The following is a 72,089-nucleotide window of genomic DNA, read 5'->3' as shown; positions in this document are numbered from 1 at the left end:
ATCGACGGTAGGTAGACACACTGTTTTTGAAATGTTACATTAAACTTTGGGGTTTGTTATCGACGACAACTACAAGCGAAAAAATTGTAGGTACCCCGTGGCTTACACGACCTGACTGTCAACCGACGATCATGCCTGTGCGACATTTAAATAATAATTATTAACGTTTATAAATAATACGTAATAAGTTATGCATAATACTTACTATATATATGTATAATAGACAATAGTACATTACATATATTATACAGAGTGTATATCGCCATGTCGTCTGTCACTACCTATTTTCTGATATTATTATTTTTTTTTTCTTCTAAATTTGTAATACCCCCGTAGTCTTTATAATAATACGAATAAAACCTTGACCAAAAGTCATCAACCTAGAAAATCGGTTTAGTGCGTTAAATGGATCACTCTATACGCGGCGGGTTATTAAAATTTTCGTTGACCCGGACCATAAAATTACATAATTTCTCACATCCACACGTGAACGCAGTTATCTAATAATAGCCACTATTATTATAATAATATGACATATATTATTATAATAATATGACATATATTATTAATATGCTATACTACATTTAGCATACTTAATCAATAATTTTACATAGATATATATAATATATAATATAACTACGGTATATTATGTCTTTCCTCACGGCGCGTTGAATTAATCGACCGAAGGCTACATCTAAATTTTTAATTTTATTATAGGTTGTGGACATAAAAATATATGGTTATTGTGCGATTTACGTATATATTTTTTCTACTCGTCTGTTTTGTCAACGATGTTCATAATATTATTTTCGTTCCGTCGACACATTCGCTTATAGTTCTGTATGTTTATAAAATAATTTGATGGTGTCATTATACGAAGCCACGACAGCAAAACGTCTATATTATATTAAAATAATATACTGGATACAGCATACAGGGTAACACGATATCATCGATTTTTAAGTATAAAAGCACTTTTTAAGTTCTTTAAAATAGGTTTTTTATCACTCGATACTATCATACAATGCCTTATTTTGAGATTTTAAGTGGAGTGTTTGAGCAAGGATGTGATTTTTTTTTAAAAATGCGTAAAAGAAATTGATAAAAATGTTCCAGTTTACAGCACACAGTTTTCACACAAAATTAATCAAATTTTATTTTTATTTTTTTGTTATGATTTAAAAAGTAACAGTGCTAGGGAATTATTGAAACATAGATACACACTCCAATTATTTATTTTTGCGGTATATTATAGCGATGATGGAATATAAATAATATTTTAGCATCTGAGCATTTTTTTGAGGAACAATGGATAGATTAGGTTTTTAAAACATGTTAATAAAGTATTTTCCGTTATTCTATTGAGTTTTTTTTTATGAAACTCATAAACAAATAACCGTAAATACTTGCAATTTTTACCAAATGTTATATTGGCATTTTCTATAGTTGGTAAATATTATTAGTCTATGATCTATTTAAATATATTTTTTTATTTATTTATTATTATTATTATTATTATTATTATTATTATTATTATTATTATTATTAATATTGTGGATAATAAAAATAAGTCGGTCAAAAAATTTGAAAATGTAAAACGAGGTTACTTATTCAATGATAAGTTGTTATAAGTGGAAATAAAAATAAGTTAAGGACAATAACTTTTTATGAGTGTTTGAAATTAGAATTTTTAGTATATAACTATATTTTCTATAATACATAATTTATTGATAAAAAAAATTTAAAGTAAATCCTTGAAAATGTAATACAAAGTTTCTCGTAATATTATTTAATAATGGAACCAACAAATCTATAAATACATAAAAACCATTTTTTTTTATAGACATTTATAAAGTTGAAATTTTGACAAAATTAGTTATCTACCTAATTAAAGAATAATAATGATTATTTGTTATTTTGTTGTAATTCAAACATAATATTGGTAGGTAGGTATTTGAAACAACTTTTAATGTATGTTAGTATTTTATTTTATAAATACAAATACACGACGACATACAATGGTTTTGGCAAAAATGAATTCAACATACCGTTTTTATAAAAGTAAAATACATATTTTCTTTAATAGCAATATAATTAGTATAATATCATAAAATATTATCGGCACATGGTAAAATTACTGTCCGACTAACTGTCTTCGCTCGGAATCGTTTTTCGTATGAATTGATTTATCATTGAATTTACATTCAACACATAGGTACATTACATTGACTTATACTCAGTACGAGGTACATTCAATACATACAGTACCTACAGCAAAACAGTTACTATAACCTATACCTATTTTCCATCTTTTTATATTCGTTTTTTGTTTATATTTCTCTATATTGCTTTACATACTTGCAGATTAGTACCTATATTAGGGTAGGGATGATAAAATTGTTTATTGAACAATGAACACACTATGAAATTTTTCTACTCTATTTGTTGTATCTGATGACTCAAATGTCATGTGGATTGTTGAAAATGAGTTTGTTTCTTGGGATAATATATAGAAATTAATAAATTAATCAGAAAAGTTTATGTCCACTGTTGGAAAAATATACATTAATAATTCAACTATAGCTTTGTCTACTTATATTGGTGAATGTAAAGGTTGGTAATAAGAAAATATATTGTAACCTGATACACATTTTTCAACGTGTCTTTTGTAATGTTAAAAGTTTTAAACAAATTAATTTTTTTATTTTTTTGTAACTGATTTTGGTTAAATAAAAGAAAAACATTTATCTTGAACATTTGCAAGGCATTAACTAGCTAAAAAGATAAAGTTAATTTACTTTTAATTACTAATTACATAACTTGCAACTTTTTTTTTTAGAAGTAACTTTATGAGTAAATTTTTTTTCAAATTATGCAGTTACCTACTTATGAGTTACCTAATTAATTCAAGTAATAACATCAATTATCAATTAAAATTAATTTTTTTCCTTATATAAAACTCTATAGATTAAAAATATATTATTTCATATTTTATAAAAAAAATATATTTATCTATACCTATCTATATCATAAATATCTAATATAATTTATAAACAAATAATAAGATACCTAATATTTATATTTTTGAAACATTTAAGTTACTGCTTGATGTGCTGCTAATTCAAAATCAAATTAAAATAAAGATAAAGATTATGTTTAGTGATTTATTTGATAATCTTTCACATATACCAACCTACATATTTTTTTCAATTCAGTTCAAATTAATACAATATACACTGTTAAATTGATTTGGATGACAAAAAACAAAAAAACAATTCAAATATATATTTTATTTTCGTATAGTTCGTGTAAAATATATAATTGGCTAAAACTTAATGGGACTAATGAAAAAGTTCCATCATTTAAAACAATATAACTATTGCATAAAATATTTAAATTCTATCAATATTTCAATTTTGGCTTTCATAACATAAAATTTACAAATGACTATGTGTCAATAAAATGTTTAACTATCCGTGAAACTTTGGTGCACAAAATAAGTTTCTTTCGGCTAAGCGATATTAGAAAAAGAGCATCGTACTATCTGTATAGGGAATAACGTAATTAGTAATAATATAGATTAGACAAGTTTATGATCTTCTGATAATTTTAACTAGCCCAAATGATAATATGTTTGAAAATTTATCGAAAAGAAAAAGGTTATTCGCCCAAATGAATTATTCACAAATTCCAAATACCGGTACAACCTTAGTTTACCAACTGCCATTAATAAATTAATTTCAGACTTAAACAGATTGAGCTTGGTAACTTCTAGGAAGTACAAAAGTATACGTTTACTTTCAGGATTATTATTGTAGTTTGGGCTATTTCCTATTATAAACGATATACGTACATTTTACAAATACAATCAAAGACAATAATATCCAGAAAAAAATAAAAAATTTATAAGATTCAATTATTATTAGAATATTATTGTACCTACGTACTATTGTTTTTTCTAAGATAAATAATAATAATTTATAAAATATATATTACATATTAATTAGTAATTACTTACTCTACTTATCACATAAAATTTTTTTTTTTTTGTTATTTCAGTTAATTGTAATTACATTGAATTAATTACAAGCAATTTACAGGCTTTAAAAATATTCAATTTTTTTTGTGTGTTAAATTGTTTGTATACATAACAAAATATTCAAAATATTTAGATTAATTTTATTCTATTTATACAACGAACTTATTCACACCATTTTGTGTTATTGACTTATCTTGTTAATAACAGTTAGTAATATTACATTATGTAATAATATAATAAAAGTATAAATAATAACACACTATTGTATTTGCTATGTTTTTGACCGAAATTATCTCAACATACCCCAACTAATAATATAAAAATACAAAAAGCTGTAAAAATATAGAATAAAATATCATTAGAAATAAATGCTGTAGATATAGTCTCAATTTTGTTCAAAATCGTTTCTCGTCGTAACGCATTGAGCTTAAATTTAATATGACCATACTACATAGGCCTACTCAATGACGTGGCATTGAGGTACACTTGACACTTTTTATACAGCATAGTGACTTCCACTGTTTTTTTCTTTTTTTTACTTAGGTATTAAACCTATCTAAATATTGATCGCATTTGGCGCCGTAGATAGGCAGCTACGCCACATAATCTTCATTTAATATATGCTGCGTTACGGCGCGGCGTAAGCATACGGAACTATAGGTACCTGCATATAAGGAAATATTATAAAAGAACGAATATTTATGATATCCAAACATTTAAATAAGTCATGCGACACTTCTAACTGCAGGCGATGGACGACTATGCTAGTTTCTTCCAATCATTCGCACGGCACCAGATTCCATTTTGGTGCCGAATATTATATTGATTTTGTAATTTTTATTTTGTAAGGCGTATGGCGATTTCAAAATGTCATCTATATCTCTGGTACATGGTAGTTTGAAGTATAATCTTAAAGTTGGAAAAAATTATAATAGCTCATTATTGTAACAATATGTACATACATGGATAAAATACAACAGGCACTGGAAAAATTATATTTTTTTTATAAATTTTCAATTAATTACAATAACTTAAATATAATGTTTATTAAATAAAAAATATTGCACGTCATGAAGATGTTAAGCCCGTAATCAGCCATTGACGATTGACATTAAAAAAACTAACTGCAATTTTCAGTTCACTGAAATTAAAAATTACCAACAGGCAACAACTTTAATCAATAACTGGTTTCAATTAACCTGTCAATGGGGTCATAATTTTAATACCTTATCACATAATATTATGTTTGGATGGATGTATTGCTTTTTTCATAAATTTAGTGAAGTGTCAACCACGGTCCTTCTATGAGACTGAAATAGTTAAATTTTTTTATTACCCTATCGTAAGGAATGCAATAATAGACGGAACAATTTTATCGTATATATTTTTATTCTTTTGAATTTCAATTTATTTTAATCTAAACTAATAAAAATTTTATATAAATGCACGTATAGACCGCGGCTGCATCACTATGATATGTGTAATACATTTATTATTTCCGTTTTCATTTTCAAAGATGCAATTAACTTGTCCTACACGCGTTAATTATTTAATTGGTACTTCATGGTCGTGTAGTTATTATTTGGTTGGGTCTACGTAAAAAACGTGGCCTCATTCCCTAAGAGTTGAGACTTCATAATAAATCACTTCGAATTTTAGATACCTGCACAGCCACATAATTTTACCGTGTCTGACTGTCTGAGGAAAGTGAGGTTTGACTTAAAGTCAGTCGACGTGCGCAGTTAAAAAATTACATTACCTATATAATTAATATTATCACGAAAATTCAAGATCAAAATTTAAGACTAGTTGACTGTTGAAAATACATTTTACTCACTTCCGAAGTATTGCGTTGGTACTATACTGGTGTGAAACACAATATTTCAAGTTGAATATTTTTTTTTGTAAATATGTTCGTTGTCACATTATTCCAATGCTACAATATGCATGCATGCATAATATAATATACTATAAAGACGTACCTATTGCATTAATTGTTTTTTTCAAAACTAGATTAATCGTTGAAGCCTATAATATTAAAATGAATAATAGTTACTTTTATATACCCATTGATAGAGCGTTTGTATAGTAGATGTAACTTTATGAATGTCAGAAAGATGGAAATTTATTTGGGAAGTCTGATATCTTAATTCACCCATTTGGGTTAACGATTCAAGTTTTAATTTTAGATTCTGAGTGGAGCAAGGAAGCTATTGTTTTTACAATGGTGTTTATTTATTAATTAATTTATTTATTTTTTTATTTTTATATTCTGTATACAAAATTTCTTCCAGAAGGAGTGTTTCAATTTCAACATATAGTACCTTATCTTTTAGCAAATTGGATCAAGATGGTACTTTAAAGAGGTACATTTTCGACTTTCTCAATAGTTATTGAATGCCACGGGTAAAATCACCGGACATTGAAGATCTAAATGGTAAGAGGAAGGTAAGCTCCAACATATTCCAACAAGTGTTCAAAAATTTCCATCAAGTCCATTTGAACGTTGTTGGAAGGTTTTTGAACGGTTCAAATAATAATGTAACGCTAGGTGTGAAGTTGGCAGCACAAAATACGTGGTGAGATAGTTAAAAAACTGGGAGTCCAACAAGTGTCCAGCAATATCCAACAAGTCCGTTTGAACACTGTTGGAAGGTTTTTGAAAAGTTCTGCCAACATTGTAATGCTAACTTCACATGGGTGTACGTACAATGTACTATATTATCAGAGGTAGTGCTAGGATTTATATTCATTTGCATGATTCTTTCCTCAAGTCCAAATTGATGTGTTGTAAATATATCGTATACTGTAGCAGGTAAAAGATGATTTCCATGTACTTGTAAGTTATATGATGAATTTATTAAGTATAATTTCACTAATATCTTTTACTTCACAGTTTTATAAAATCAATATCACTTATTGCCAAAGATTACAATGCTGCATCAAAAGACAAGTATTAAAAACTTAATACATCATTTTAGATTTTTTATGAGTTGGATGGTTTAAGAAAATTCCCATTTCAAATATTGTCGATTGTATGTACTGATTTAGTATACGTTTTGTCTATATTTCGGATGTTTTGTTAAAAAAAGCGATTTTCTTTTTTTGTTGATAGAAACTTTATCAAGCTTCTATTTTTTTTTATCTATTACAGATTTTTTATTGATTTTTTTATAAATATAGGTTTTTTATTGATTTTCTTAAAGATTTTTTTAATAAATACTGATTTTTTTCATTGATTTTTTAATTAATATAAATTTTAATTGATTTTTCTAAATAACTAGGTTTTTTATTCATTTTTTTTTAATAAATACTGATTTTTTAACGATTTTTTATTCATTTTTTAATATATACACATTTTTTAATAATTTTTGTAAGTTTTTTATCAAATATAGTTTTTTATTGAATTTTTTTTATCAAATACAGATTTTTAATGATTTTTTAAAGACTTATCAATTATAGATTTTATTGATTATTTTTCATTGATTTTTTTAATAAATACACATTTTTAATGATTTTTTTTAATTTTTTATCAAATATAGTTTTTTATAAAATACTGAATAAAATATAGATTTTTTTATTAAAAACTGATTTTTTTAAGTTTTTTAATATATACACATTTTTTTAATGACTTTTTTAAGTTTTTATCAAATATAGATTTTGTAATCATTTTTTATTGATTTTTTTAATATACACTTTTTTAGTGATTTTTTTTATCAAATATAGTTTTTTATCGATTATTTTTTTATAAAATACTGTTTTTTTAAAGATTTTTTATTGATTTTTTAATGAATACGAATTTTTTTACTAGATTTTTTATTGATTTTTTATGAAATATAGATTTTTTTTATTTAAAACTGATTTTTTTATTGATTTTTTTATAAATACACATTTTTTAATGATATTTTTAATTTTTATTAAATACAGTTTTTTATTGATTATTTGTTTTATAAAATACTTATTTTTAACGATTTTTTATTGATTATTTCAATAAATACAGATTTTTAAATGATTTTTTAAAGAATTATTTATCGAATATAGTTTTTTAGTGATTTTATGAAAACATCACCAACTCATAAAAAATCTAAAATAATGTATAAAGTTTTGAATACTTGTCTATTTGATGCAGCATTGTAATCTTTGGCACTAAGTGATATTGATTTTATAAAACTGTGAAGTAAAAGATATTAGTGAAATTATACTTAATAAATTCATCATATCACTTACAAGTACATATTAATCATCTTTTACCTGCTACAGTTTTTTGATGTTTATAGTTTAGTTTCATATAGTGTAATAGTTTCCATGTTATCATATTATATTCTCTTGGAAAAAGGAACATGCGATCTATAATAATATATAGCATGGATGTAAGATGTAACTAACGATGTGAAATATTATACTATCGGTTATCTGAGAAACAATACAGGAGAAACGATCGTAAACAAAAACCCCGTAGACATTGTAAATAACGCGCTGCACGCAATCGAGTTTCCAAATACCGAGTGCAATAATAATTGTTGTCGGCAACTTTAGGTGCACCCAAATTATATTATAATTTAGACAAATAGAGTAATTATTTTAAAAATACCCCGTTTATCATCTCCGATTTTTTTACTATTTTATATTCATAGATAATAATATATAGATAAATAGGTCAACCTTAATCTAATTAAAGTATAAACATTAAACGGTATGAAGGAAGATTTTTTTTTCCACAGTAAACGCACATTCACAGTTACGTTGTGAGTTGTGTCATGTCGATCAAATCACATTTTGATTGGACATTACTTGTTTGGTATCTTATAATAGCCAAGTTCCAATCCAGTATACCAGGAATTGACTACAGCTTCACTTTTGTTACCAATTTTAACCATATAGTTACCTGCCCTCACACGACTTGACCCACGACGTAGCTGTGAATCCGGTATAAGTTAAGAGTCTTCTATTTACCAAAATGGTTATATATGGTTATAGTTAGTACTTAGTACTGGCTTATGATAAAGATAATTTGTAATCAATACTTGTGGATTTTTGAACTAAATAATTAATTTTAATATTATTATTTTTAAGCCGTATTGTAATTACCTCCAATCTCCTATTGTTTTTAAGTTACAATTTCATTTTAAAACGTGGATAAAATATAATAGGTAATAATATAATAAGTAACAAAATAATGATAACATAAAAATATGTAATTTCCTCCAAATTTTAACTTAAATAACTATAAAAAAAAATTTGTCATTATATATTTTTTAGATTTTTTAGTTACAGAATTAACTAATTACGGGGAACCTTGTTATATGTCATTTTCAAACCTCAGCTATAAAATTTGAACATTTTATAAATGTTTAACTACAAAATAATTTATAAACATTCAATTTAATAAATGCTGTCAAAATTTTGAATTTAAATGCTTATAAAAAAATATCGTGTCCATGTATTCTTAATATTTTTCAACTGATATAACTAAGCTTTTTGATCCAACGAATAACGGAAAAACATTTTATTGGCATATATTATAGAAAAAAACTAATCAAATTGAAAATATCCGTAAACAGCTCAAAATGAGTCTAAATATTTAAAAATGTTAAAGTGTGCAGAAATAAATATTTTATGGATATATTTTACTTTTACAATCTCAATAATTAATGCAAGAACCATAACGTTTACCATAACGTTAGAAACATAACGCGTAGGTTGGTACATAAAAGTTTATTTATAGAAGAATAGTTACATAATATATTATTATTGTAAGTAGTACCTATATCTATACATTACGACTAACATTATATTTTGTATTTTAAAAACTTAAAAATTGTGTGTGTTGTACTGCCAATGGAATCTTTAATTTTTCATTTCGATAAATCAAAACGTATGCAATAATTAAAGGTTCCAAACCCTGAATAATATAGGTACACTTTTATTATTGTGATTTGCAATGCACGATGGTGTGTGCTTATGCATTTCATTCCAAGTCGACAAATCTGCGACAAAAAATAACGATGAGATCAACAAAATTCGAACACTGAAATTGTTATTATATCCCTGCTGGAACGAATCGTTATATGATCACGAGAATCAAATATTTCAAGTGTTTCGTTTTATGGTGAAAGAAAAATAATAAAAATCCTTGTAGTTCAAGTCTTCGTTCTGTAATATATATTATATATCATAAACATTATTATGTGAAGTACAACCGAAACCCAGAAATTATCAAATAATATAAAATATTTTACGACATATGAGCATTGTGTTACCTATATATAGGGTAGTAAAAAAATAATTTTCAATCCACGACTATTGATTTTTACGACTGATATTATTTCAGAACTACAAAAAAAATCACTGAAAATATTGTTTGAACACGCCGCAATAAATGATAAAACGTTCACTACAATGATGAATCCCACAAATGAGTTTTCCTAAAATGGGGTTCATGATCAGTATATCCTAAGAATTTTACGGATTCGTGGTTATAGGTAGGTAATAAAAAACAATTAATTTTGCTTTGGCATAAGAAAATCAACTAACCTATACAATTGTTGCAGTAGCTTCAAATATAAATTTGTAGCATACAGTCTGCACATAATATAATCATTATTTTGATAATTAAATACCACAAGGAGTATTGTTCTTTCTGATTGAAAAATTTTTAGTACATGATTTTTTCCTTCAATTCTGACCATTTTTTAAAAAAAATAGTTTCAATTTAATTAATGCAAAAACGCTAGTTTTCTGTTTGTGTGAATAAAGCGATGAGACGTGTATGTCCAAACTCTAGTGATTTATTCCTATGCCATAACCAACTACCAATATTATAACACACAGACACAGGTTATGGGTATTGGGCATTTTTTTTTATACATTTCACCGATGAAATTATAATACTTATCGGAAGATTGGGGTTTTATTATAGTTTGTACATAACTTAAATTATTATCTTATTTACAAAAAATCAGCCTATGTACCTAAGTGCTCGTTAAACACGAAAATTAGTTGGTCGATTGACTCAAAATATTAACACAACGATGATTGATTCAAATACGTCCATGTTTTCATATACCTACCTAAAATATCCATTTTGATTAATAGAAAGTAAGTTAGGAACTTAAATGTGTTGAGCTGCTAAAATTCATGTGGAACTATTCCTTTGTCGACCATAGTCAAGTAATCATAGCAACACAACATGTATTATGAGTAAAACATCAAAATTAAAAAACAAAAAAAATTAAGAATTCTTTCATTATCTCAATCCATGAGTTTTCAGCTTTTAATCTTGATAACTAGTAGCACATTCATTAAGCATCTGAAATGTCTCGTCCATGTTCAAACTAGGCCTTAGTTTTCAACATGCAATCTAGTTGGTATATTTAACAGGCAACGAAGTGCACGGGATCAGCTAGTATTGTTATAAAATACAATTAATATGCCTTGCATTTGTACCTATGTTTTGTTTATTTATATCAATTTATACATTATAAAAATATGAAAACCTCACAAATATGGCATGATAATCTACACCAGTGTTTCCCAAAGGGTATGCAAACATTAACTTTTTCATAATTAACTTTATTTTAACAAAAGACAACACTATAGCGTCTAGCGTGACACGATTGAATGTTATTCTTTCATAAAAATATACAATAGAATATACAATATACAATATTGTCCAATATTGAAAGAAAAATAGTATATACAAATTATGTATAATATTTCATTTGTTAAGATATGGAAATATTAGCGATTTGATGAATTTCATAACAATTGTAATTTATAAAAAAAAAAAGGATGACTGGATTTTCGATGTTTCAAGGTCTGATAAGTGACAGAGTCGTATTAACCATTAGGCACTATTATAGGCACTGTGTTTAGGACCTTCGAAAAACGGATGACCTACGAATAGAGGGCCAAAACTAACCAAAAAATAGTCTATTTATATAAAATCTAATACACGTTGATTCTAAACACAAATCGTGTTGATGCAACCGACGCGGGCCGACGAGGGGCGGGTACATTGTTCTTATAATATACTAATAGTTATTGCTTATTAATTTTATGATAATAAATACATACTATATACAAGCTTGGGTAAGTTAATGATAATTTTTAACTGAAATATGTTAGGTTGATAATAAATATTTTTAAATGTTTAAAGTAAATAGTTATCAATTCTCATAATTTATTTTTAACTCAGAAAAGTTATGTGAAAACATACAATTAACTTATTAACTTAAGTTAAGTTATTTATTTTATTTTTTTATGTGCCTAATAAATAATAATTTAGTAATATGATTTAAAATAATCAAAAGTAAAACATTTATTTACATTATTGTTCATACAATATACATCATCAATAACAATTTTATTATATTTATTATTTAATTATTTGTAAATTAAAAATAACTCGTTATTTATTAAATTTATAAAATTAAATTTAAGTGGAGTTAATAATGATATAATGGAAATTAAATTTAAAAAGTTAAAATAAACATAACTTTAACTTTTTAACTCGTTTATGCCTATTATAGACTTGCATATATTAGATAGTTTTTGTAAAGGCAAACTACAGAAACGCAGAGCAGTGTATTTAATTGAATGATTTTTTTATCAGTGAAATATATTATGTTCGCTAGATTACGTTTATTTATACCTCAACATTAATTTCATATCAGGCTGAGGCACAGCAACGCGTTCAGCTAGTACCTATGCAATCATTTTTTACTTTACGCTGATACGTTTCATATTCAGACCAATATTTATTCACAATATTTATTGTGGTAACACAATTAAGTAGGTACAATAATTTAAAATAAAAATCATCACCGTACACTGTTTGTCGGCCTCACGGAAAAAGTTTCACCGTCTCTATTCTACATAGGTAGGTACTATTTCTACGTTATAAGATACTACTGTATTCAGGTTCAAGCAGTAATGCTAAATATTTTACATGGTGTGGGTACCTATTATCACATATTTTTAGTAAACCGATATAGTGCGCTCCGCCCATGGTTAAATACAAAAAAAAAAGCTCAACCACTCTAATAATTAGATGAGTCCGTGTAAGTTATGAAGCATATGAGAAGATAATATTATGTTACATAGTGTGAAGGGTTGTTATTTGGAATTTAAAAACAATGATAAATCAACGTATTTGAAAAAATTACTGAAGCACGTGTCCCCAACGTTTTTAGGTTGTTTTTCCATTTATGCCTAGGGAATCTGCTAACTTTTAGAAAATTCGAAAACTCTCCTGCTTGGTGACTCGTGTAAGTCGTATAACAACTATGGATGACATTTCCAATTGACAAGACGAATAGCACATGACACCTCAACCACATCTGTCAGTGTCATATGATGACGGCTCTTCGTGCTGGTTTTATTAGACCAAATTTGCTGGCTTGACACATAATCAGAGAAATTTACTATAGTTTAAATGCGGCGTGTACAATTTTTTAATTTAAACATTATTCTTGTACATAAACAAAATATATCATTGTGATGTTACTTGTTTAGGCATCATAATATTATAACATAATAATTACTACATTGAACCTACCACACATAAGTATCGATAAAAAATAAAAATATAATTTATGTATAATATTACTCATTAATTTTTCTTGATTTTAAAAGATCAATTTGATATATATTTTTTTGTTTTTAGGTTTTATTCATTGTTGCTTACATATTATAGACCACAAGACTTTATCGTATGTAATATAAATTCTTGATATATCTTTGAAGAGTCGAAGGAAACCCATCACAGATTTTATGTTCTATAATTTTTGTAATTTTCAAGTTTTGATCCTGTTTTAAAAAAAATTAAAATGAATGCAAAATGGTATATGATTACATTAGTGCACATTTATACGCCGAAAATTCGTTGAAGATACTTACCATCAGAAATTATAATATATGTGACATCATAGATAAAAATTGTGTAGCATAAAATATGTTTGTCAAATATGTTTTGTTTTTTTTTTTTGGAAATGTTGTTTTTAGATTTTGAACGGAGCGAATGAATATAGGTATTGATTTTACGACGATGTATGTTTTTTTTTCTATCAGCAAAATTTTGAATACTAAAAATACTATGATTTTCGAGACCAGCATCTTTTCTGATAGAAAAATTAAATCTAATAGGTAATTTTGGAAGGTTAAAATTTAAAATTCAGAGTAGTTTTAGAAAGCGTCAAGAAAATCAAAAAAAGTGAAAAACGGTGATCATTTTTACGTAAGTAATACCAATTTTATTTATTTAGTGTAACTCAAAAATTAATAAGTAATAACTATACCCTTGAAGGTTTTACCAAATATTTATATTAGCATGTCCCGTATTTGGTAAAATTTTCAAAATATTTTCAAACTTTTTCAGCTAGTTATAGCCAAGAGAAATTTTTAGAATTTTGTAATTTTTTTGTAATTTTTCTCGATAAAAACTTTTTCACTTAGTATTTAGAAAAAAAGCTTAACAATTTAATGCTGGGCTCCTTATAAATCTCATGAATGGAAGTTCAAAAATACTAAAGATACATAGTCTCAATTTTTTTTATTTGCATTTCAAGTTCAAATTTTGACAAAATGCATAAACATTTCAAAAATATTCAAACTATTTTTTAGTTAAAAAACCATAGCAGTTTTCCCTTTCTTAGCTAACATTAGAAATTATGATAGAAGATTCCTCACAAATTTTTCTACACATTTTTTAAGAGCGTTTGAATTTGAATTAAATACCGGATTTTCGTCGGTAAATAAATTAATTTCAACTGTCAATTATTTACATTTTCCTGTAATCAGGCCTTAAAACTGTTATCAAAATTATCGGTTAAAAAAAATTGATACCTGTTACTAATTTAAAAATTTTAAACCGGTGCTATCGTTAGCGGTAATCTATTACCGGTACTATATTTAATATCCTAGGTTACCGAGTAAGATGTAACCGCTTCAAAAAAATTTCGGTTACCGATAAGCGATTGAATATAAGTTTTCCAAAAAAAAATTTTATTGTACCTATGTAGTATCATTTAAGAATAGTTTTAAGAAGTTATTAATTATTAAACTATAGGAATTAAGAGCTTATCATTATATTTTATGTATCTAAAATAAATTAAACATAATATTATAGCTCATAAGTAACAGTATTCGGTACCTGGTTAATACATATTATGTTATTATAACGTTTTAAGCCGGGTACACACTATACTGTGACGTGTAAAATAATCACAGTTACCACATAGGTACCACAGTTGCCAAACGAAATCGCATAGTTGAATATATATATAACTTTTGACTGTGTGGTTACATTTATGTGCGGAAAAGTGATAACTAAAATATAACTATATTATGTAACATCTATAGGGACAATATTCATATCATTGGTATTGTATTTTGGTATAAACATAAAAATACGTAATCACACGTGTTTAAAATAACGGTAACCGATTTTTAGGCTACCAAATTTCCGTTTCAAGCCCTGGTTGTAATTCAACAAATAATAACCGTAAATACTTGAAATTTTCACCAAATTTTAAAATTACCATTTTCCAAACCATATTTTTGTATCACATTATATCACATTCATTATTTTCAAACAGTTTTGACTTTTTTAAGCCATACGAAATTTTTTCTAATTTTATAAATAGTTTTTAAGTTTTTAAAGTAAATTCATAAAAGTTTTTCTTTTCGTAGCTAAGATCAAACATTTTAATAGCAAATTTCACATATCAAAAAAGTTTAATTAAAAGGCACATTCAATTTGTTATGAGTGTTTGAACTTTTTTACGATATTTGATATTCAGTGGTAAATTATCGAATTCCATTAATATATCTATAATATTTTATTGTATTAGAAGAATGAATATCGGTAGACTCTTTAAATATTCACCAAATATTTATATTAATATTTTCCATACATGGTAAAATTTTCAAATTATTTCAACTTTTTTTGAACTACTTATAGCCATAATATTTTTTTCAAATGTCGTACATTTTTTTCAGTTATGGATATATAAAAGTTTTCCGTTTCATATCTAACATTAGGTGTTTTAATAGAATATCCCTAACAAGTTTTTACTACACGATACTGTACGATATTAAATATATATATATATGTATCGTATTGTTAATGGTCTGATTTGTATGTCACACTACCCAGACAGCCAACAACTAGTTGATTAATAAATATAATATAACATAAGTATACCTTTTCTGTAGTATTTATTATTTTAAATATGACTTGTTGTTTTTTCTCATTGATTTGTTATTGTTATTCGTTGTGCAATGCGTGTGAAATTCCAACGGAATAAAAATAAAAATATAATATTATGTAATCCAGGTCTGTCTATATTATTTTAGTTCTTTAAAATATTTCCCTTGACAACCCAAATTATGTATTGTTTGTTAATATTAAAATCAAAATAAAAGGTAAACAATTGTTTGTTTCCTATTTTATTATATTTTTAATCTTTGTTATTATTAGTTTTAAAATCATTGTACCTTGATAAGTGACGGTAGTTCTTAGTGCCATGTGTCTTCAAATCGGAAACTTAAAGATTTTATAAGCCATTCAAGTACGTATATCTTTGACTTAAAGTCAAAACAATGTATTTGATTTTTTTAGATTCTAAGTTGAGCGATGAATGTATTGATTTTACAATGATTTGTTTTTTTTTTAATATATTATTATTTTTGTGTCTATCATCACCGTTTTGAGCAGTAACACTGCTTCTATTTTCTTCAACAGTATCTTTTTCGATGGGAAAGTGAATCTAGTTGGTGTATTTGGAAGGTCAAAATTTGAAATTCTCAATAGTTTTCAAAAGTGCAGGAAAAAACAAAACAAAAATTAAGGAACAATGGTAATTTTTACGCAAAATCGGTTTTCGTCAAAATCGATTTTAGTTTTCGCTGTAACTTTAAAACAAATAACCATAGATACATGAAATTGTCACTAGCCTTTTTTATACCCGATAAAATTTAATATTTTGGCTTGTTTGGAGTGGTTTACATTTTCAGTTTTTTTCCATAATTAAATGTCAATAAAATGTTATTCATAAGGTCAAAAATATTGAAAATTTAATACACGATTCCTAAATTATTGTTACAATGATAGTTGAAAAATATTAAAAATACATAGTCACATTTTTTTTAAGCATTTAAAGTTAGAATTTTGAAAAAAATCCGTAAAAATTACGAAAATCTGCATATAATTTTGAGATAGAAATCTAAGATTTGAAAATGTAGTATAAGATTCCTAATAAGTTATAAGTTTGTCTACCTCTATCAACAAAAAAAAAAAACAGAAACGATAGGACGAAATTACATATTAAATAACCTTTTTTTTTTTTTTTTTCTCCAAAAAAAAACCAGGTACGGGTGGGAACTGTTTAGCACAATGCTGCCACCCGAACCCGTATCGTTTATTCACCGTTACAACATAATAACTACAATATAATAATTACAACATAATAATTACTACATACGTGGGGGCCTCTAACCACCCTAGTTATTCGGCCTTCGGCCCACAAATAATAATCGCGCCTGCCTAACCCGCTCTGCATCCTCCTTCCGCCCGAGAATCGCCTCCACCATTCTGCCAAATGCCAGCCTCAGTCCCTCCGCCATCGCCTCGACACGCCGCCTCCTGGATGCATCATCTGGGAGGAGCTCCTGTTCCGGTCCCAGGATGATATCCGGCACATCATTGGGTTGCAGTGGCCGGCCGATGAGATATTAAATAACCTAGAATAACAATTTTAGTTATTTTGTTGTAATTTTATAATATCAATTCAACTTACTGGCTACCGTAATAATAATAGGTAAGTAATAACTAGGGCTTGAATTTCAATACATTTGCATCTTTTTTTTTTTGGGAAATCTTACGCGATGCTTTCCAAGCTACAAATATGTTTCAAATACTTCGCGTTCTAACCACAAACATTTTTTTGGGGCATTTTTTGACGTTTTTAATGCATTTTTTAATTTTTTGGGATATTTTTTACCTATTTCTCGTATTATGACTAAAACAATTGACCTCATTGAAATATAAGTACTACATAGTAGTATAGTACTGCGTAATATAAATTATTTTCATTTTAAACTATTTTAACTTATTTAACATCCGGTAATCCGGTTTTAAGTTAGACAATCTTTATGTCACACCGATTTTATTGCATACAACTAAACTTTTTTAACTCAGAGTATTTTTTATCGAGTGATAATATTATATCGGTGGTGCGCGTGGCCAATTGTCGGACTTTTTAGTCGTGTTGCGTATTACGGCGAAGGTAGCTACTGTGTGTGTATTTCACATGTTACAAATTTTAAGTATGTTATTTAATTTGCATTTTATATTTGTTTAAACGAAACAAAGATTGAAATTAAAATATATAAAGTAAAGATGCCATGTTTGAACGTACTTCATGGATACATAAGAGAATATGGTAGTGATGTGTTTTCTACGGATGGTCAAATTTTAGTTTGTAAAATATGTGAGGTGAAAGTTGCCGCTGACAAAATTCTTATTGTACAGTGCAATACAAATATAATATTTTTTTTATTTTTTTTTTTTTTTTTGTTCAGTGTAATGCAAATATAATTTCATTTTTTACTCATATTTAATAATAATTTGAATTTATTCAATAAATAATCCATTTTTTGAAAGGTCATTTTTTGATATTTTTAGGACATTTTTTAGAGTTTTTAGATCCACTTAACCACTTTTTTATACTACATTGACAAACATGTCCTATCAATCTGCAGGATAGGCTTACTATCTTAGAATCAAAAGTAACTAATTTTATGTAATTTTATCTTATTATGTAGTAATTTTAGTCAAATTATTTTAGTATTAATTATTGAAAATATTACAAAAGAATGAACATATTCTAAAGTTATGACATATTATATTATTTTGAATTAAAACGAACTAAAACACAATGTCTTATACAGTACTAACTAGAAATAACTAGTAACTACATATAGTACCTATACATGTAACTGGTTTTTGTAAAATCTATATCTTTAGTGAAAATTCAGTATACAGATTTTTCTAAATGATTCATACAATAAGTTTAAATTCAAACAACAAATTCATTAACTATGATCAAAAAGAAATCTTTCAGACCGTAAATCATATGTAATGTAAAACTTGCAATCAGGGCTGAAAATACAAATCATGATGTTAATTGAACACTATATTTATTAATAATATGTTGAAATGAAACTGTGTAACCCATTCAGACCCCATTTTATGTAAAATTTTTTCATTACATTGGTACTTCCATAATTTCATACATATTTTGGTTTTATATACATCGTACACCCGCTTACAGGAGACGGTGACAGGATAGGATGATGGATAGTTGAGATAATTAACATATGCTGAGTGAAATTATATTGGATGTCTGTCGTTTAACAATAGTATACAAAATATTTGCAACAAAATGTAATTTAAACTGATCAATATTATCTAAATCAATGAAGGTGGCTGGTGTGTTGGAAAATATACGATTGCTTGTATATTTTCTAAGTCCCAAAAAAACATCGTTGATTGAAATAATGTAAGTCAAAGAAAGTGTGAATCGAAAAGAGGTCTGGCGTGGAGGTGGTCGTCCGTACTATGTGGAATTACGTCTGAGGATGGGCCGTTTCAGGTCTATGCGAACCCTCTACTCTACTTGTCCCTTGCGACTTGTACCGCTGTTTTCCACGGTCCATGTGGTCGCCTTCCATAAACAGTTGGTTTGACTATACTCATAGTGCAAGTGTGGATCTGTGACCCAAGGTTGCAGACGTATCTATTACTGGCTAGTTCTATGGTCTATGCGGGGTTTCGTTAATCATATAGTCATGTCACAGTGCCAAGTCCTACTATCAAGTTACTCATGTTATAATATAAATATATATTGAAAATAAAATGTGCAATAAATACATATTTTTAAATGTATATAGGTTCATATTTTATTCAGTTATATACGTAATTTTGGAGAAGTTACTTATGGGCTAGAACCCCTAGTTTACACAAATATTTTAACACTTTGCACTTAATCAGTTGTATTGGTACACGACATTTTAATGATATATTTTGAAACACTTAATATTCTATAGCCATATAGGTGCCTAAATAAATTAAGTAAACTTAGAAAGTACCTTTCTATACTAAGTATGTTATACAATTATTTCAACGTTAAAACTAACAACTATAACAACTAGTCACTACTGCAGGTATAATACCATGTCGGTGATGTACACTATTGTACTGGCGATCATCTCATGCTTCTGGTATATAGTCGCGGGAGCGTTGTTCTTGGGGATCGTCTTTTTGGCGATCAGGCACGACCTAGTGTCCGCCGCGATCGCCAGAGAGCTTCATCGTCAAACACCGGTGATAGTTACAGTTGTCGACGATGACGAACAAAACTACTACTGGACGAACGCAGCCCGACGGCTGACTTTCGAGGCCGTACCGCCCGCGGTAAGGATCCAAATCTTGATCAACCTTTTGCAAAAGTTCAAGGCTGACCGGCTGGATCCGATGGACAAGCGCCTCAAAACAGTCACCGCACGGCTAACCAGAATGATGGCCACGTATCGACGGGCTCGAATGGCCTACGAGTGAGTTCAGCCACGTGGGTTAGGCCTAAGGGGAGGGGGATTAAAATTTCTATAAATTATAGTCACTATAATACATATTTTACATTTTAATTCATATTTTTTGTTATTATTCTATAGAACTGATACATGGTTCCATTTATATTTTATTTTATAGTTTTGAGACATCAGAATTGTACGAACTATGCGCTTCAAATATTCGTCTGACAATGTCGGTCGGAACAAATACAGAATACGGCGAAAATTCAATGATTTATAAACCAAGAATTGTCAAGAAAGAACTTGAATCGCTGAATAAGGAAGTTTCCATCGTTGAGCCATCTGTTCAATCATTATCGGAGAAACCGTTGACTTCTGATGTAAAATCCCAGTCGAAATCGATACATTCTGTTGAGAAAAGTCAGTCGGGATCTCTAGAAAAATCTTCTGATTCCACCGTTCAACCGACACAACCAGAATCCCTTACCGAGACACTTAACGAACTGGCGGCGTCTCTTATATCAGTTATTGCATGGTTTAAAAATGCCTTGACCTCAAACGTGTATAGGAGAAAAGCTGTTGCAGTTTATCAAGCGATCAATTCGACACTTAATTCCCAATATCTAAAAACATTCTTTAAATTCGTTTTTGACAGTTTTGATAAAATTGTCAAACTTTATACACACATAGACATGGATGATACTGACATTACAAAAGTCATGATAAGAATACCAGCAACAGAAAATGACGAAGAGTGATTACAAGTTTTTAAATTAATAATTATGCATATCGCTGTAAACCACTAGGTATCAAATAAAATAGATATTAACTGATAAAATAATTTTTAATTTAGAAAGACAAATGTAAATGAAAGAGCTAATTTTTATTTTCTAGTTTTTTCCATAAATAAATAAAGATAGTTTAAGAACAACAACGTAATAGGACTATATAATAGAATAAATTCGTCGATTTACTGCATGAACAAAAATCATAATTAACTATTTTAACTGAACAAATTATAAGTTTTGTGTTGTATAGTGTATGCTAAAGAACTTTTTTTAAGTTTGGCACCACTTCATTAATAACTACACAAATATATAAAATATAAATATCTAATAATATATTATAGTATTATAATATTAATAATGATGTAATTATTGTATTAAATTTAGAATTTGTACACTATGAATCAAACTATGCTTTTGCAATTTAGTTATATCTACAGATTCCATACGAATGATTAATTATGACTGATGACCAATTATAGGAATTTATTGGAAATTAGAATCGTTAAATTAGGGGTCAGCAAACCGCAAATGTATAAATTGTTTAAATGTAGACATGTATGAAATATGTCCACGAAATAAAATAGTATGGACTGGAAACAGTATTATATGATGGAGACAATAAATCGTTGTTGTTTGTAGAGACCTTGTTAAATTAATATACTTAACAGTTATGAATTTTAATAAAATAAATTTGATATAACTAAACATTTTTGTTTATTAAATTAATATAATTACACATATATAGGTACTTTATTAATATTAAAGTACAACTTTGAACTATCTTCAATAATGTACCTACTCAGACGGAATATTGGTTTATATATTTATAGGGTATTTAATATTTATTCAAACAAGTGCATATTTGATATTTACATAATCAATTGTCAAATCATACAAACATTTAAGAAGATCATCTGATACAAAGGTCAATGGTACTAATGTTACAAAGCCATTTTTTCATCAATATTTATATAACGAATGCAGTAAAATGGTTTTATTTTCATTGTAATAGGTATTAACATAGAATTAAGCAAGCTTGGGCATAAACGAGTTAAAATGTAATATTCATTAACCTAATTTTTAAGCTTTTTTAAATGTTTTCTATCAATTTACTTAACTCAATTAAAAAAAATCATTAATTTGCCCAGAATTGTAATTAATATAGTATAGAATCCCTTAATGAGCTATAACAATTGTGTTGATACTGTTACCACAGATTTGACTCTCCAAAACAGATGACATTTGTAAAACTATACAAAACAACACTATATTTTATACACATCGATGGACATCTTAAAAGCATGGTACAGAACTACAGAAGCATGGGAGAGAAATGAGAAACAAATGAGGATACTTACTTCTGGACATATGTGCAGAGAACAATTTATCAACTTATTTCAATTTAACAACTTATGAGAAACCTTGTATATCTTATAAACTGTATTTAAACTTTAAAGCTTTTGGACCAAGCAAACTATTTTAGATCAACATTTATAAAAGTAGAATAAAAATTTAAAATAACTTAGTCAAAATATTTTGAAAATTTAACTATGCATAAAAAAGGTGATATAAACAATTTCAGGAAATTTTAAAGTACCTATATCAGTTATTCGTTTTTGAATTACAACAAAATAAGAAAATCGTTTGACGATATCGTTATTTTACACGTGAATAATATCCAATTTTTACAAAATTAAAACTATGGGCGCTAGTAAAAAGTTAAAGAATTCGCTGTATTTTTCATTCAAGAAAAAAACTTATATGAACCTTGTATTAATTTTTCAAACATTTTTACACTATCTTAAAAATGTATCATACAAAAATCCTAAACAAACTATAAAAGTATAATAAACTACACAATATATTAAACTTTCTACATAACATTGTGTATTGATCAAAATTAAGTGATAGTGTATCTATACGTTTTCGTTTATTCGGAAACATATATATATACATAATTTACAGTTCGGTACCTAAACACCAGTCGTGGCGTCGACATTTCTTTTTCTATGTAAAGCAACTGTTTAAAATATTAGTAGACACCCACCAATAATTGTTCACGCGTCAATGTGGAAGGCTAAACATTCAACCCCGCCCACCAAATCGAATTCATAAGATTACATAAATAATTATTCGTAAATCATAAACGAATCGATCATTAATATACCCACCCCCATTTTTACAAGAAGAGGTCATTCAAAATAATAAAATAGCTATTCTCTTTACACATATTTACCTCGTTAGCTTTTCAAGTATAAAATAATATAACTGACAATTTGTATTCCCATAGACTAATTCATATTTGATAGGTAGGTTGGCATAATACTATTTTACAAGTAAGTGTTAAACTGTAAATGCTATTTTTTTTTCTGTACCATGTTGTGTACGATGTGTTTCTTTACTTCATTAATTGTCTACTATATAACTTAACAATTTTACTTAACAATGCCGATGAAGAATGTGATGAGAGCGATAATGACTTTTATTCCAGTTTACACAAACAAAATAATTTATACCAAAATCGAATAACTTTAGATTCAAATTAATCTAGACATTTAAACATTATTAACTTAGAGGCCTAAATTTTGTTTAATTCAAATAAAAATAGTTACTTAATTGAATTTATTACTTAGATGATTTTCTTACTATAAAATGATTTTTTAATCTATACATAACACTACTTTTTAAAAGACTTTTCAGTGCAGCTGTACACTTATTTACACCGAAATAAAAGCTTGTTGATGCTAAGACTTTCCAATATTGTCATTATAATTTAAAGTACTATGACGTATTGTACTATTTAGTTATAATCATTTATGTATAATTATTATTATTAAATAATCTGTAGGTACACCAATTTTTATTTACTTATACACTTACCAATGTAATTTATTTCAAAAACGTAGGTATGTATAATAAATTACTATTTTTAATGTTAAAATATTTTTAAAAATTAAGTTTTTTTTTTTAAGTTTTATTGGTCTTGAAATTCTTTATTTCAGCTTCAACGACAAAAGCCATTTGTGGTAATAAAAAAAAAGTTTATATAAATAAACAAATGATTATAGGTAGTTAATTGTATGTTAATCACATGATACATTTTTAAAAATAATGTTGTGTACATTTCAATATTGTTGATGATATCTTATAATAATTTTAATATTTAAGTTGTTATCAAAAATGCTATAGTGTTTATTTCATTTTCTGTGATTAGACCTATACTTGTTCCAAAAATTTAGATTTTACGGTTAAACATGATGAATATATTTTTTGTAAAAGTAAAAAGTGAATTTAATAGATAGGCAAGTTATCTCAGAAGTTGGCTAAAATATTTTATTTACATGCAGATAATAATATCTACCTACAAATAATAATAATAACCTTTTTTTAAATTTATAAGTATGTATTTATCTATATAAATGTTTTGTTATCCGGACTCGACATTGCATCAGAGCGAGTTCTCCTGTTTATTTTTTTTGTACCGTCGGTATCGAAATATTTTTGTTGGCTATTTGAACTATAAGCATCATACACTTACCTGTTTTTATACGGTAATAAAATAAATCAAAGTTTTTGTAATATGTTTTCGGAATAATAAATAACCATGATTAAGGTGTTTTCCCTTAAAAGTGAAAGTGGTGTATATAATGATGAATACATGGTCCGTTGGTCCAAAGGTCGGTGGACACTAGACAGTATATTATAATTTAAAGGATCAAAGATACGTAATTTTCGTTTTAAGCCAGGACATTATTGATGTGTCGACCACCCTGTTCACAGATCTCGAGTTCGATAAAAATGTTGTTGTGAAAGTATCGTGCTGTGTGCAATAAGTAATAATATCATCCGTGTCATATGTTAATATGTACAAAATAAATCAATGTCACTACCTTGGGAGACGACATATTGGACAGTAAATTAAGTGTCTGAAACGGCTCAAGTTCTGATGGACTACCTACGAATATTAAATTTAATCACTATGATATGAATATACGATCAGAGAAACAGGAAGTACGACCTTATGTGCGATTATGTTAAAAATATTCAAATTTTCTATCTACTGGTTTTATTTATTTTATCGTCAGTCAAAAAATTTGCGAGTATCTATACATACATATGATTATATATTTTTAACAGTTTGCATGGGTAGGTACTCCACGGATATGTCTTATTTTTTTCGTCTTTAACTCTTTTGATAGTCTGCACTATTGTGCATACTTGTTTTTCTTAATTATTTTTAATCTGGAACCTATGTATGAACAAATGATCACGCAGACCTATTGACTTCGCAGATATCAGTGCGAAATGCTATAACTTATATGATCAAGCAAAACAAGCATATTATAAAATTTGCAGTTCACACAAATATTCTCAATGTACGGCCACCGCATTTTAGCCACCGCGTGTTGCAGTTGCGTATAATATATAATATATAATATAAAATATCTACACAATTAATTAACTTTGTGACATGTGATTTTTGTAAGGGTAAGTTTAAACGAATGCGGCGGCACGATATTACACCATGAAATATTGTGTCCAACACTCTGGTTATAACTGGTAATAACGCGAATGTGCCGTTACAACAAGGATGAGGTCTCTCGAAATTAAACAATAAATAAAAACGAAATTTTATTGTGATTTATGTGCCACCTTATATTATTATGTCCAACAATTTCTCGCACGGCAAAACTTTCTTAAGTGCACTGTGCAGGTAGGTATAGTCATTTATCGTAATACGTTTATTACGTTGTCAAAACAAGTCCAACAAAGTTATTACTCTCTTGACGAGGTATATAGTTGTGAAATACATCGAGTATTCGATGAAGTCTAAAATCCAAAACAACGCTGACCCATCATCCTCGTCGCCATCGTTGTATGTAGGTATAAGTCTGTAACACACGAAAATAAAATGATTATACACAGGTACATAGTATGTTGAAAGGAAGGTCCTTGGGCGAGAATGATTATTGTTTAGTAACATTTTCAATAATTATAATTTTTTTTTCGACATTATATTATTCTTATTACTTCACTTTTAAATTTTAATAAAGTTAATCTGGGAAACATAATATAAATGAAATGTTAATATAAAACATATAATATTATAGTAAGCCAAGTGAGTGTTTTTGAAATTATATGCGAAAAACAGTTATGAACAGGGTTTGGCTGACTGAAGTGTTAAAAATAAGTTTTTAAAATGTTGATTGCTCCAAAAAAAATGTGAGGATAAAGATTTTAAAAATGCACCGACGCATAATATTTGCAGAGCGTAGTATAAATCACCAATTATTTATTATTATAATGAATACAATTTGGTGTAAATATTGTAGAAAGTTTACAAATGTGAACTAGTATTGGAGAAAAAAAAATGCGGTAAATTCCAATTTGTGTTTAAATTATAATATGTTTATTAAAATATTGAATATAAAGATAGCTTGTAAAATTAAAATAAACTTATAAACGGATGACGGATCATCTTAGATCATAAACTACACAGGGATCTATGAGTTCCCATACATCTAAATTAAGTCATTTTTAAAGTGAGACCAATTAAAGATTGATTACATTTTTCATTTAACTTTTAGAATACCTGAAATGTGTATTAATTACATACTTATTCATAAGTGTTTAATTTATATAATATTAATAAAATATACTTATGTATAGGTTGTAATTTATTTTTTATGTATATTCATTATATGCATGTTTTGGAACTGTCTTTGAGTGAAATGGGTATAATTTCCGATAATTAACTAAATAGCAAAAATTAAAATTACTTATACCTAGGTATATATTTTATAGTTTCATGTGGTCAGGGGGAACGCAGGGGGCCAAAAATATCACCAAAAATAGTAAAAATAAATTTCTTGACCTACAATGATCTATGAACAGTTTACACTTTTAGATCCCCCATCCCCGCAAATTGTTTTCTGCGTTTTTCCCTGCGTATGGTTATAAACAACAATCATTACTATATTAGAAAAATATAGTTTAAAGATAAATAATATTTACTAGCTATCCATGTTAAATGGAATACTTAATCCAGGTACAACACAACTGCTAAATCTCTTTTACCTTGATTTTGTTGTGCACACATACGTACATAACATATGACGTATTCAAGCAAAAAATATTTACATACCAATTTATAAATTATAAATTTTTATACTGCAGTAGATGATGAAAACTAATATAGCAATATTGTAATTAACAAAATATAGAAATATAGGTACCTACTATTAATATAATGTTTATGATTTAAAGAAAAAAAAACATTCCTTGGCCTCCCTTATCAAAATTAATACTAAATTTTATTGCCTGTTAATGTGATTATGCATTCAAGTCTATGGCATTATAACAAGTACAACCTTTAAAATTATCAAGCTGACAATGATTTGAATAAATAAAAATCAATTTAAAATGATAATAATACGTATAATGTCTTAATTAAAATAATATTCGTACTTGAATGTTTAAAACTGTGATATTTGCATAAACTTTTTCTAAAAATGATTAATCATTTATTGTAACTTGTCAGGTGTCAATTCAATAAAAACCATATATTAGGTATATGTATACTTAATTGCCATACAAATATGTTTCCTTATTTTAATTACACTCTATAATTATTGTGTAATTATAAAAGATTGGTATACCTAATACTGGTATATCGTGTACCCACGTGTGATAAATCATAATAATTAAATTCAAATTATTGTAATGAGTATAGGTAACATAAAAGTTACATATACGATTTTATATAATGTTATAATTATACCTCTGTTAAAAAAAACAAAATGTATTAAATACTTGAATTTATTTATTGTAAAATTTAGCTGAAAGATGATAATCACAGTACAACTTATGCTGAAAAAATCGTAAATCTAACTTAGCTGTATTTATTAGATATCGAGATAACTCGTCATTGAGTAGGTCACTGTTTTAATGGTTGTGTTAAATTTAAATTCAATAAGAAATCAATGATATAATATGAAAACGATTCTAAGCGGAGACGTTGTGTCATCCTGTAGGTAGTTCTAAGGATATTTTATAATTATACTAAACTGGAAATATGTTTTTTATAATATAAAAACATTATACTATAATATGCAGTACCTAGATCAGGTAACTAATCTTTGCATCACATTTACAATATTATAATTATTAATATTATAGAATATTATGTTATGTATTAGTATTACTGATATTAATTTATAAGTCAACATTGATGACCAAGATTGTAGAACGGTTTTAGGTTCGCGGAACAATATAAAAAATTAGTCCAAATGCATACAGCTGTATTTTGAAAATGTGTAACGGTACCCGCTTAATGCGGATGACCGTTGCGTGATAAAAAATCAAATGTCATATCATGTGTACTGGTACAAGCGTGGACCGGTAAAAAAGGGCACGGGATGCTACAAAATTTAAAAGTCAAATAACAAACATTTTTTGGGAAAATTTAAAATATAGGTATAGATTATTTTATAAAATATTTATATATTTTATTTTGTGTCAAAAAAATATTGAATTAACGTTAAAAACATAAATAAGTACCAAGTTACAACAAACATTCAATCAAAATGTATTGTATAATATTAGTTAACTAATAATTGTAAGTTGGTAACGATCTGCTGCTCATTAGGTGTCTAGAGTCTTTAAATATATAATATTATATATTAGCCAAATATATTATTTTAGGGCAAGTGTTGCTGTAGCATCCCAGCAACTCCACGCCTGTGTATATAAAATAATTATGTTCGTAATCGCAAAAACTTTCAAGTATTATAGCCACCACGAGTTTCATTTCCGACCCACAAAACGACCCACACTGATCTACAGTACCCCATTATAGCAGTATTGGCTTATAAAGTTAATCACAGCTAGTAATAATACATATTATAATACATTATGAAATAATGTTATCATAAAATATGTGATTTGTTTTTTACAAAAATTAGCTAAAACTAATGTATTACTAAGAGAAAAATAAATTACTATAACGTCCCCAAAAGGATAAAATTGTCCACGGTGACATTTTAATACGTGGGACTTTTTCAATCCGTTTTTTTCTGTTTTTTTCCTTCGGGTCATTTTGTGGAAATTTTCTGAGCGGATCAAAAAGTCACAAAAAAAGATCAAACTGTCCCCGTTAATTGGTCCATTTTGTGACCACTCCATGAAATTTTTTCACTGATATATTTTATACCCGACGGGAATATCCATAGTAAATTGAATAAAAATTATTTTGTAGCTAAAAAAAGCTTCAACAATTTTATACAGAAACTTAAAATCTAAAAAAATACATTTTTTTATATATATTTTTATAGACAATTCAAATTTTGTTGAAAAATAACGCTTCAATTTAATTTGTTTAATCCAAAAAATATTATTTGGTTTTTTTTTTAAAATTAAAGTTAACCTGACATTTTCTTCTAAACTTGGAAAATAAATAACAATGACAAAAATGATGATTATAATATAACAATGTTTAACAATGTTTTGTATTTTAACTATAACAGTGTACTATAGACATTAGTAATACAATGATACTAGGTACTACGTTTTAATGTATTTACAATTAAGAATATAATATATAATTGCATTTATATTATTTGTAGAAGCTTATCTATTAACTTAACTTTTTGTTTAACTAGTTGATTCGATAGATTATTAAGATTATTGCAATAATAAGTCTGATAATATATATAGCAGAGTGTTACAAAAATATTAAAATGTAGGTGAAACATCACAATTAAATATTGTAATATAATATTCTATTGATATACATTACATGTATTATATTTGATAATCATTTTATTTTAAAAATGCTATCGGATTTCCACGTTTATACTCTATGATAAGAAATAGAAGAGTAGGTATTTATAATACACATGTACATGATTGTGAGCCCACGGACTTGTGTCAAATGGAACCCATGGAAGGTATTTAAAAATGGGTACTGGGTACACATTGTGATTATTAGTTGTAAAGTATTCTGTATTAGTAATACATAACTATAAAAACACATATGAGGAATTCTGCTAGTACTTTAAGTACTTATATTAATTGGCAAACTTAGAATCAATAGGTCAGATGACTTAATAATCAACTGAGTTCAATATACTAAAAAGGATCAAATTTAAACAAATTAATAATTAAATTACAGCTAACGTAACTCCCTATCACCATCACAGTCCACAAGCGTGCTTAAATTGGTATTGTCAAAATTGAAATCAAAAAAAAAATAAAAATAAAATGTTTTGAACATTTCAGTAACTGTTAATATAAAAAAAAAAAAAAATTAACATATTGTCGGATTGAGTTGGGTTAATTTTTCACGTCTATTGGATAGAATAATTGGCTGACGGGTGATACATTTGTGAGGGTGTTGCCATAAATAAATAAATTACTAATTATTAAACTAAAAGATACTATTTAAAAAAATAGAGAGAGTAGATAACTGGCTCTGCTTCACAGGAGTTGTCGAGTGTACCTTGTCATGATGTGTTAAATTTGAATTCAATTAAGATCATAAATAAATAAATAAATAAATATTAATACGAACAACAATAATTATACAAAATGATAACTGTATATCATTCTAAATACCTATAACTAAGTAGATATATTTTAGTTTTCACTACATATAGTTACGATTGTTGATTTTTATTTATCGACTGCCATAGATACTATTTACATAAATTGTATATGAGACTACTAGCCGAACCCGCATAATGTGTTGCCCATAAAATATTACAATTTTTAAAAAAATTTTAATTTCTTAACTTTTTTTGGGTGAAACTCAGCCGCCCTGGTAGGCATTCCGACTACGTCATATTGCGGACAATGTGTGCCAGCATATCAATTACGAAATGTGCAAACATTTGATTTGATGCATGCTTGCACCTGATCTGCCCGATTAATCAATGACAACCAAATAATAAATACTAATTTCTACTAATTATTTATCCTATAACCCAGAGATGGGCAACTGGCGGCCCGCGAACCATTTTTCACTGCCCCATACTAAATGTCAATTTAGTTTATAAAAATATAAAATTCAAAATTTTTCTGTATTTTAATTTATTATATATATAAAATTATTAAAATCGATATAATGTGTATCGTAAAACATAGATATAAATCCTTATCTAGTATTGAACTATTAAATGTAAATAATATTATATTATTTATAGGGGTATAGCAAGGTTTTTTTTTTGCTTTCTATGTTCTCTGGCCTGCTAGATTTTTGACATTCAAAATTGGCCCTCTAGTAGCATTGAATTGCCCATCCCAGATATAACCAATAGCATAACCATATAATGAACAAAAATGTCCACCGTAAATCTCCCCGGGTTGGACCTAGGAAGGTTAAAAACACTCAACGAGCTATTATCGTGCCTACCAAATAGACAAAAAACATTTAATTTAAATGGGTCAAGCCGTTTCAGAGAAGTTAAACACCAATACCACGACACGAGATTTTTATATAATATTAGATAATTTATTGTGCTGTATTAAAATACGTTTGGAAACCAGGAATTTACCACGCTCGCATCCTAACTTGTATTATTAATTAGAATATAATATTAATTATATAGCAATAAATTTAAATTATTTTACTATTAGTAATCAGTAGGTAGTAATACGTATACGGTAAGTCGAAATAATTTTAATGGAAAACATTGCATTTGAAAATTCCATCGTTTTTAGATAACATTTTATAATTTGCGTTAAAAGTTTGAAATGCCTTCGCATAATATTTATAAACTATGACAAAATAACTAATATTGTTTGATGAAAAAACGTTGTTTTATGAATATCCAATTTTATTTTGTTAAAATTGTACATTCATCACTCTTCTCAGAATCTAAAAATATACTACCTAAATATTTATATGTTTACCTCGCATTTTCGTATAAATTCACTACCTATGGTATTCGAAGTTAAAATTGCATATAAACCATCCGGGACGTATTTTTATAATTATTTTTTAATGGCACAAAAAAAACTTTTCAATTGCGGATTTAAGTAATTATTTTTATGATTTATATACAAACGGAAAAATTGTATAAATAATTTGTAATTATAATAAAAACAATCATCGTATATAGGTTACTTTAAATTGCGTTATAACCAAGTCATTATAATTTCTAGGAAAAAACACATTTTACATTTTTAACACTAGGTAACAAAAATTATTATTTACTGCCGATTGTTTTATGATTTTCTGTTACGTTTTTTTGAATTTAATGCGCTTTAAAATTTTAAAAAGTTACATAAATTGTCACATAGTTAAATTAATTAAAACTTTCTGAATCAAAACCTACATTTTACAATAAGCAAAATAAAAATAACTGCTTTATTGATACAATCAGAAACTGCAGTATTATATTTTCCTATCTAAAATGTCGTTATATGTAATTTTTCCAGTTTTACGTCAACTCTAAGCAGTAATATAAAATAAAATAAAAATAAATTATATTATTGTAAAATAATACATTCAATGCTCTTCTCATAAACTAATATAATACTATACTTGTATATTGAAAGTACTAAAGTTGTTCATCAGGAACACCATAGTACCTACACCTTATTCGTATACTCATGTTGTCTATTGTATGTTATACAGTTCTTACTCTTATACATTTCTTCTTCCACCACATTGTTCATGTATATTAAAATCATTTTTAGATGTAAATTAGCTTAACTGTAACTAAATTAATTTATTTGACACGTGTCTCGTTATATACCTATAATATAATATTTATCAAGCAATTCGCAAATGTATGCATTATATATGCAATAATATAATAAAATAAAAATAAAAATAATTTTATACACACATAGGTATAATAAAATATATATAATATTTTAATACGTATAATAAAATATATATAATATTTTAATACGTATGACGTAATAGGTAAGACGTGGGTGTAACAACCAGACATCTTCATTTTGATCAATTTTTCAGGACAAGCGAAAGAAAATTTGTTATCTCATTTACCACCAATGGCGGGAAAAAAATCATTTTGCAATAACTTTGGAACTAATCAATAGAATTTTCTGATTTATGTACCAAAATATAGATATTTCTTCCATGAATAATATTCTATGAAAAACCAATTTTCGATAAAAATGGAGATGTCTGGTTGTTGCACCCGCGTCTTCGTATGTATTAATAGGTATAATATAACTAATAACGTTGAATTAATAAAATCAAAAGTAATTCAGACTAAAACTGTTAATATCTAAGTGTCTAGCCTTGCTGAAAAGTAGATCTATTAAAATAAATTGCAAGGCATTTAAATGTGTGTGTGCAATCCATCAGGATCAAATATCCTAGCGGAGTCCATAATTTTACTCGCATATTTTATGCAATATAAAAGGAACTTGATCACTTTAATTATTCCGAATCAAATTGCGTTAATGATTACGCCATTTCTTGGACATAATGTTATAAAGGTAACGATGATGCAGATCTCGAAATTGGAAGCCTTAATCTGGCGAAGGATAGCTTTGAGACGGTGTACAAACGCAAAAAAAAACATTCTCCGATTTTATTTCTGTATTTTTGTTTACACCGTCTACCAAATTTTAAGCTAAAACCAGAGTCCTATTTTCAAACCATTTGTTTTAAGAATATGCAGCAGGCATAGTTATATAATATATTATTATATTATAAGTGGGTATACATTCAATTTTAACGTCATATAGGTAGGTACACGAGTGTATACAATTTTATTAATTTTGAATACTTACTCACTGGCTAGTGGCTAATAAATACAAATAAATAAAAGAAAAATTTGAAACAGTGAATTTGTGGAGTTTGAATATCTATAGTTGAAAATCAGAAAAATAAAAGTGAAAATGTCTTTTAAAATGTTAGTTGTTAAATGTCACGTTAACTTATTTTTCAATGTTATTTAATATAAGTAAAAAAATACATTCACGACACTAATTCGCATTAATATATTACCATAGGTTTTTATTTTTTTTTTATGTTATTGTAGTTTTAACTAATTATATTAGAATAAAAATTAAAGTATAATTTCCCTTACCACTTTTCCAGACTAAGGACTGACAAAAGCCAGCTCACAGACCACAGTTAAAATTTTTAAGTTAAACAAAATAAATACAATTTAAATTTTAACGTATACTATATTATTTATTGCTTATTTTATGCAGTCCATAATATGATGCATATGACATGTAATCAAACAAAATCTGTACTCTAAAAAATTACGTGCAATTTGGATCAGGTTTTATCACGTCATTCAGATTCTGCACAGATTCACGTTTGTCTGACATATTATATTACATTGGAAAGGAGCAAAAGGATTCTGTTTTTCAATATGTGGGGTAAACGCGAATTTAGTGAGCGACCGAAGTCGTAATATTGTACGAGACTTAAAGACTTAACCAGTAACCACACGGCGTGGCACGGTGGTTTGAACTTTGAGTATTATATTATTATCGTAAAACCGAGTGGTGTATATAACATATTTTATGGTAATCGTGTTTGAATTATTCGAAGAAATTCTAACGCTCGGTTACCCCACCTCACCAACCAGCCAGTAACCTGTCCTTTCGCTGTACTATGAAGTCTGTGTGGCTTTTGTTTGTTTTTCCGGTAAGCGGAAGCAATATTTTAAACAATATAATAATAATTTAACGGCAAAGCGTTAATGCGCTAATAAAATAATAAAAGTACCGTTTTGCATAGCGTCTCGTCTTTCGAATGGCCGGCGGAACAAAATATTAATACATAGAAGTACCTATAATATTTAACGACATCAATTAAAACGCCATTACCACAATAGTGGTTGCAGTGGTATGGTCGTGGCGTATCTCTCAAATTTAATGTAATATTATTTAATATGTCCCGGAGAAACAACGGATGTTAAGTAATATCATATTTTTTTAATCTAAAAAAACACCTAAGGGAACACGGCTCACTGCTTTTATTATTAAAGAGTATACTCGTCTATGGCTCTAAATGCGTTTCACATGTACAATTTCAGAATATTGGGCAATACATCCAAACAAAGTAACAATCTGTTAAAAAAAAAAAGTTAAATATTAATATTTCAATTAATTTTAAAATTTAAACTTTTTCATTACTTTTATTATAATTGCCTATATAAAGCCCCTTAAACATGCAGTTGTAACGTCTTATGGCTGGCCTATTCGTGAATGCCGGGCGCTATAGCTTACGGTACAAATTTTATCGCAAAGTGATTAAACCACGAGATAGCGTACTCAGTTTATATTCTATAAGTCTAATTAATATAATTGTATCACGTCGTATAATCTGCTCGTAGTCATTATCGCTCCATACGACGAAAGGCAATAGATTCACCACTATTTAGCGTAGGTACTCGGTACCTATATATTCTATAAATTTATTGGAGCCTATATAAACCTACATGTAGATATTATCACTCTATACAACCGTTTGGTCCGTCAGTACTCGGTAAAAAGCTAAAGTCCAGTGATTGTTTGTTTTAGAAAATAATTAATGCATTCTTCAATAATAAATAATATTATAACGATAAAAAATGTAAATTGTCAGAGCCGAATACACATATCCTGTCCCACATATTATCTTTATTAGAGCTTTCTATATCTCTCATATTATATTATGACACATTGGTAATTATGAAAAAATAAACACAATTTTGAATATAAATATAATACAATAAGTAGGTACCAAGTATATAGTACCTACTAGGTATCGATAAACAAATATAACATTTTTTTTTTAAATAATATTATTTATTTAAATTGATTAATATTTATATAAATGTACTTATATAAATATTCAAACAGTTCATAATAATTTAATGCAACACCACATTAAAATTTAAAACCAGCAATAGATATATCTTTATTTTTTAATATTAGTATATTTTAGATTTGGATACATTTTGATGTTGAACATCAATTCAACGGTCACATTTATTCAAGGCTGGGCATTAACGAGTTAAAAAGCTGAAGTCAAGTTAAAAAGTTAATTTAATTTAAACTTTTTAACTTAACTAGTTACTTTTGAATTTTCATTAACTTAACTGTTAACTTATTAATTTTATTTTTTAATTAACGTGAAATTAACGAATTTCGTTTTAAGAAGTAAGTTAAGTTAATTTATTTTGTTTTTTATTTTATTATATCATAATATATTTCACTATTTCAGACTATTTCGTTTTCATGTTAAAAAATATTTACCATGATTTGTTGAAAGTTAAAAATTTACATCATTCGAATTTAACTAGTATGGAAATACTGTATAAAGTATAAGTACACTTTAATCAATAATTTAGTTTTGAGTTGGAAAAAAAATAAGTACAGTAGCGTTGTGTAAACAAATTAATTAAAAAAGTGTGTATTAACTTTTAACTTAACTGAGTTAACCTATAGTTAATTTAACTTTTAACTTTTAACTTTTTGTTATTGGTGCATATTAACTTAAAATAACTGAGTTAAAAAAATCATTAACTTGCCTAGCCTTGCATTTATTTAATTTCTATAATCGCAGGTATTATTATGAATTTTTGGCGCTTAAGTGGGCTCCAGTCGGTCATGTTTTAAGGAAATTAATATAGGCAATTTAACATGATATCATTAAAATGACTTGTGTGTGCAAAGTTAATGAAAATTTATTTAGTATATTGTGTGAGTTTAATCTATAAAAATTTTCGGTCAATTTTTCCTAAAAATATTCTCAATTATAACAGTAGGTCCGCATATTACCGCCCGGTATATTGGTCGTTATTTATAATGGTCGGCAATTAACTTACGTACGCGGAGGTATTGACGGACATTTTAACTTATGATCAACTTTTTCAATTTGAAGAAAGTGACTTTTAGTCCAATAAGCTAGACAAAACTGGTCACTCATACTAATGATCACTTACATTGTACACATTTACATGACCCGATTCCAAACAAACAAAAAATTGCCTACTTTGAACTCCTTAGAAACGTTCGGTATGCAATAAACGATTGAATATCTGCTTTATAATTATGATCATTAACGTCAGGTTGGCTCTCAGTTTTAACTTTTTTTTCATCTTTGAATCTTTCTGCAAAGTTTTTACAATGTTATAATGTACAGCTGCATATTTCTTCATCATTTGTATTTTTACTATATAAATTATAAACCAAATTTCGTGATAATTTCATGTGAATCTCTCTCATTTTTACCTACTGTTAAAATTATGATTCTTGAGTTATGAACGTTTTCTAACTGGGAAATATTTTTAAGTGTACAATTGCGAAATTACAGTTAAGAATCTGTAAATACATAATATATGTCTACAGAGTATATTATACGCTTTAATAATATGATAATGATAGGATGACTTTCAGTTCAATAAAAAATATTTTCAATCATATCAATTTCGAAAAATGTACAATTACATGTTATATGAATTCGGTGTTTATAGAGTTCAATGAAAACTACACTTTCACTCACGGGCATAATATGTTGACTGACAACTGTCTGTTGAGGGAAAATGGGAGTTATTCGTACAACCAATACTCTTATTTTTATGCAGGAAAAAACTGTCAAAGATTTGAAACAAAGAAATAAAAAAACTTTATTCAATGTATGGAAATAAAAAAAAATTGTTTCACCCACCACCCTCTGAACACAAGTAAAATACGCTATTGCTTGAACCTACTTTTCGTTTTATTTTCTTCCGTATAACACAAAACGTTCACTACACTGTCCTTTTTGCCAACTTCTATTAGCCATTAAGTCTCATCGGTCCCGCAGCTACAATAGTAAGCCATATGTTGTTGTCTTGAACATTTATTTCACTGTTATAGGCTATAAGCATGGCTTGCATTTGGAAAAAATTCCGTTTTATGTTATTTACAAATTAAAATTAAAACGTTACACAATTTTTGCGTTGATGGTTATTTAGAATTAAAACGTTATACAAGCTTTTCATTTATCGTTGTTTAGAATAGTGTTAATATCTATTAAATGTATTAATAATAAGTAATGCGGGCAGTTAACTATGGCCCGGATACGGAACATGATATTATAATCAATTATAATGTTCATATGCATGAAACAAATATTTCTACGAAACCAATATAACTTTTAAATAAATGGATTGCTGTTTTTTTCGTTTAATGAAATTCTATAAATAACGTTTTGTGATATTTTTCGTTTAATTATATTCTATAAAAGAGGGACGGAAATCCAAAACGTACTATTGCCAAAATATTGATTTTTCAGCACAAGCGATTTTCTGTATCTTAACATTTCTAATAAAAACAAACCATTTGCAACCAGACAAATCAATTTGAAAAAGAGGTTTTTTTAAATGATTTAATACTTTATTATTTATATTTAAAACGATTCAAATATTATGTTAAATATTCTAGAGCTATATTTTTAATTTAATTAAAAAACTTAATTCAAATGTTTAAAACTAAATTTTAGTACGTTTTAGAATAACATTTATACTCCCCTATATATAAATAAAATACATACCAATAATTTACATAGGTACCATAAAAAAAGTACGTTTTGGAAATAGTTCGTTTTGATATAGTTAATGATTTTTTCCTATTCTTTTAACATTGACAATAGTACGTTTTAGCATAAAACTGGAAAATGTACGTTTTAATTTTCTAAATATCATATTTATGTATGGAAAAGGTTCGTTTTGCATTAACCAGTCATTTTGAAACGCAGATTTGACCAGGAAATAATACATTTTGGTCTATTCTGACGACACCAATCGATGTATCGATATTTTTTCCATAGGAATCGATACCTAACTCGATTTTGTCGATTTTGGCAATAGTATGTTTTGGATTTCCACCCTTCAAATTACATTTGGCATTATGTTTTGTTTAATGATAATTACTATATTTTGTTAATTGTTATATTTTATTTTCAGGTATTTAATAATTTTTGATTGTCGCTTTCTGTTCAATCGTTTTTTGTCAAATATAACGTTATTTTAACTTTTTCAAGCCCTGGATATGAGTTTTACGAACTCGAATAGCGATCTTATTGAATATATAGAACAACAACATATCACACGTGATTGACATATGATTAGTATAGTAACTAAACTTTCAAGTTTCGATCTTAATACTATAATATATAAACTGTAATACGAAATCCATAAAAAAAACTGTTCACTAAGTCTTGAATTTCCAGATTTCTAGAAAACTAAAATGAATAATTATGTGGGTACCTAATTATAATATTATATACACCTAGACTCCTTATAAATTCGGTTAAACAAGTATTAATCGATATTCAAAAGCCATAACCACGAAGCCGTCTTTCACATATTTTATGAAAGGAACAACAACTTTCCATGACCACACCCAAAGACATCTGTAAAACACGCGAGCCGTTCAAGTCAAAAAATCCGACATCATTAATTATAAGAGAGTCCGGTGTACTTTATATTATATTCAGATGTACCATAGCCGTTGCGACGCTACTAACACAGACACGACTTGAACACTTTTATAATTTTTACTTAATTTAAATAGAAATTAACTATTATTGTATTTACTGTTGAAATTGTCTTCAACTCTTTGGGGTTATAACCTAACCTAATCCTATATCATGTATAAGTAATTTATTCACACTGTAGTACAGCAGACGCTGAGTACACATTTTTATAATATCATAGCGTATATTATGTCTTGCGCAGTGTAGCCGGTATACAAAGTTAGTCGTTGATTTATATTACACCTCATAACACCATTGTACATGGTATAATTATACATCCGATCTTATTATTATATGCCTTTAACTTATGTATATCTGTGTGATTCAACACAACTGTTTATTAAAACAACCACTAACATCAGGATCCAAGGCTTGAAACCAATTTTGGGTCTGGTAACCGCTTCCCGGTTTGTAAGTTAAACATTTTTAGAAGTGGTTAACAATTACCGCTAACCACCAAGTTCAATTAAGGGGTAACGTATAGCAGTAACTTTTTTTTTTAAAAAACCGGTAAATTCAACAAAACCGGAAATATAAAAAAAAATGTATTTAATTTAAATGTATTTATCCATAGCTTCAAATGATAAAATATAGCTATATAGGTATTTATTTTTTAATTATTTATCTTGTCCTGAATTGGTTTATAAAGTGGATATTTGTTTTGTGTAAATTAAAATAAAACTAAAATTTTCCGAAAAAAACATAAATACTAAAAACCGTTCCTGAAGTGGTTACCGGTAATCTTGAAGAATGAAAACCGCTTCCAAACCGATAGCCACATTTTTAGAGATCATTTTGGTAACCGGTAATCAATGACCACTAATTCTAAAAACCCTTAAAACCGGTAACTACTTACGAAATTTTTTTTGGATCCGGTAACCGAATTTTTCATAAGCGGTTTCATGCCCTGCAGCAGAACCTTTGGGAGGCCTGTACGGTATATCATCACGACAATATTTCTTACAATTTAATTGGATTTGTCTGAATCATTTGGAAATTTCAATTTATTTATTTATGAGTTCAATCTAAAAAAAATATTCTACAATCCCTATATTTATATCGTTTCCTTTCCCCTCTTTAACTACGCGTATATATATAATCTGTCCATATCTCATTTATTAGTTTGTTACACATTGCCTATCAAGATATTAGCCACCACTAAACTTTCATATTTTTTTTTATTTCTATTAATCTGCAGTATTCTACACATCGTTATTATTTTGTTTTGACTTTATAAATTCTTATAATATTCATAATGTAGGTACCTTAATAATCCATCATAATGTTCCATTGTTCCTAGATACAGCCCATTATGTATTTAAAATAAAATATATGGGTTACCGCTCGTATTAAAATGTCAAGTCTTAATACCCGAAGCTGCAATTGTTATTAAACGAAATTAAATAAATAAGCAAAAACAACGTCATTAAATTTTTAAAAATTCACCATAATTCTAAATTCAAACAAACACAAGAAACATTTTTAAAAAAATTTTGAAGTTTAGAGCCATTATGGTAAAACTAAAATATATGGCTTAATATTAAAATACTAATCGTCAATAAATTATTAGATGCTAATAAAAAAATGTTTTAGATTTCTTTTTAATTTGAATTCACATCTAAATAATATAATTTAATTTAAAAAATAATTAAACTGCTGACATTTCAAGTGTGTGTTCAATCTAGATTTAAATTTTGTACAGTCAGATTTATTATATGGATTTTAAACATGACGTACACTGTAAATAAAAGATTAATAATTTTGTTCTCAAAACATTACAAAAATTACTGACTTTCCAGCTATTTTTCTTCCCACAAAAATGCAGTATTTACATATTATTGGAGAGTGAGAAAATATTAAGTTGTCATTACCATATTAATATGTTAATATGTCTAATCTAGTTAGGTATGTGATATATTATACAATTTATTCATGCCTTTTAATCGCTATACTGCTGCAGTATTTTACTAACTATACCAGATATATCAGACACCATTTTGAATTGATAATATTATAATAACATTTATGAATAATATTATAATCACGAATAATATTATTATAATGTTACAATAATATTTTTAGTCGAGCATTTGCTGTCTATATATTATATATATATATATATCTAGTAAGTATTCATATAGTATTTACTACAAGCATGAACCAATCGACCTTAAAAAATCACGGGTGTGATATAATATCACGTTATATAATATTATTTTAAAGAGCGTATAAATAATACTATAATAGTTAATGTAGGTCATCCTAGATGTTGTGTGTAAACACGATAGCTCGACGTTAAATACATGCGAAGGGACATCCGGCGTATGCCACGCGTGGAGTCAGACCATAGATAAGTATAATATAAGAGTCAGATTTACGCGGGCGTGTACAGTGACCATAATATATGAGTATAGAGTATAGACTTCAGAATATAGCGGGGACTGGGACTCTCTGCTTAGAGCCGGTAAAGATCAAAGGATATTGACAAACATTGTTGTCAACAATGATTTTGATTTATTTTTCCTGCGATTTTGTTGACAACACGCCTTGACTAAAAATCACGACAAAATATATTTTATTTATCCACATGTCATTACTAAAATGTGGACAGTATAATGTATTTCTTTAGTCTGGATGTACAAGTTTTTTGCATGTTTTTTTAGCAGATTTGTTGAAAATATTTACGACAAATTTGTTGACCTTGACAACCAATGTTGCTTAAGTCTGGACGTGATGCGTCAGGTGGATGTAAATCGTTGACTTTCGCCGACTACGGACAGACGTAGACTTGGGGAGTAACACGGTCACGCCTAGCTGTCCCTTTAAATTTAGTTGGAAGTTTTGGACTTGTTTCATTTTTATAATGTTATTAGGAACTTAGAATATTTTTCAATAAACATTTATTTTTAGCAATCTGTTTTTAATTAATTAAATTCGTTCCATTTTAACGACTTGTGCCGAATGGGAACACGTTATACATATTAATTTTCGATTAGTTTGTACGTCTTGGAAAATTGTATTTTCTAAACTCTTGTGAGTATTTTCTTATTTTATAGTTATAACCTAAACTATAACTTTTTATAAAATAATATTTTTAAAAAACAATATACTCGTACCTAAATCTGCTTTCCAAAATTCTGATATCTACCTACATTTTTTTTTATATATAGGTGGTTTATCCCTAGAATCGGTAATAACTTTTGGCCATAACTTTTGGTTTTAATCTTTTGGTAATAACTCGTTAGTGTTTTATTGTTTTAATGTATCAAACATTTTCATTGAAACGTCTCTCTTAACAATTTGTGGAAATTTATAAAAATTAATTTTGACGATAAGTTTTAAAGTATTTTTTCCAACTAGAAGTACCTTTATAGTTATACAGTACACACAGACACAAGTGTCTACTCCCTAGGTATATATTATTATAATAATAGTGATAACAATATTTTCATTATTACTATGATATAAGAAGCACGTCGATGGCAAAGAGCCAATATGTCGTAACTACGTTATAAACACCCTTTAAACCGTTCTCACGATATACTATGATGTAAATTACAATAAATTGATCTATTGTTAGATTATTATCTCAAAGTTTATTATATTTATATTATATTATGTTTAAAGGCAGGCATGTAATACTCGTTGATGTTTATATTATTTTTTATATTTATATTACCTAACGTAATTTTTCGAAAAAGGTTTTTTAACTTCGTTTTATGACAGTGTTTAACACTGACAAATTTAGCATTTACTCTGTTTTATATAGAGCTTTTAAGTACATACTATCTATAATATTGTATAGAAAACAAGGCTGGGTATAACGAGTTAATAATTTAAAAATTAAGTTACTAATCAACTCATTAGTTTTATGTTTATTAAATTTAATTTAATTTAACTAATCTGTCTCTACGTTAACTTAAATGTTAAACTTAGCTTAAATTTTAATTTTCCCAATTAAGTACATTTTTAAATTTAATAGCTGGAATAATTCAGAAATATATATTTATTTATTACCGTTTGTAGTTTAAAGTTCATAGAATGAAAAAAATAGATAAAAAAATAGGTTATGATTCAATGATTGTTGATATTGGTACTTATTCGCAACAACACGAATATTGATTATCAAGTTTTTACCGCTATTGTTTTTAGCGGTTTCAATTCATATTTTTATAAACATTAGAGAAATCGTATTATATAAATATATGTAGGTACATACCTATATTATAAATTTTAACAAGTTTATCGTTTTCATCGGTATATATGTATAATGTATATTATTATAATATTATTATTTATTCAGTATTTTCGTTCGCAATTCATTAGCTACTGCAGTATTATTCAGGTAGTAGAAAATAGTGTAGGTATTTACTTGTTATTTACTAAGACTGGTTGATATAAACCTCTACTTTTTTTGGGGGGATATTTTCCCTATTATGTATTAATTGCGCTATATGTACATTTTTATACTTTTTATACTTTTTATTAATATAAGAGTTATTTGTTCAGTAAATTTTAAACAATACATTAAGTTTATTTGTATACATATATTTTACACTAAAATTTAAATTTAAATGATTATCCCCGGTATAATATACATTGGCGCAACTAGGGGGGGTGCTTTGGGTCCTTAGCACCCCCTAGGTCAAAATTAGCACCCCCTAAAAAATCGTTTAAAAATTTGAAAAAAAAAGTTTATTAAATTACAATTATAACACAAGAGTAATTTTTGAAATATAACATTTTGTTATTTATAATTTTGAATTACCTATTGGATGTGTTGATTTTAATTTAGTAGAATTACGTATTACGTATGGTGTATTTGAGGCGTTTCTTATATTATTATTGCTAATAATAATATATTAATCGATATTGAATCGTCAATTGTATGTTTATTACGACTTACGGCCCGTAAGTTACGGGTGTTAATTAATCGATTTTAATCATGTTTTCAATCTTTAATTTTAAAAACAAAATTAAACAAAATACATCAACACAAAAAAATAATTTGGATGAGACTACCGAAACTCACAGTGATGAATAAAAAGCAAAGAAAATATGTAACCATGAACAGAACGATGGATATAATGATGATGATGAAAACATTCAACTAAAAAATAATGTTTAAAACATATAAATAAATATAATATATTATTATTAACAAAAAAATTAAAAATTAAATCAAAAAAATTAATTTTAAGTGACTTTTTGTTCTGGGTCCACATCAAGTACCTATGACTTTTTTTTTGTTTCTGTTTTTAAAAACAATTTGTACTGTCTTGTGTAGACCCAGAACTATAGTTTTTGTTTTGTCTTAGTGGTTAATAAAAGCAAACATATAGGCAAATAGTGATGTTAGGCAGATAGGTCCCATTGAGTCACAAAAAAAGGTGGAGCTTAAGCACCCCCTACTTCAAATGTCTAGTTGCGCCAATGATAATATATGAATATATTTCTATAAATGCCACAGTCTTAAAAATACATACATATTATAATATAATCATATTATATGCATCCACATTCATTAGATATATTAATATACTAAATTATTATCCTAGCAATCCACTTAATTTAAATATTTTTTTTATTAAAAGACATATTTTTAATCAATAATTATAAATAGGACCATAGCACAATATGTAGGTAAATAAGTAAATTTAATAGTTAATAACATGAAAGCAAAATAACTACACAATTCCACAAGAGAAACTTAGACATTTTTTTTTTTTCAATAACCAAATTTATTAAATGCAGTTAAGTTGAGTTAACGCCTAACGGTATTTATTAACTTAATTTATGTAATCAAAATGTCTATTAATTTATTTGAAAAAAATAAATAGTGAACTTAACTAGTTAACTGAGTTTAAATATTATTAACTTTCTCATACATGTTCATTAACTACAAAGAAAGTTCAACAAAAGTATTATAAATAGAATTAATGAAGTTTTTTAAAAACCACATATCAACCTTGATATTCATGATAGTATCATGATTCATCAATGGTTGAACTCATACCCGCATTGATACACGATGAGTTTTATAGAACGGATAATTTATATAACTAGCTGAATATAATTTTTTTAATACGGAGGTCGGGAGGTATTTAATTAAAATAGTAATTTATTATGTGTAATTATAACGAACATACGTAAAAATATGTCAAGTTGTACATATTATATTGCTGTTTCTAGAAATATAATATAATAGGTACCTACATTGTAAATGTAAGTGCAGAGTGTATGTGTATTATATAATTTTTCATCCTTAAAAATTGCATATCTATCAATAATTATTATTATTAACGTTTTTAACGATTGGTTTGTTTTGAATATATATAGGTACTTTGCGTATTGTTTTTTAGTCAATTATATCTGATTCAGATTTAATTTTTAAAATTAAAACTGCTATGTACTAATCCGATTTTTATAGTCACGACAAATATTATATTTTAAGTAGATGGTGTACTGTGTAGTAAACCGTCGGAGTCACTTTTTTATATTATAATAAATATCATAGTACACTACCTACTATGATATTATGTGAGCAGGTATCAATTAATAGTAACAACACCCACATCGATTCACGAAACTCTATTGAGTGAGATGTTAAGGGGCCTCGCTACTTCCGTCAGTTTTAGCTTAAATTTTTTGGCTGTATTTTAGTACTGACAAAATTAAAGATAGTTAACGTTGTCCAATTTTGATTTAAAAAAAAAATTGAACTCACCAGAAAATTGTCTATAGATCCTACGAACCACTTTGTAAAAACTAAATTTTATATTATTGTGAACTGTAATTAAAAACTTGAAAATATGAACTTTTTCGAATCCTAATTAAAATCAATATTAAAAACTGAAAATTGTCTACAGACATTTTTCTGCTGAATTCAGAATCAAAATCGGACAACGTTAACTAACTTTAATAATCAAAATTATCTTGTCAAAACAATTGTATGTTTTTGTAAAATTCGTGTAGTGAAATTTATAAGGTTATCAAGTTATTGACATTTGCATGCGCGTACGCCAGAGTATATCCGCATTTAATTTAACTCACACTAATAATCATTTACAACTAACACATAGACGCGGCAATGACAAGATTAGGAATTGCCTAAATGTTGCCCCTTAAATGATGACCGTAGCGAGGCCCCTTAATTATTAACGTACGAAATAATATATTATGTATTTATGTACTATAATCTTTCACCAATTCCAAGAATCGAGGCGGCCAAATAGTTAAGTTAATTAGAATTGCCAAATATTAAAAACAACACTTTTATTCCTGTTTTTAATCCATAGGATTAGCATAATATTATATCTTCGAATAGAAGCAAGGACGTCTTTTACAACAACACCTGTATCTGCACCTTTTGATCCACCTAGTCTTTACCGTGTATCCATAAGCTAGGGGAGATGTGTTCCGGGGGGAAGTGACCTCAGACGTTATAATACGAAAGTATACCAACAATTATAAAAATACCCTATAAAGATTGGGTCCAACTTTTTCATTTTTTGAAATTATGGGCAATTAAATTTTTTTATAACATTAAACCTATATCGCATTTTATTTATGTAGGTACTTTCAAAACTTTTCGACGTTTTGACGTAATTTTTTTTCATTTTAAAGCTATTTAATCGTCCTATCAACCAACATAAGCAATTAAACCAGAAACGTGCAAACTATTTTTATTAAATTAAAAAAGTAGAAAAAAGTTGGAAATAATTAGCATTTTTAAAATGATTTCGTGATTATTCCTGTTAATTATTTACAGCGGGATTTTTGTATTATTCTACTGAGTAATAACTAGAATACATTAAACGTTTGGTTTTCAACTAAAATTTACCGAAAAGTATAAAATTAAACGATTGACGATCAATTAACGACGGATACTCGATTCTATGAAAAGTAAGATTGTGCCGATTAACAGAAAGATATTAAAACCATAATTTCAAGGAATTCTAGCTATTATTCAGTAGAATTTAGTAGAATAATATAAAAAACAAAAAACCTGTTGTAAATAATAAATTATTTGGAATAATACACGAAATCCTTTTAAAAATGCTAATTATTGTCAACTTTTTTTTTACTTTTTTAATTTAATAAAAATAATTTGCTCATATCTGGTTAAATTGCTTACGTTGATTGATAGGACAATTAAATAGCTTTAAAATAAAAAAAAAACACGACAAAATGTTGAAAAGTTTTGAAAATACATAACGTAATAGGTTTGGTTTTGATAAAAAAAAGTTAATTTTCCATAACTTAAAAAATAAAAAAGTTAGACCCAATCTTTAAAGCGTATTTTATCTTCATTTTTTAGTATACTTTCGTATGACGTCGGGCGGTCACTTGTCCCCGGAACACATTGTATATTATAATATATGAACAATGGAAGTATTTACAAAATGAACTGTTTTTAACCTCTTATTTTTGATACTTAAATATTTCAGTATCTATAATATTCACACTCAAAATATCCACCGGTATTTTTCATTGTTTCAGAGTGCTAATACGATAATATACATACTGGCTACTGCAGCTGTAACCACTATGCAGGTGTAACGGATAGTATCCATTTACTTCAAACAATATAAGTATAATGAACATATGTAATCAATATAAAGGTATAGTAATAGATAGCACTATCAGGAATAGGTGAACGAACACAATAATATTTGACAATTGCCAAGATTGCAACTATACAAAAATAATAAGGTTAACCGGGTTGTAAAACTGTTCGAGTGAAATAGTTTAAAACCCACATTAAAAGACACAGAACATGTATCTATTGACGAGATATGGGGGCTTGTCATTAACACAAATAGATATATATATATATATACATATACTTAAACTAGAAACAGGATATAATATATAGCGAACAGTTAGCGTATCGTGGAATCGTCATTATGACTTTTTGTACATGTACGCCACAGGATACCGATAACGTGTTGACGCAAATCGAATGAGTCAATCGACCGGTGGGTAGGTAGGAGATCCTGGACTCAAAAAGGAAACCTGAAACGGCCTGTAATCAGACGTGTTCACTCCACTTCACTACAAGAACCTTCATGACACTTTGTGTAACATTATTGTAATTTGGACTTAGTCGAATTATTGAAGTGCATTTTAATAAACCACATAACAACATTACACCTGTCTATAATTATTTAAAACTACCTCATCATCATCAACAAACGGTCTAGCTACCTGCAATATTAATATTCAAGTAGTCGCCTGGACTACCAGAATATTACACAGGTGATTCACGAGTCCATGACCCGACTATTGTAATTATTTTCGTAATTTATTTAACTAAAACGGCGCATCGCAATCCAGTTGGCAGTTACTCACGTTTGAAAGACCAAAGGCACCAACAGTTGAACGGCAGTTTGTTGGAAACACCTGTAATATATAATAGACTGCTTCAATATACGGTGTGAATCTTATGTGGGTACGCGATTATGTCAATGCTGGTCAGAGTATTTATAGGCATAGACCACAACTGAGACTGATATTACATAATTTAAATTGTTATAATAATTATATTACTATAATGTACCTAATACTAAATAGTAAATAGTGAATATCCAAAGACATAAGAGATACCCAAATTGTAGGCCCTAACGTGTAATCTCCAGGGCCATTAAATTTACCACGGTGTTGTAACGGATATTACGATATACGTATTAAAAATAATAGAGAACACAATAGATTCAATTTATATACTCAACTACCCTAAATAATTCAAAATATATACATATAGATATTTGGCATATCTATATATATAAAAATGAATGTATGTGTGTCAGTGTGTGTGTCCATGTTACCATGGTTACTAAGGATACCAAAGTTACCATGGTTACCATGAGTGTTGAAGCTATTATAATCATAATTATAGGTCTTTAATATAGGTCCAACAAAAAAGAAGGCTAGAACTTTATATTCATACTTTACGAAACAGGTAGGTTTAATTATAGTTTTATATCATTTACTACTGCACTAATGCTGTATAATATGATGCTATCTGGTTGTTTCACATTTTCTAAACTTCTGCTGCCTATTTGAAAACAATAATTAAATAAATAAATAAAGGCAACGTAAAAATTAGTTTTATAATGTTTTTACTTTTTTAAGTATGCAGTACTTAGTTGGCACTAATTGTATTAACTATTAATTAACTAATAAAGTGAATTATTTATGTTAAATATTTACATTTTATTAGAAATTGAACTACCTACTCTTATTTATTTTATAAATAAACTCGTTAATGCTCCATCCTTGATATGTAAACAAGTAAAATTTGACTGGAGACATTAAAATACGGTTTTTTTAAATTCATTATACCGGTATTATATCAATATTATACTGTATAGAACATTAGAACCTTGAAGTACCTTAAATATTATCGGAAATTAAACACAGGTTACATAGCTAGTGTATATTATGGTTTATGACCAATTTATAAATAGCTCAATAATTTCATAAAGCATTTTTAAATTACAATAACACATGCATTTTTTTAGAGTAAATTAATATTTAAAGTTATGGTACGTATACTTTATCAAATCCTGATATACCTATATTGACCATAAATAATTGTAGGTAATTAAAAATGATGTAGTTACAATTCATAGTTAATTTGATACAAAATAAAAAAATATAATACATTTTTTTATTTTTTTTTCGTACAACCTGCAGTAGGTAAACATAATTTTATATAATGTGCATAGTGCCTCGTATAAGACAATTTTATACCACTGTAAAATATATAAACCCACATATCAAGCAATTTCGAACGATATTACAATACATATATTATAGTTGTAGTACAACTAGTAGTAGGTATACACTATACTGTGTGCGCTGCACTGTGAAATAAATCATTAACCGATCGTAATTAAAACATAGGTAAAACAAGTTTTCGGTAACCAATCGAGATTTTATCATTGAGTATTCGGGGACCTACTTCATCGAATATCGGCATTTGAGAAATTCGATCATTATTATAATATTAGGTACATCGCTAAGGAGACGGTTGATAGGTATATTATATTATATATGCAATAATATTATTATTACAACATGCCCACTGCGCGGCGGCGCAAGGTCAAATTTATTTTAGTGGCACATAATGTTATGTTTTTGGTATATTTTGTTTTGCTTTAAAAATATAATTTATGGAGATGTCAGGTTACTCAAAATAAAAAAAACGATAAATCCAAATAATAAGTACCTATAATATCTTTATTCCGTGCCTATTAAAGTCTTATATTATTTTAATATGTTATACGCTGTTCTGTACATAGTATAATAATGATATGATTTTCACTTCGTGCACGTATTACAAGTATATTCATTTTAGACACACGATTCACCATTATGATATGAATAGAGTTTTTTATCCGACGGATATTTTATTATGCACATATTATACATATTATGCATTATATTATATTATGATTACTGACTGGCTGCCAAAAAAGTATGTTTTGTACAACTTAATGTACCTATAATATTATAGCATTCGTAATAGATTGTAAAACACATAACATATTATATTTATTTTTTTTTTATGTCTGTTGGCATATTATTTTTTCTACCATTAAACTGCACGAAACGTAGGTACCTACATTATTTATTTATTAGAATAAACCTTTTAACATTAGCATTTATAATACAAAATTTAAAAAAAAAAAATAAAACAACCAACAGTTAAGTGGACATAGTATTATAATTTATATAAAATAGGTAAATAGGTATCTATAAAAATAAAATAATAATAATGTAATAATATAAATAAATATACAAATAAATAAATCATATCAATTTAATATTTAATGCCAAATATATATCTAAACTAAAAATATTTCATCACATGAAAACAAATCAATACATGTTATCTAAAAAATAAAAGCGGGTAAGTGAATGTCGCATTGCTGTAGGTACAGTAGGTTACAAGTGAGTAGTGATGTACATTTTATAATTTATCATATTAATTTCTTATCAAATAAATCTTTTGATATTATATAGTTGTAGTATATTTAACCTTCATAATTATATTTTAAAATATGTACTTTTGTTATCATTTACCCATTTTAATATAATGTTGGTATTATTCTAATGAACATAATTTAGTAAATTCAAAATACAAATCATTAAATATATATAATATAATATACCTATATCAATATATAATATTTAACTCAGTAATTAATGTGCATTTTTATCTTTTATTAAAAATGTTGTATTTTTACTTCAGTATAAATTATGAGTGTATAATCGTTTGTTACAATTATTGATTTTTCAATTTTCAACGGAGGTAATTTATTGTTTGAGTCACTTCCTCAATTTTACCCAAATTATATTTTTTTTTATTATAAGTGTTTTGTTTGATTCTGGTGTTATACTTGTTACAATGTAAATTAAAATGAAACAGTAATTTTATAAAGTATTTTAAAATTTTATTTGAACTCAAAAATTAATTAATTTAAGAAAAGTACAAAAAAAATAAATTTTCAACTGAAAATTTTCAAGCTTACATCTCTACAAGTGAGTCAATGTATAATGGATTGTATTAAACTTGAATTCAATGATATAATATCATTAGATAAGAAAAACGATTCTGAGCGGAGACGGTTTGTCAGTCTGAATATTTTATATTGTTATTATTTATTATATCCTGTAAATTGAATTAATATTATAATATTATAATATTTTATTTGTTTCTATGGTGATATACAAAGCTTTAGAAATTAAAATCCCATTTTTAGCGGTTGTGTGTAATTTTCGGTGGTTTTTCCCGTGGCATTAAATAACTATTGAGAAAATCGAGAAATCCAATTTTCTAAAAGATAAGGTACTATATGTTGAAATCGAAGCACTCCTTCTAGTAGAAATTTTGTATACAGGATAAAAAAAAATAAACACCATTGTAAAACCACATTGTTATTATTATTATTAAAGCCGGGTCCCCACGATTATAGTAAAACGCGATAGTTTCTATCGTGAAAGCTGCTATCACGAGAGTGGCACCGTGTCCGAGGGAACAGGTTGATATTCACTATCAAACTATTGTGATAGTGACTCTAGTACTATCAGGCGTGCTTGATAGCGTGAGAGTTGCTGTCATGAGAGACGTGCTTACTATCACCAAATGTCACCGTATGAACGTATACAGTCGCAGTATCGTGAAAGTAGTTTTTTATCAATTCTCTTATCAGTGTTATAGGACCTAACTAGAATGGAGCACGATTATAAAGAACTTTATAATCGTGGGATGGAGCCATCTTCACAGACATTCGAAGTTTACTATCACTGTCACTCGTTTACCATCGTTTGGATAATCCCTTCTATGATAGTCAACTATTGCAGTCTTTCGCGATAATAACTATCGCATTTTACTATCATCGTGTGGACCATGCTTAAAGCCTGATTTTCATGAAGTATGAACTATTTAAAGTTGGCCAATCTCGTCAGAAGATCGTCATTATTGAGTTGGAACAATTTAAAAAATGGGAGGAAATAGATTACATATTTGTATAATATTTTATTATTTAAATTAATGTCTGTTTAAATATTTGAATTACCTTGTGTAAGCAATACATTTTTTTTTCTAATAGAACTTGTTCAACGAAGAATTTATAAAACAGATATAGTGTAAAGAAATTCGACTTGACGTATTAATACATAATATGTTAATGTTATATATTGTTACACGCAGCTGGCAGCTGTAACCTCGTATATTCCATATGAGGTAGCATTTCGGCCAAACTAATTAAAAATACACTTGGAAATCTAATCAAAATGAGCGGGCACAACATAAATCATCATACGAGGCGGCAGTTTCACTCACTGTAAGAACAACAACTTTATGACAGCCGCATTCAGGAGACACGCTCCGATTCCTAGCTATGATAGAAACGGACATCCTATGATCCAGAAACACGTCATAATCAAATGTACCTGGGCCAGAAACAAAGAAGGGCCTTCACGCCACTAGCCATTGTACACGACTACGATAACATTATACATTATTCTGTTATAATAAACTACATTACAATTACTGTTCTAAAATTGACTACTACTTTATTTGAAAAATATCATCTTTCTGGATCCCCGAAGGGCCCGCACGTAACAATAGACTATTATTAGTATATTATATTATTATAGTTTATGAAATATAGGTAGGTACTATTGTTATTTTGAGTCAATGTCGACTTATTGTAGCACGGTTCGTGGTGTAAATAAATAAGCAATATACGATTTTATAAAACAGTTGTAGGTACCTAATGATTTTGAATGATCTACATGTTGGGAAGTAGACAATAAAACAAAGCAGTGGGCAAGTGCAGCGGAGTTGAAAGGATCAGGACTTTTTCGTACCTATACCTATTTATTTATTATTGAATTCAATCCTACTATATGCACTGCTGTCCACGCAAGCAACTATCATAGAAAATTAGAAATTTTCCTTTTTAGTCAACATATTTAGAACTTTTACAAAAAAAATATTCTATAAAGTACTTTTTTATAAGCATTTCGGACAATATCTATTTATTAGGGAACATATTGCAGTAATTTTTTCATTTGTTTAAGTGAGGCTTAAAAGACTTACGATTGGGGAGAAAACGTCCAAGTACCTACCCAGATTTCCACCAATGATTCGCTAATGGTACGCTAATTTTCAAGGACACATATAAATTATAAGTTCCCCAACTAGAAATTACTGATGTAATGAGAAATTGAGGATAGTATGAAAGAAATAAAATATCATGTTTATACGTGCAGGGCTTAAATTTAAAAAAATATATCGTTTTTGTGTTTAGCGTTATATAATTTTAACATTTAATGTTATTTTACCTACATTATTGTAATCATTTTAAACATTATTTGTATAACGTTATTTAAAGTTATAAATAAATGAAAAATAAATTCTTTTGTCATCAACCGAGCGAGTGCAATTTATACATTTGTAGAAGTCTGATCCGTTATGGGTCTTAATCTGATCAGGATAAATATCGTTCTGGTTTGGTTAGGTCATTATCAAATTAGATTTTAATCAGATCATGGTTCTGATTTAGTTGAGCTTTAATAGCTTAGTCGGTTCTCGACAATGCAGAACTCGCTTTACAACGGTATTACAGTGTTTCGGAATTGATTCCCATGCCAAAAAAAAAAAAATTAAAACAAACCTACATCCGAATTGATTGGTAACCAATATTTTATTATTTCGGCGTTCGAAGTGATTCCCTGGTTAATTAAAATAGTAAACAGAATTAATTATCACTGGGGGAATTGTTGACAATAGTATTATTAAACTGTACACTTCCCCCTCCTCTATAGCACACACTACCACACACACTCTTTCTCTCTCCGAAAATGGGATCTATAATAGTGTAACTGACCCACAGATTATTAAAAATAGAAATTAGGTTCTGTTCTATGGGATAATTATTAACTTATAAGCTTATCATCAGAAACATTGACGAAAACCAATAAAATCGAAATTTTCTTATAAAGCTTATTAAGGTTATAAATAGCTTAAAAAGAGTTAAAATATATTTGAAATGTTATTGTGTATAGAAAATATTAATATAAACATTCTGTGAAAAAAAAACTAGACTTCATCGGCAATCAGCTAATTAATTTGACTATTTTTATTAAAAAATATTTCTTAAATTTGTTTTTAATAAAATAAATAGGAAAGCTGATAATAGTTGATAATATAATTGCGATACCTGCACTGGAGGTAGCAAGCAGCACTATAATAATTATTTAGAACGACGACAACGGTAATAATAAAACACCGGTCACCGGTGCTCAAAACAAATGTTGTGTACGACGCATAATAGAAACTAGTTATCTTTTCACGTGAAACCAAGGCCAGAGACCATATTATAACTGACCCGCTTTAATATTATGTAGCCGAAAAACATTTTATAACAAGATACCTACTGTTTACAAAGAAAAAATGAAAGTTATTATGTAAATACTAAATATACCAGGGAAGTAAAAAACATTAACAAAAATAATTTAAATAAAATTATATACAAAATATAAGCGGTATACTAACAGAATATACTAACAGAAAATAATAATTATAATTAATTACGGTGTATAGCACAAATAAAACAAATGATAATAAAAATTGACCATATTATGGACAATAATAGTATAAAAAAATGTTGGCAAGTGGGTGTAGAATACCTCTGCTGTGCAGTAGGTTACAATTAGGTTACTGTAATGGCTGGTGTTCAATTTGAGTTCCGTGATATTATAATAATATCATTGTATACGAAAAAACAATTCTGAGTGAAGACGTTCAGTCAGCCTATGATAATATATTACTAAATACTTAGTTAATTTGATGATAAAGTAATTTATTTACCTATTTGCATGGAACTTTGTTCTGAGATTTCAATCCTTAGCTATAATTTTGATTTTAACGACAAAATCATTTTAGATTCTGAGCGGAGAGGTGATGTGTGTTTTAATGTTATATTTATTATTTTTACTTGCGTCTGTGTTAGTTGAAAAAATGCTTCGATTTTCTTGTTCGATGGGAAAGTGAATTTAGTTAGTGCATTGTGGAGGTCAAAATTAAAAACTCCGAGTAATTTTCAAAATCGCTGAAAAAAACAAAAAAAACTAAGGAAAAACTGGAATTTTCACGAAAAATTGGTTTTTGACAAAATCGATTTTGGTTTTTGGTGTAACTCTAAACAAGGTTCCGCGTAAGTAGGTTATTTTGTAACCAAAAAGTGATAGTTATCAAGAGTTCTTAATAGTAGTTAGTACTTAGTACACTTAAATCATAGCTAATGTAATGAGTAAGGTCATTACTATCATACACTGTCGTGCGTATCATACGTTAGTCAAATACGTTACAATGAATTCATAGGATTCATGGACCACGACAAAACAAAACAAAAATTAATAATATTTTTTTTTACTATTATAGGTACCTAAAATTTATGTGGTAAATTTGATTGATAACTTATATCATATATTTGTGTTTTGTACTCTAACATTACAAAATCAATAATGTAAACCTAAAAGATATGAAAATTACAATTTTAAACAATAATAAATTCAAAATTTGTTAAGATTAGCAATACAGCATAATCAGATGTACTATAGGCCAAAGCTGTTGAGTCCTGATCACCTTCACGAAACTCACACACACGATTTATACAACAGTACTTTTTATTTTTACTTGAATTATATTAAAATAACAAATAGTATCATTAGAAATTTATTATAACCATTGAAAATTATCTTATACTAATTAGTAATTATTCAAAACCCTATTATCTGGATCTGAGGCAGAACAGAGCACTCAACACCCTTTCTAATTATATTATAATCAATAAGGCATCGTTATACGTGCCGGTGACTCGTTATAACATACATTGACCTTTGGAGGGAAAATAGTTATTATAGCAATTCGAATACCTACTGCTGATATGAACAAAAAAAAACATAATGAGAGGCTTAAGTCACAGGTAAACCTCGAATAGACCATTAACTTTACAATACTCATTAATATAATAGCCAAATACGTATGTATACCACGTGAGAGGGATGATTAGTAGACTAAGGTTATTGATCGCATAAAATAATATGACAATGGACTATATGTATTACAATAGTATTGTTTAAAAAATACTCAATATTTTTATGAATAATGCAGCTGCAGCAGGATGCACACATTTGTACGAGCGTGAACAATGAAAATTCCCGTTGATAATGTGCATGTACGCCACGATTCAGAGAGGATGACAATTCTTATCTTAAGGGTCAAGAAAGATTGAGCCTATATATAGTAGAGGCCCAAACAGCCCATATTTCAGACGTGGTTTTACAGAGCTAGAGCGAGCACCTTCACGCCAAACAGCGTTTTGAATCAATGTTTTTCAGGGACTTCAAAAATGCATGGATCAAGAATATTTTGCAATTACTTGAAAAATAAACGAGTAACATCGTACATTTTCTAAAACATTTAAAATAAAATTGTTATTTGACTATTCTATGATATACAGAAATATTTATAATTCCACAGTTTAATATTAGCACTTTACATTTTTTTATGAGCTTATTACACTAGAACATATAAAATATAAACATATTAATTCAGTCTAGGTTAATTTAATACAACTTTACATCATCCTAGTCCATAAACGGTACTTTGTACGTGGGAATCACTACAACATTTAGATATTCAGATACGCACATTTTATCACACTTTTCTATACCCCTTTTAATTTTTCCCAATTCGAGCATTGCGTATATTAAAATATAATCTACCTACCTAAAAGAAATTTCAACGTATATTGAAGAATGGTAGACTTAACAGATTAATATTATATTGTTGTGTAATATTCTCGTCGTTGGAGCGGATCAGTGTTATATTCTGATAGCCGTTAACTACGAGTATATTATGATTTTGCAGGAAGCGAGACCACTCGTGTTGATGATGAAAATGTTGATAGGGTAGTTTATAAATAAATGTAGACAGATGAAAAGATACTTTGTAGTTTATTTAAATGTTCTTCAGTAATTTTGTCTAAGTCCAAATGACAATTTCTTACACAGAGTGACGTGAAGGTGCTTGTTGTGCTCTGGAGTAGACACGTCTGAATACAGGCTGTTTCAGGCTCCCTTTTATATTCGGGTCCCTGCTCCCCCTGCCTATCGATACGCTATCTTGTCTCTAACGGATGTGGTGAACCTATAGGTTGCGTACATATACAATATACATATATTCGCATATTTAATCGTGGCATTGGCAATCCCCATATCCTGTCAATAGATACGTAATTTATGTGTTTAGAAAATATGACTCGCGAATAACCACTCGGTTATTTTGACTATATGATTAACCCTTTAACCTTTGTTGTGTTTGCGTATTTGCAATTTGACTATTGCCAAATTGTTTATGGAGGTCGTTTGCCTAATCGCCTATGCCGAACTTAACTATTCATATATAATGATATTTATGTGTTGTGAGTAAACGGTTACTATCCGTTACAGTTGTATATAATTTCCCTATTATGTATTTGGAATATGTGAGCCGATGACGTATGGTGCATTATATTGTTTAGAATATCAGTACTTAGCTGCTGACATAAATAATATACTATTATGCAACTTATAAAATAACTTGTATTATAATAATAATATAATAATAATACATTCAACGGGGTAAGCTATTGTCCCTCCCCTCCGCGTAGCCACTGGTGTGTATTATTCATTAATATTATTGTAAACTGTTTGTATTATTACTTCGAAGTAACTGGCCACCGGCAGTTCGTACATGGTCAGCAGCATGAAAGTGCCGGAGACGATCATCACGCCTTCGAATTTGTATTTGATCTCGGCCATTGAATTTATGCTCGACTATAGGTCACCGAATTATTTTGTCCGTATGATAATAATAATAACTATAATAATATAGCAGAAACAAAATTACGTTTTCGGCGCATTTAATTCACAAAAACGAACTATCAACAGGAAATATCGTCGTCGCGGTTCCGTGTACGGGTTTACGTGGTCGTCGATAGGATTACCACCTACCCGGTGTGTGGTTGTAAATTTTGTGGACAAATGTCACACTTGCAGCAAGGAATATTCGCGGCGATACTAGGAAACGGACTCGCAAAAGTACACGTACGCAAAGGCCGTCCCGTTTGTAATTTACGCTGTTCCGCTATATCGGTTAAGTCCTTACCGTGTTTATGTTGCCATCATTATTATCGGCAGTAGTGCACAATTATTTGTATATGTACGGGGTGATCCGTTTAATGTAAGGCATTCATTATTTGAAAAAAAACTAACGTTTTTGAAAATATTTCTTTACATAATTTTATGTCGTTATATAACAACACTTTTGAAAAACAAATTATATTTTTTTTATCATTATATTAAGTTTTTACTCTTTTTGAATTACAACATATATTTTTAATTTAATATTCCGAAGCAGAATATGTTTCGGTGTATTTGGATCTATAGATATTAAATTCAAATTTGCAACAAGTAGTTGTTTATATTACCTTGTTATATGTATTTAAAGTTTAGATGAGCAGAGAAATGGAACAACATTTTTCGAGGTACACTATACATATATACCACTCTGCTCATCAAAACTTTAAATAAGCACTTATAACTTATAAACTACCCGTTCAAATTTTGATTTTTATACATGGTAGTAACAAAATATGTTCCGCTTTGGAATAAGGAATTAAAAATGTATGCCATTATAAAAAGTAAAAATAAAATATAACATCATATTTTTTAGAAAAATGTCAATGGTTCTTTGAAATAATGAGTGTCTTACGTTAAATGGATCACCCAGTATAAGTATTTAGGTAAAACCGTCGCCAGGCACGTGTGATATGGTCTGCACATGATATTTTTATTGTTAGAAGCTATAATATTATAATGATCTACTTACGCGCAGTGTACAAAAACATATGTCGCGTGCCATAATTTTTACTTTTCTATTGTTTTACGCGTATTTTTGTAATTTTTTTTTTTTTTGTTTTATCGACCCACTTTGCGCACACGATACAACGCTCGTAGGTGTATTAAAACGTTTGGGAAAATAAACAGCCACGAAAATGTAAAGTCAAGCCAAACCCGAGTACGACATTTGTCATATTATAATGACGACGTTTGACGATTATTTTGTACCTATCGGTGATGGATACACGATTTCGAACATACCTATTTTACCGTACAGCACGATTGCGATCGTCTTTCTGTTAAATTGTTTCATACAACGTTGCTCGAAGCGTATTTTCATCGGATCTACGAAAAAAATCCCCAAACCTATAACTTACTGTTGGATACAGCTGTCAAAAATAATAATTAATAGTTATTAAAAAATAGAATATTTGAATAATAATTATTATATTATTACCTATAAATAGCTATATTATATTAATATAATATTAATAAATTATAAGTACCTAGGTACATTTTATAATATATGATATTATATATTTACTTATAAACCACGGGTACCTACCCCCTTTAGTAATAATCAGGGCTAGGATTTATATGCAACAGCATGTTTTTTCTGCTACTTCTGATTATTGATTTTGTCAGTAATGTCCACGAATCACCTCATGATGAGATAAATGGTGGTATTTTTATTTTGCATGTTTTTGTATATTTTGGATAAAATCCATATAATTGCATATATTGAATAAAATTAATATTATTACATATTTCGATTATAAGAATGTAAAAAATAGTATATTTCGTAAACCTTGGTTTTTTTGTCAAATATAAATTTTATTTCATGTACCACGCTTGTAGTTAATGTGAATTATACATTTTATTTTATTTTATTTCTAAATTATATTATTTTAAGACAAACAGCCTATCATTGATGTATTTTAATAAATAAATATTTTTTTTGTAACTATATTTTAGTGTTTATCTTATAAAAAATGAAATGCATATTTTTGCATATTTTGGTATATAAAATGCATATTTTACAATGTTTTATTACATATAAATTCTAGCCCTGGTAATAATAGTACAGTAAGTAAAATCTCAATTTGACAAATATATCTAACAGTAAAATTAAATAATATAATTTCTTAAATGAGTTGATAGATATTTTTAAAATTAATAGTGTTCCTGTTTATAGATTCTAACATCTTAAATCTTAAATGGGAAGTATTAATATGTAATAGGTATACTACAATTATCAATTTTATAATTATAAGTAATAACACTAAATTTCTTTATATTTAGTGGCAGGAAGTTTTGACGACTCCAAGTCACAAATTTGTCTAGTTTTTACTGAAAAATTAAAGTATCGGCTAGATACTTTTAATAGTCAAACATTTAGACACATTTAACATTTATTTATTATAATATCATTTTGATATCTGATCGGAAACATTATAAATACTCGTATATGAAATCGATCTATTCATGAAAAGTTGAGCATTTCATGAAATGGAAACGGTAAATACTAAATAATATAATCAGTGGCGTATTTTCAAATTTTTTGTGGACGGACGGCACTATAAAATAAGTAAGTGTATAATAATATAAAAAGCGGGTGCAGTGGGGTGGAGTATGTCAGTGGTGGTGGACGTTTGTCCATCGTCGATTGTACCTTCGGTCCTCGGACACAGTGGCGTATTTAGGGGCAGCAAATTTTTCTGAGAGCTTTTTTTCGAAAACAGATTTACTATGATTTAGACAGCAAAACGCTTTATTATAATATCTTAATATAAAGCTTTTGTCGTTGAAAACCAAAACCTAATTTTCTGTGCCCAAGCTGAACATTTTTTGTGGGCTATAGTATTAGTATCGTCATACTATCATACATTCGTACCTATATCAAAAATGTAAATAATTGTACAGGAGACATTTTGTAATATTAAATAGCTTATAAACTACAGTAATTTATAAGTAATCTTCAGTCTATAAGTATAACAAATTGTATTTGAAAATGTCATGTGAGTTTGATGATGTACCTATGTATTTTTTAAAAACTTGAATTTACCAAAAATAGTATTTATTTATAAAAACAATACATATTTTAAGATAAGCCCTTATTGCGATGATAATTTTATTAACTAACTATTTAATATTTATATTAACATACTTTTCTAATAATAAATAATTACTGATGACAATAATATTATTATTATAATTTTATTTCATACACAATATTATTAGATTCTGAGCGGAGTGATGAAGGCAATGATTGTGGAATAGTGTGTTTTACAAATAGGTTATTTTGAGTGAAAAAATTGCCACTCTAAAAAGGGGGGTACATGGCATTGAAAAAATTGCGTACCCAAGGCAGCAAAATCCTAAATAATATGCCACTAGAAATAGGTTAGAAAAATATATTATGATATATTATGTGGTATGGAGTTAATTACAATAAGCTATATAATCCCTACAAAAATCGAAACCACTGTGTGTATGAGGAAGCAGATATATTATTTTATTTTATTTTTGTTTAACGCCGTACGTTATAAATAAATTATAAATTTAAATTTTTATCTTTTTTTGCATTAATTTCCAGGCATACTAATGTAATACAGTAGAACTTCGATTAACCGTCACTCTCTGTTATCCGTCATCGGTCACCGCCGAAAAAAAAAAATAATTATCTTCAAAATAATCAAAAAAACAAACTAAAATGATAGATTTTTTTTTTTTTAATATGTGTGGTATGTATGTTTATAATTTCTTACAATGTAAGTATTTTTTTTTTTAAGTACACTCGTAAAATATGATAAATATATAATATAAATATAAAATATAATAAATGTGTGTACCTATGTATATGTATTTACACGTTATTTTTGCAAAATTTCCGTTAACCGTCTCTTCGATTAACCGTCAAAGCCCCGGTCCCGACAGTGACGGTTAATCGAAGTTCTACTGTAACTATAAAATTAATAAACAGATATCTAATAGGACAATACACAGGTCAATAATATATTCATAAACGACATAAACAATAAAACCAATATATACCTAATAACATTTAACCAACTCACATCTAATATTGTTTTTGACTACAAAACAAATTCAGCAGATTATTATTAATTAAATATACATAATAAACTAAAATTATTTAATTGAATTCACATACAATATATTGTTCATGTAACTCTAAAGTTTTGCGAAGCACAGACTGCACAGTTTGAGAACCTCTGTTAGGATTGCCTATACCAATACTGAATGTCAACGAAAATAGTAAGATGTATTTTTAAAAACCTATTTCATTGTATTTATTATTATTTTATTGCATTCGTCATTTAAAATAACATAAACAATCAAAATGTAGTATGTACGAGTACAAGGTGTTTGGTTCTTAAAAAGACGCAAAATATAAATACACGTTTTTCTGAAAAGCAATCTCCGATGACAAACGGCATTTTAAATTATGAAGGCTTTTAGTCGTGTGGCGTGAAAGTGACTCAACAGCTACCATGATACATATTTTGAAAATTCTGTGCTCCCTTGTAATATAGTGTTTCTCTTTTCTTAGACCAGAGGTCTTACAATTTGGCCAATGCTCGTAAAGTTGTTTTTCGTATTTGAATGTTGTTTTTATATTTATGAATATATATATATATATATGTCATTGAGCACAATGCTCTCAACATTGGTCTCTCAGAATTGAATTACAATATTAATTCTAAGAACTCTGATAAATAACTTTTTTAATATAATCCTTGTACAATGACATATTGTTGATTTTTTAGATGCATTTGAAGACCAGGTATGCTAATGTAATAGACTCTGTTCGGTGTCGGTCACAGATCATCCGGTCAACCGCCTGTGACCTATAGCTATAACTTAAATCGTATAATATTAACGCCAGTGGCGGCTCGTGAACCGTATGAGGTGTGAGGCAAATAAACAATAAATTATTAATCAATTGAATACTCTCATGGTTCTACTATAGTACAAGTATGGCTCTTAAAAACGTATATTAGAGTCTTAGTACAAGTACAAAATTGAAAATTGAATAATAATAATAATATGTTCGTTATTATTTGTTCGATAACAATCAGTAATAACTTTAGTTTGTGATAAAAGTATTATAGGTAGGTATACACTTACACTGAACGACATGATGACATTAGTGGTGTCAACCTTACGTGAAATTTTTCAAAAATCCCTTACAACCGAAAAAAGCATTTTCCTCATATGCCGTTTCCCCAGCCCCACACCAAATTAAAATTACGGTTTCGCACAAAACATTTTATTTATATTTAAAAGGTGTTAGATTGAATAAGTATCTTTTTTTTTTTTTTTTCAGCTTATAACCGACGACGTCGCGGGAATTGCTTTCGCATAACCGCCGCGGCGCCGCGATCGTTTATTGACAAACAACACACCGGCCGATGGCCAAAATGATGGTTAGGCGGGACAAATCCCTCCTAACCCCCTCACAATGGTCATTACGTTTTTTTTTTTTTTACAAATATACATTTTATTTTATGGTTCGGTGATTCGTGTTGGCAGGCCGACCGGAGTCCACCACCCTGTTTAACTCGTTCTTAGCTCCTTTTCACGAGCCGACCGTAGTCCACCGCTCTGGAGTCACGTACTCGAATGTCCTCCGCTTCCGGTATGTTCTAGATCTCCCCCGTGGTGTCACAAGTGGGGAATGAAGAACATGGTCGGTGAAATCTCCGACGTTTCGCTGTTGCGACTCGAGGGTGAGACTGACCGTTCTTCATCGTGGTCCTTTGTGGCTCAGGCTGGAGCTTGCCGCGCTTTTTGCCTGTTCATTGCTGCTCTGTGGTAGGCCTGGTCTTCTCGTTCGTCGTCTTCCTTTGTCGACATGATGGATTCGATCATGGCGATCAGCTCATTTCGATTTGTCCTTGATTGGAGCAGCAAACGTTGTCTGGCGATGGTTTCCTCCGGCATAAGGTCAACCAGCGAGGGTCCGCACAGGATTTCCTGGACGTCAGCTGCATTTGGGGGTCTTCTGAGTATCTCGGTCATGCGAGCACGGTCATCGAGCCATCTCAGACGTGCGAACACCGTGTGTTCAACCGTGTTGTCTGGGTCCATGCAATAGTAGCAATAACTTTCGACGGCCCGATCCTTATCGTGCAGATAGCTCCTGAAGCACCTGTGCCTAGACAGTACCTGAGTCAGGTGATACGTCAGAAGATTGAATAAGTATCTAAAGTGAGCGAACCGACCAAATTTTTTTTCAGTTTGGGGGCCCCTTCAAATATTTCACTGTGACATAAATACTACCTATCCACCTCTGTGAAACAAACATATTCATAAATGTCTAGGAATGAGTGGTTAAATCCGTGGGTCGATCCGTGGTGTCGATCGACACAATAATAATTACATTTGATTATAATTGTAAATTTTCTTAACAATTAAGTAGGAAAAAATATATGATACACCTACATAGTTGTAATTAATTTACGTGTTGATCCAAAAAATTACATAATTGTATGTAAATCATGTATGTATAGGTACCGGTAATTTTAGAATCCACGATTGTACATTTAAGTGTGACCAAATAATTAAAGTGTGTAGTGATCCCACGTTCGGGTATTGATTGAATAGGTAAGATGGTAATATGTTGTAAATAATCAACGATGATTCGATTTATTATTATTTATTTTAACATGTGAAACTTGTTAAAGTTGTAACTTACTGTAGTAATCAAAATGTAATAGATAATTTCAATCAATGGAAATATAAGGTGGCGTCCAGAAAAATATATGATCACTTATATATTAAAGTCGTAAATACATATTTTTCGATAGATCAAAATTTTCTGAGTACAAATTACTATATTCTAGAGATGTAAGTGCTGTAAATTTATCGGGTAAAAAAATGTACTGTAATTTTTACCAATTTTTTATTGCTAAATTATTTATGACACAAAAAAAATCTGTGTTGCCCCTCTAACCAAATGCAATCAAAACACCTATCCCGAATTCCAAAGAGATATCTTTTATATCAACTGATAATAAATACTAATAAAATAATTATTATTCATATTTTTATTTTCTTGATACTATATAATATGTATGTAATAGTTAAAAGTAAATAAATATAAATAAAGGAAATTCTGTGGTAATTTTGATGAATTAATTTTAATTATGTATTAATTGTCTCATAAATACAATATTCATAATATTTACTGATATAGAACATTAGATTCACTTTTAGTCTATAATTGTTACTATTAGAATAATTAATTTTTTCAAGAGTAAAACAATATAGTAATAACAATCTTATTTACTAATAAAAAAGATGGCTCTATGAAATTTTATTATTTAACCTTAGATTCTATTTTACCGTTTTTACCACTTTATTAGCAAATTTACTAGTAAATTTTCCAATATTTTTTTTCTATCTTTGTTATTTTCACGTGTCAAGTTATGTTTTATATTAATTGGCTTTGACATATCCAATGTATTAAATAGTGTCCCATATAAATTATAATTAATGTGTTTCACATTGTGAACCTAAATTATGTATCTATTAACATTTTACGAAAACGATATTTTTCCCACGAGAACAACGATGAGAGCGTTAGTTTAACTATAGGACGACTGTCTAAGAAAGTAGGAAGGGGAATACTGTTTATAAGGGATACCACAGCACAGCAATTTCAGATGCATACTCGATGCCGTTGAGCAAGATGCAACATGACTTAAACTATTACCTTTTAAACTAGTGTTTTTATTTAATAAACAACTGTTTTATTTCAGCTAATGGAAATTTTCTTAAATTAATTAAATCAATATACCATACAACATAATATCTGGATCACTGGCAGAGCCATATACAACAGAACATAAAAGGTCGGTTTTACAACCCACCTGTATCCTTTAAGCACACAGAGGTTTCGATTTTTAATGAAACTCAAGTCCACACTATATATTATAGTAAACTTATTAAAATTAATTCCATATTTCCATCAACGACTTAATTAGGTAACATGGCTGAAAAAAAACCATTTACAATCGTTCAAACAGACGATTGGCTAAAAAACAATATCTTTGATCAGTCGACAGTCGTTTGCAATCATGTTTAATTAATTTCGTGTATAATTGCAATTAATTATGTATAAAAAACAGGCCTGGTACCGAAATTGGGTGTTTACCAGTGGCCCTCAGTGGCTTTTTTCGGCATTTAAAAATTGTGTCAGTTTCCTAATGTATAATGTACTAATAATAACCCATACATATGATATAGTATATACAATCGTCAGTATAACAATACCAATCCGTTAAATAGTGGAGGTTAATATGTAAACAATAAAGAATATATTATGTAAAAAAAAATGCATGTAATAAAAATAGTATAAAATTATATAATATGATATTAAGTAGGTATTGTATTTTGCAATAATAAATACAATTACTAATAAAATAATATGAATATAATAAAAGTGAAAAATTTAGGTATTTGCAAATTGCAATTATACATAATATATAATATGCATGTGTTGTATCTTGTAATGTTAAAAATGCATATAATAAAAGAATATAATATATAAAATGTATAACTATAAGCATTACAATAAAATTTTTCAAAAAATAGTATAAAATGAATAATGGTAAGAAAAGATGAAACATATTCAATATATAATTACAAAAATCTAAATTGTTATTTTCATATTATACTTTTTTTGATAAACTTCATTGTATGCCACTTATTATATTATAAAATATATTGTTACGTGCAGCCCTTCAGGGGTTCCAGTTGATGGTTATTGAACTAAGTTTGTAGTCGATTTAGTAGTAAAATGATAATATAGTCGTTTATTTTAGTAATATAATTCATATAGAAATTGTGGAAAAGTGAATGCGGCTGAGTGTGTGGTAAGGTTGCTCGGGTCTCAACGTATCTGGTACATTTGAATAATATGCTGTGTTCCTGGCCCTCTTATATATGATATCGGCTCCTTTGACAATGGATGGCTCGCGTATTTTGCAGGTGTCTTTGGGTGTAACCTTTTTAAAGTAGTTGTTTTCGTAGGGATGAAATCGATTAGCTTCTGTAGCTTCATATGCTAATTTTGTGATATTCGCCAAAATGCCAAATTATTAGAAGAGCAACTGGTTTTCCAAAATGTTACATATGAATGCGATTATAGTTTGAACATTTTGCAAGGTCTATACTATATAGGCGTATAGTCTATTACTGCCATTAAATTAGTGGTAATTAGTAGTATATAATATTATGAATATTATTATATCCTATACCTATAACCTAACAGCTAACATATATTTTAAAACATAATATTATGTTGTTGTAAAATAACATTAAAAATAATACAGCTACCTACCTACTGACTTTTATAAAATAATGTATCACTTACATTGTGAATTATCATTCAGCTGTTCATATTTACAAAAAACTATCACCTATGAGAACAACAATAAGAGCGTTGGTCATATTGTAGGACCTCTGGTCTAGGTAAATGGGAATGTAAGACACCATAATCTATCAAGGAGTCCGAAGAACAGCATTCAGATGCATCAAAGCCGTTAAGTTCCAAGTCCCTCATACGCCTCACGAATATTGTAGTACATACACTTCTTAACGATTGAACTATAGTATTTTTATTCAATACAATATCAACTGTGAAAATCGCGGAAATCGTCTTAATTTAATTAAGCACTCTATCCTGAACAATTTGATATGTGGATCGCTGGTCGAGCAGCGCTTAACAATATCAAAAATGAAAAAAATTAATTATTGAGTATTAGACCACCCCCGTTAATAAAATATATCTGGGTACGCCACTGACCAATTAATGACTTTATGATTTTACGGATATTGCATTTAAAACAAAATATTAATAAGTTAATCGAAATTAAAATATAAATATGTAAATCTCTTATAGAATATACATATGTTATGTAAGTTTATGCATACAGAAACCAAAATACAAAATAAATTATAATTATTTAAAGTTTAAATAATGATAATCGGAAATTAACTTAGTTCGTAGGTTGATTATGACGTATACATTTAATCAATTAGATATACGCAAAATACATATAAGGTTGGTTTCTGCAGTGTAGAAATTTAAAAAAAATTGTGTAATAATAATAAAACTTTAAAAATTATAAATTATTTTTGTACTAAAATAAGTACAAATTACAACATAATTGTAGACTGACGACCGAATGCTAAATGGCCAACGCAGATATGCACCCTGACTTCTTTCAACCCAGATACTCAATTTTATTTTACCCTTTTAACCTTTCAGTAATGCACATTTCACGAAAGGTGGGAATGAAAAATCCAGAATGAGTCTATCAGAGTTGTATCGTTATCCCAGTTGCGGTTATTATTAATAACAAAATGCGCCCATTCTAATAGCATATAGAGTGGTTGGGGTAACAGCAAACCATACTGTTAACTTGTGTGATTTTTGTGTTCTTTGAGGTATAAGTTGTCATTACACTACGTCACTAAATGTATATTACACTCAATTTACACTTAAAAAATAATAATTGTTTACTTATTTTTACAATAGTAGGTTTTAAGATTTTTATTTATCACTGATTTAACATAATATTGTAGCGGCTCCAAGTAGGTATGCCGAGTACTGGCCACTGTAAAAGGAATAAGGAAGTACTAAAAAAAGTCCCGGAATATTTTAAAGTGTGGATTTATTGTAAAATCGTTTGGTGTCATTATGTAATTATGTCATTATCTGTTTAAACTATTCTAAATGTGGGAAATTACGATTTCACACATTATTTTTCTATGACCAAAAATATTTAGGACTGTCCTATAAAGGTTTTACCACCACTCTTGATTCTTGATAGAATCCCTGACGTTTAAACGGCGTGAGTGGTCGTGTACCCACAGTCCACGAATCACGCATCAGTGTGGTGATCTATAGATCGGATGATGGTCCTAGGCCTAAATCCATTAATCCATAATTATGTGCAGCTGCGTTATCTGGTAATGGTTATTGTGACATTGTTCATTTTTATTGTAATATTATAATATTTATGTCTATAAGCCTATGAGTACATTATTGTCTGAAGGTATTGTCTGAAAGCTCTGTCATTAATTCGATTAAGAATTTAAATTATCACTAGATTGATCAGATTTATTACCCCCTTTGATATATATATATATATATTTGATAAATGATGAATGATAATTAATTTTCATTTGTTGTACACTCCTTTCCGTATAATGTATTTGAATAAATTAACCTACGTTGAACTATATTGTATTGTATACTATAGAGACTATACTCTATAGTATATTCTATCACAGTATCGGTCTGGCCCGCCCGACGATTGCCTGGGCCCCTGGAAAAATGTATGCCTAATTAAATAACTCAGAATCGTGGGTGGGCCATTTAAAATTATTTCTGAACTAACGAAATTTTTTTACCATCTCTCCTTCCTAAGTACCAACTGGATTATCGTTCCTAGTTTCATACCCGATTTCGTTTTTTGGTCTCTTTACTATTTTTTCTTGGATCAAAGAAAGGTCTTATTTGACATTTTTAATGATATTAAAATAATATATAATATACAAATTACCTGTTGCCAATTCGAAATGAGTATGGTTGACGCCGCGGCCTTTGACTACTTGTAAATATCAGCTACAGGTTTTTCATAATTCTTATGAATATTATAATAATCTTTAAACTGATCGTGCGTTTTTTTAAATGTAGTGTAATATGGTTTCGGGCACGGTTATTTATAGTAGATAACCATGGTTGTTCGGTGACCATTTACGGCTGTTGAAAGCGAACAATTTTGAAGAGTCAGACTTCTGTAAGTATATTTTTTTCCTTCTGCTGCTTGGTCTAACTCACAAAAAAATGATACGCTTTCCACGGCCTTAAATATAAAATATCTAAGGAGAGTCATATAAGTATAGGACTGAGTAGATTACTGTAACCAGAGGGAAATAGAAACATATAAGGATAAGAATCTTAAATATATTTAAATAACCAGAACTCAATAATTTCAGTTAATAGTAAGTTTTATTGTCTATTAAACACTTACAAAGTAGGTAAATAAAGTTTTACAATAGTAGATGGGTGTATCGCAGTCGTACAGAGTTCAGTAATATGAAAGGTGTTGATGTCTGTAATGTCTACATTGAGGTCTTGAACTCACTGTTCTTATACATGGTGTGTATTGACAATAAGCCTTACAGTTAATCATGTGTGAATATATTATTTTACCAGGCAGCAGATCATTGCATCGTTAATTAATTGTATTCACTTTTTTTAGGCAAGTAGTACAATTAATATTGAATACATAATATGATTATTGATTAGTTTTTTATATAATATAATATTTTTCTTAAACTAGTTATTTATTTCGATGTGTTTACTAAACAATGTTAAGTGTTAGTAGGTAATTAATATATACATTGTGAATAAAGTATTAAAGATTACACTTGTATGATTGGTCATTAATTATTCATAATATTATCATTTATCTTGTATTTTATAATATATATATTATATATTCTATATATATATATCATATGTTTTCTATAATTCTATAATTAAGTATTTCCGTGGCATTTGGTATTACGCATTTATTACTTCTGATAGGTATCATCTTGGACTCTCTCTCGAAAATATGTCTAATTATTATCTACGCTATTTTTTCTTCATATGATTTGA

General features: G+C 28.0%; 3 protein-coding genes across 4 annotated transcripts in view; 1 reads left to right on the top strand and 2 right to left on the bottom strand.

Annotated features, from left to right (window-relative positions):
* LOC100169440 (scavenger receptor class B member 1) overlaps nucleotides 1-114 on the bottom strand; it is a 132,521-nt gene extending 132,407 nt beyond the window's left edge. Inside the window, exon 1 of the mRNA XM_029487159.1 lies at nucleotides 1-114. This exon is cut by the window's left edge and continues 336 nt beyond it. The gene's annotated coding sequence lies outside the window, so the exon portion shown is untranslated.
* A 16,324-nt stretch (nucleotides 115-16,438) lies between these two features.
* Nucleotides 16,439-21,470, top strand: LOC100569951. The gene is made up of 3 exons (XM_003246281.4): nucleotides 16,439-16,611; nucleotides 20,267-20,656; nucleotides 20,811-21,470. Exons 2-3 carry the CDS (start codon nucleotides 20,277-20,279, stop codon nucleotides 21,388-21,390), a joined length of 960 nt encoding a protein of 319 aa, XP_003246329.1. The 5' UTR covers nucleotides 16,439-16,611; nucleotides 20,267-20,276; the 3' UTR covers nucleotides 21,391-21,470.
* Nucleotides 21,471-25,876: 4,406 nt separating this feature from the next.
* Nucleotides 25,877-59,659, bottom strand: LOC100570270. Of its 2 annotated transcripts, none has more exons than XM_008187545.3 (3): nucleotides 59,210-59,659; nucleotides 49,277-49,327; nucleotides 25,877-26,312 (listed from the first exon to the last, which is right to left on the bottom strand). In XM_008187545.3, exons 1-3 carry the CDS (start codon nucleotides 59,306-59,308, stop codon nucleotides 26,277-26,279), a joined length of 186 nt encoding a protein of 61 aa, XP_008185767.1. In that variant the 5' UTR covers nucleotides 59,309-59,659; the 3' UTR covers nucleotides 25,877-26,276. The 2 variants fall into 2 exon arrangements, with proteins under 2 accessions (XP_008185767.1, XP_003246331.1); XM_003246283.4 differs by having other exon boundaries at nucleotides 25,889-26,312; nucleotides 49,277-49,344; nucleotides 59,210-59,409.
* Nucleotides 59,660-72,089: the final 12,430 nt, after the last annotated feature.

This window comes from Acyrthosiphon pisum, chromosome X (assembly GCF_005508785.2).
Source record: "Acyrthosiphon pisum isolate AL4f chromosome X, pea_aphid_22Mar2018_4r6ur, whole genome shotgun sequence".
Classification (NCBI taxonomy): Eukaryota; Metazoa; Arthropoda; class Insecta; order Hemiptera; family Aphididae; genus Acyrthosiphon; species Acyrthosiphon pisum.
This window is presented reverse-complemented; position numbering and strand designations above follow the sequence as displayed.

Bases quoted from the DNA above. Each gene is read 5' to 3' on its own strand.
- LOC100569951 (XM_003246281.4), top strand. From the start codon at position 20,277: ATGTCGGTGATGTACACTATTGTACTGGCGATCATCTCATGCTTCTGG. The intron at 20,657-20,810 runs GTGAGTTCAGCC...TTTATTTTATAG, and splicing joins CGGGCTCGAATGGCCTACGA to TTTTGAGACATCAGAATTGT.
- LOC100570270 (XM_003246283.4), bottom strand. From the start codon at position 59,308: ATGGCCGAGATCAAATACAAATTCGAAGGCGTGATGATCGTCTCCGGC. The intron at 49,345-59,209 runs GTAATAATACAA...ATATTGAAGCAG, and splicing joins CGGTGGCCAGTTACTTCGAA to TCTATTATATATTACAGGTG. The intron at 26,313-49,276 runs GTGAGTAACTGC...CGTGTGTTACAG, and splicing joins GTGCCTTTGGTCTTTCAAAC to ACTTATACCTACATACAACG.